This window comes from Atractosteus spatula (assembly GCF_055471065.1).
Source record: "Atractosteus spatula isolate fAtrSpa1 chromosome 5 unlocalized genomic scaffold, fAtrSpa1.hap1 SUPER_5_unloc_1, whole genome shotgun sequence".
NCBI lineage: Eukaryota > Metazoa > Chordata > Actinopteri > Semionotiformes > Lepisosteidae > Atractosteus > Atractosteus spatula.
This window is the reverse complement of record NW_028296651.1, coordinates 456,451-528,539: the sequence shown is the minus strand read 5'-3', so window position 1 is coordinate 528,539 and position 72,089 is coordinate 456,451.

The following is a 72,089-nucleotide window of genomic DNA, read 5'->3' as shown; positions in this document are numbered from 1 at the left end:
CGTGTGATCTGAGTGACTCAGTTTTGGAATACAACTGTCGCGTGGTGCACCGCGACCTCAAGGCACCCCGGAGTTTCTGAAAAAAAATTTTCTGCGATTTTCACGAAACCACTTTTCTTCAACTTGAATTGGGCTAAAAATCCATCCCTGAAAATAAATATTCTCTGAGTAGTGAGTAAATGCTGATCCTTACCCTGCCTGGGTTGTCCACTGAGCATTTCACCGAACTCTACCTGAAGTTCTCTGGGCATGGGATTTTGACATGTTCCCCAAACCAAAAGGAATGAGTGGGAAACAATCAAGACAACAGATAGAAGCACTTGCATTTGAATGAGTTTCAAGTATGCTTGGGTACTCGTGTGATCTGAGTGACTCAGTTTTGGAATACAACTGTTGCGTGGTGCACCGCAACCTCCAGGCACCCCGGAGATTCTGAAAAAAAATTTTCTGCGATTTTCACGAAACCACTTTTCTTCAACTTGAATTGGGCTAAAAATCCATCCCTGAAAATAAAAATTCTCTGAGTAGTGTGGAAATGCTGATCCTTACCCTCTCTGGGTTGTCCACTGAGCATTTCCCCGAACTCTACCTGAAGTTCTCTGGGCATGGGATTTTGACATGTTCCCCAAACCAAAAGGAATGAGTGGGAAACAATCAAGACAACAGATAGAAGCACTTGCATTTGAATGAGTTTCAAGCATGCTTGGGTACTCGTGTGATCTGAGTGACTCAGTTTTGGAATACAACTGTCGCGTGGTGCACCGCGACCTCCAGGCACCCCGGAGTTTCTGAAAAAAAATTTTCTGCGATTTTCACGAAACCACTTTTCTTCAACTTGAATTGGGCTAAAAATCCATCACTGAAAATAAAAATTCTCTGAGTAGTGTGGAAATACTGATCCTTACCCTGCCTGGGTTGTCCACTGAGCATTTCCGCGAGCTCTACCTGAAGTTCTCTGGGCATGGGATTTTGACATGTTCCCCAAACCAATAGGAATGAGTGGGAAACAATCAAGACAACAGATAGAGGCACTTGCATTTGAATGAGTTTCAAGCATGCTTGGGTACTCGTGTGATCTGAGTGACTCAGTTTTGGAATACAACTGTCGCGTGGTGCACCGCGACCTCAAGGCACCCCGGAGTTTCTGAAAAAAAATTTTCTGCGATTTTCACGAAACCACTTTTCTTCAACTTGAATTGGGCTAAAAATCCATCCCTGAAAATAAATATTCTCTGAGTAGTGAGTAAATGCTGATCCTTACCCTGCCTGGGTTGTCCACTGAGCATTTCACCGAACTCTACCTGAAGTTCTCTGGGCATGGGATTTTGACATGTTCCCCAAACCAAAAGGAATGAGTGGGAAACAATCAAGACAACAGATAGAAGCACTTGCATTTGAATGAGTTTCAAGTATGCTTGGGTACTCGTGTGATCTGAGTGACTCAGTTTTGGAATACAACTGTTGCGTGGTGCACCGCAACCTCCAGGCACCCCGGAGATTCTGAAAAAAAATTTTCTGCGATTTTCACGAAACCACTTTTCTTCAACTTGAATTGGGCTAAAAATCCATCCCTGAAAATAAAAATTCTCTGAGTAGTGTGGAAATGCTGATCCTTACCCTCTCTGGGTTGTCCACTGAGCATTTCCCCGAACTCTACCTGAAGTTCTCTGGGCATGGGATTTTGACATGTTCCCCAAACCAAAAGGAATGAGTGGGAAACAATCAAGACAACAGATAGAAGCACTTGCATTTGAATGAGTTTCAAGCATGCTTGGGTACTCGTGTGATCTGAGTGACTCAGTTTTGGAATACAACTGTCGCGTGGTGCACCGCGACCTCCAGGCACCCCGGAGTTTCTGAAAAAAAATTTTCTGCGATTTTCACGAAACCACTTTTCTTCAACTTGAATTGGGCTAAAAATCCATGCCTAAAAATAAAAATTCTCTGAGTAGTGTGGAAATGCTGATCCTTACCCTCCCTGGGTTGTCCACTGAGCATTTCCCCGAACTCTACCTGAAGTTCTCTGGGCATGGGATTTTGACATGTTCCCCAAACCAAAAGGAATGAGTGGGAAACAATCAAGAAAAGAGATAGAGGCACTTGCATTTGAATGAGTTTCAAGCATGCTTGGGTACTCGTGTGATCTGAGTGACTCAGTTTTGGAAAACAACTGTCGCGTGGTGGATCGCGACCTCAAGGCACCCCGGAGTTTCTGAAAAAAAATTTTCTGCGATTTTCACGAAACCACTTTTCATCAACTTGAATTGGGCTAAAAATCCATCCCTGAAAATAAATATTCTCTGAGTAGTGTGGAAATGCTGATCCTTACCCTACCTGGGGTGTCCACTGAGCATTTCCGCGAACTCTACTTGAAGTTCTCTGGGCATGAGATTTTGACATGTTCCCCAAACCAAAAGGAATGAGTGGGAAACAATCAAGACAACAGATAGAAGCACTTGCATTTGAATGAGTTTCAAGCATGCTTGGGTACTCGTGTGATCTGAGTGACTCAGTTTTGGAATACAACTGTCGCGTGGTGCATCGCGACCTCCAGGCACCCCGGAGTTTCTGAAAAAAAATTTTCTGCGATTTTCACGAAACCACTTTTCATCAACTTGAATTGGGCTAAAAATCCATCCCTGAAAATAAATATTCTCTGAGTAGTGTGGAAATGCTGATCCTTACTCTACCTGGGGTGTCCACTGAGCATTTCCGCGAACTCTACTTGAAGTTCTCTGGGCATGGGATTTTGACATATTACCCAAACTAAAAGGAATGAGTGGGAAACAATCAAGACAACAGATAGAAGCACTTGCATTTGAATGAGTTTCAAGCATGCTTGGGTACTCGTGTGATCTGAGTGACTCAGTTTTGGAATACAACTGTCGCGTGGTGCACCGCGACCTCCAGGCACCCCGGAGTTTCTGAAAAAAAATTTTCTGCGATTTTCACGAAACCACTTTTCTTCAACTTGAATTGGGCTAAAAATCCATCCCTGAAAATAAAAATTCTCTGAGTAGTGTGGAAATACTGATCCTTACCCTGCCTGGGTTGTCCACTGAGCATTTCCGCGAGCTCTACCTGAAGTTCTCTGGGCATGGGATTTTGACATGTTCCCCAAACCAATAGGAATGAGTGGGAAACAATCAAGACAACAGATAGAGGCACTTGCATTTGAATGAGTTTCAAGCATGCTTGGGTACTCGTGTGATCTGAGTGACTCAGTTTTGGAATACAACTGTTGCGTGGTGCATCGCAACCTCCAGGCACCCCGGAGATTCTGAAAAAAAAATTTCTGCGATTTTCACGAAACCACTTTTCTTCAACTTGAATTGGGCTAAAAATCCATCCCTGAAAATAAAAATTCTCTGAGTAGTGTGGAAATGCTGATCCTTACCCTCCCTGGGTTGTCCACTGAGCATTTCCCCGAACTCTACCTCAAGTTCTCTGGGCATGGGATTTTGACATGTTCCCCAAACCAAAAGGAATGAGTGGGAAACAATCAAGACAACAGATAGAAGCATTTGCATTTGAATGAGTTTCTAGCATGCTTGGGTTCTCGTGTGATCTGAGTGACTCAGTTTTAGAATACAACTGTCGCGTGGTGCACCGCGACCTCAAGGCACCCCGGAGTTTCTGAAAAAAAAATTTCTGCGATTTTCATGAAACCACTTTTCCTCAACTTGCATTGGGCTAAAAATCCATCCCTGAAAATAAATATTCTCTGAGTAGTGTGGAAATGCTGATCCTTACCCTACCTGGGGTGTCCACTGAGCATTTCCGCGAACTCTACTTGAAGTTCTCTGGGCATGGGATTTTGACATGTTCCCCAAACCAAAAGGAATGAGTGGGAAACAATCAAGACAATAGATAGAAGCACTTGCATTTGAATGAGTTTCAAGCATGCTTGGGTACTCGTGTGATCTGAGTGACTCAGTTTTCGAATACAACTGTCGCGTGGTGCACCGCGACCTCCAGGCACCCCGGAGTTTCTGAAAAAAAAATTTCTGCGATTTTCACGAAACCACTTTTCTTCAACTTGAATTGGGCTAAAAATCCATCCCTGAAAATAAAAATTCTCTGAGTAGTGTGTAAATGCTGATCCTTACCCTGCCTGGGTTGTCCACTGAGCATTTCCCCGAACTCTACCTGAAGTTCTCTGGGCATGGGATTTTTACATGTTCCCCAAACCAAAAGGAATGAGTGGGAAACAATCAAGACAACAGATAGAAGCACTTGCATTTGAATGAGTTTCAAGCATGCTTGGGTACTCGTGTGATCTGAGTGACTCAGTTTTGGAATACAACTGTCGCGTGGTGCACCGCGACCTCCAGGCACCCCGGAGTTTCTGAAAAAAAATTTTCTGCGTTTTTCACGAAACCACTTTTCTTCAACTTGAATTGGGCTAAAAATCCATTCCTGAAAATAAAAATTCTCTGAGTAGTGTGGAAATGCTGATCCTTACCCTGCCTGGGTTGTCCACTGAGCATTTCCGCGAGCTCTACCTGAAGTTCTCTGGGCATGGGATTTTGACATGTTCCCCAAACCAAAAGGAATAAGTGGGAAACAATTAAGAAAAGAGATAGAGGCACTTGCATTTGAATGAGTTTCAAGCATGCTTGGGTACTCGTGTGATCTGAGTGACTCAGTTTTGGAAAACAACTGTCGCGTGGTGCATCGCGACCTCAAGGCACCCCGGAGTTTCTGAAAAAAAATTTTCTGCGATTTTCACGAAACCACTTTTCATCAACTTGAATTGGGCTAAAAATCCATCCCTGAAAATAAATATTCTCTGAGTAGTGTGGAAATGCTGATCCTTACCCTACCTGGGTTGTCCACTGAGCATTTCCGAGAGCTCTATCTGAAGTTCTCTGGGCATGTGATTTTGACATGTTCCCCAAACCAAAAGGAATGAGTGGGAAACAATCAAGACAACAGATAGAAGCACTTGCATTTGAATGAGTTTCAAGCATGCTTGGGTACTCGTGTGATCTGAGTGACTCAGTTTTCGAATACAACTGTCGCGTGGTGCACCGCGACCTCCAGGCACCCCGGAGTTTCTGAAAAAAAATTTTCTGCGATTTTCACGAAACCACTTTTCTTCAACTTGAAATGGGCTAAAAATCCATCACTGAAAATAAAAATTCTCTGAGTAGTGTGGAAATACTGATCCTTACCCTGCCTGGGTTGTCCACTGAGCATTTCCGTGAGCTCTACCTGAAGTTATCTGGGCATGGGATTTTGTCATGTTCCCCAAACCAAAAGTAATGAGTGGGAAAAAATCAAGACAACAGATAGAAGCACTTGCATTTGAATGATTTTCTAGCATGCTTGGGTACTCGTGTGATCTGAGTGACTCAGTTTTCGAATACAACTGTCGCGTGGTGCACCGCGACCTCCAGGCACCCCGGAGTTTCTGAAAAAAAAATTTCTGCGATTTTCACGAAACCACTTTTCATCAACTTGAATTGGGCTAAAAATCCATCCCTGAAAAGAAATATTCTCTGAGTAGTGTGGAAATACTGATCCTAACCCTGCCTGCGTTGTCCACTGAGCATTTCCGCGAGCTCTACCTGAAGTTCTCTGGGCATGGGATTTTGACATGTTCCCCAAACAAAAAGGAATGAGTGGGAAACAATCAAGACAACAGATAGAAGCACTTGCATTTGAATAAGTTTCAAGCATGCTTGGGTACTCGTGTGATCTGAGTGACTCAGTTTTGGAATACAACTGTCGCGTGGTGCACCCCGACCTCCAGGCACCCCGGAGTTTCTGAAAAAAAATTTTCTGCGATTTTCACGAAACCACTTTTCATCAACTTGAATTGGGCTAAAAATCCATCCCTGAAAAGAAATATTCTCTGAGTAGTGTGGAAATACTGATTCTTACCCTGCCTGGGTTGTCCACTGAGCATTTCCGCGAACTCTACTTGAAGTTCTCTGGGCATGGGATTTTGACATGTTACCCAAACCAAAAGGAATGAGTGGGAAACAATCAAGACAACAGATAGAAGCACTTGCATTTGAATGAGTTTCAAGCATGCTTGGGTACTCGTGTGATCTGAGTGACTCAGTTTTGGAATACAACTGTTGCGTGGTGCACCGCGACCTCCAGGCACCCCGGAGTTTCTGAAAAAAAATTTTCTGCGATTTTCATGAAACCACTTTTTTTCAACTTGAATTGGGCTAAAAATCCATCCCTGAAAATAAAAATTCTCTGAGTAGTGTGTAAATGCTGATCCTTACCCTGCCTGGGTTGTCCACTGAGCATTTCCCCGAACTCTACCTGAAGTTCTCTGGGCATGGGATTTTGACATGTTCCCCAAACCAAAAGGAATGAGTGGGATACAATCAAGACAACAGATAGAAGCACTTGCATTTGAATGAGTTTCAAGCATGCTTGGGTACTCGTGTGATCTGAGTGACTCAGTTTTGGAATACAACTGTCGCGTGGTGCACCGCGACCTCCAGGCACCCCGGAGTTTCTGAAAAAAAAATTTCTGCGATTTTCACGAAACCACTTTTCATCAACTTGAATTGGGCTAAAAATCCATCCCTTAAAAGAAATATTCTCTGAGTAGTGTGGAAATACTGATCCTTACCCTGCCTGGGTTGTCCACTGAGCATTTCCGCGAACTCTACCTGAAGTTCTTTGGGCATGGGATTTTGACATGTTCCCCAAACCAAAAGGAATGAGTGGGAAACAATCAAGACAACAGTTAGAAGCACTTGCATTTGAATGAGTTTCAAGCATGCTTGGGTACTCGTGTGATCTGAGTGACTCAGTTTTGGAATACAACTGTCGCATGGAGCACCGCGACCTCCAGGCACCCCTGAGTTTCTGAAAAAAAATTTTCTGCGATTTTCACGAAACCACTTTTCTTCAACTTGAATTGGGTTAAAAATCCATCCCTGAAAATAAAAATTCTCTGAGTAGTGTGTAAATGCTGATCCTTACCCTGCCTGGGTTGTCCACTGAGCATTTCCGCGAGCTCTACCTGAAGTTCTCTGGGCATGGGATTTTGACATGTTCCCCAAACCAACAGGAATGAGTGGGAAACAATCAAGACAACAGATAGAGGCACTTGCATTTGAATGAGTTTCAAGCATGCTTGGGTACTCGTGTGATCTGAGTGACTCAGTTTTAGAATACAACTGTCGCGTGGTGCACCGCGACTTCAAGGCACCCCGGAGTTTCTGAAAAAAAATTTTCTGCGATTTTCACGAAACCACTTTTCATCAACTTGAATTGGGCTAAAAATCCATCACTGAAAATAAAAATTCTCTGAGTAGTGTCGAAATACTGATCCTTACCCTGCCTGGGTTGTCCACTGAGCATTTCCGCGAGCTCTACCTGAAGTTCTCTGGGCATGGGATTTTGACATGTTCCCCAAACCAAAAGGAATGAGTGGGAAACAATCAAGACAACAGATAGAATCACTTGCATTTGAATGAGTTTCAAGCATGCTTGGCTACTCATGTGATCTGAGTGACTCAGTTTTGGAATACAACTGTCGCGTGGTGCACCGCGACCTCCAGGCACCCCGGAGTTTTTGAAAAAAAAATTTCTGCGATTTTCACGAAACCACTTTTCTTCAACTTGAATTGGGCTAAAAATCCATCCCTGAAAATAAAAATTCTCTGAGTAGTGTGTAAATGCTGATCCTTACCTTGCCTGGGTTGTCCACTGAGCATTTCCCCGAACTCTACCTGAATTTCTTTGGGCATGGGATTTTGACATGTTCCCCAAACCAAAAGGAATGAGTTGGAAACAATCAAGACAACAGTTAGAAGCACTTGCATTTGAATGAGTTTCAAGCATGCTTGGGTACTCGTGTGATCTGAGTGACTCAGTTTTGGAATACAACTGTCGCATGGTGCACCGCGACCTCCAGGCACCCCGGAGTTTCTGAAATAAAATTTTCTGCGATTTTCACGAAACCACTTTTCTTCAACTTGAATTGGGCTAAAAATCCATCCCTGAAAATAAAAATTCTCTGAGTAGTGTGTAAATGCTGATCCTTACCCTGCCTGGGTTGTCCACTGAGCATTTCCCCGAAATCTTCCTGAAGTTCTCTGGCATGGGATTTTGACATGTTCCCCAAACCAAACGGAATGAGTGGGAAACAATCAAGATAACAGATAGAGGCACTTGCATTTGAATGAGTTTCAAGCATGCTTGGGTACTCGTGTGATCTGAGTGACACAGTTTTCAAATAGAACTGTCGCGTGGTGCACCGCGACCTCCAGGCACCCCGGAGTTTCTGAAAAAAAATTTTCTGCGATTTTCACGAAACCACTTTTCATCAACTTGAATTGGGCTAAAAATCCATCCCTGAAAATAAATATTCTCTGAGTAGTGTGTAAATGCTGATCCTTACCCTACCTGGGGTGTCCACTGAGCATTTCCGCGAACTCTACTTGAAGTTCTCTGGGCATGGGATTTTGACGTTACCCAAACTAAAAGGAATGAGTGGGAAACAATCAAGACAACAGATAGAAGCACTTGCATTTGAATGAGTTTCAAGCATGCTTGGCTACTCATGTGATCTGAGTGACTCAGTTTTCGAATACAACTGTCGCGTGGTGCACCGCGACCTCCAGGTACCCCGGAGTTTTTGAAAAAAAATTTCTGCGATTTTCACGAAACCACTTTTCTTCAACTTGAATTGGGCTAAAAATCCATCCCTGAAAATAAAAATTCTCTGAGTAGTGTGGAAATACTGATCCTTACCCTGCCTGGGTTGTCCACTGAGCATTTCCGCGAGCTCTACCTGAAGTTCTCTGGGCATGGGATTTTGACATGTTCCCCAAACCAAAAGGAATGAGTGGGAAAAAATCAAGACAACAGATAGAAGCACTTGCATTTGAATGAGTTTCAAGCATGCTTGGGTACTCGTGTGATCTGAGTGACTCAGTTTTGGAATACAACTGTCGCGTGGTGCACCGCGACCTCCAGGCACCCCGGAGTTTCTGAAAAAAAATTTTCTGCGATTTTCACGAAACCACTTTTCTTCAACTTGAATTGGGCTAAAAATCCATCCCTGAAAATAAAAATTCTCTGAGTAGTGTCGAAATACTGATCCTTACCCTGCCTGGGTTGTCCACTGAGCATTTCCCCGAACTCTACCTGAATTTCTTTGGGCATGGGATTTTGACATGTTCCCCAAACCAAACGGAATGAGTGGGAAACAATCAAGACAACAGATAGAGGCACTTGTATTTGAATGAGTTTCAAGCATGCTTGGGTACTCGTGTGATCTGAGTGACACAGTTTTCAAATACAACTGTCGCGTGGTGCACCGCGACCTCCAGGCACCCTGGAGTTTCTGAAAAAAAATTTTCTGCGATTTTCACGAAACCACTTTTCATCAACTTGAATTGGGCTAAAAATCCATCCCTGAAAATAAATATTCTCTGAGTAGTGTGTAAATGCTGATCCTTACCCTGCCTGGGTTGTCCACTGAGCATTTCCGCGAACTCTACCTGAAGTTCTCTGGGCATGGGATTTTGACATGTTCCCCAAACCAACAGGAATGAGTGGGAAACAATCAAGACAACAGATAGAAGCACTTGCATTTGAATGAGTTTCAAGCATGCTTGGCTACTCATGTGATCTGAGTGACTCAGTTTTGGAATAAAACTGTCGCGTGGTGCACCGCGACCTCCAGGCACCCCGGAGTTTTTGAAAAAAAAATTTCTGCGATTTTCACGAAACCACTTTTCTTCAACTTGAATTGGGCTAAAAATCCATCCCTGAAAATAAAAATTCTCTGAGTAGTGTGTAAATGCTGATCCTTACCCTGCCTGGGTTGTCCACTGAGCATTTCCGCGAGCTCAACCTGAAGTTCTCTGGGCATGGGATTTTGACATGTTCCCCAAACCAAGAGGAATGAGTTGGAAACAATCAAGACAACAGTTAGAAGCACTTGCATTTGAATGAGTTTCAAGCATGCTTGGGTACTCGTGTGATCTGAGTGACTCAGTTTTGGAATACAACTGTCGCATGGTGCACCGCGACCTCCAGGCACCCCGGAGTTTCTGAAATAAAATTTTCTGCGATTTTCACGAAACCACTTTTCTTCAACTTGAATTGGGCTAAAAATCCATCCCTGAAAATAAAAATTCTCTGAGTAGTGTGTAAATGCTGATCCTTACCCTGCCTGGGTTGTCCACTGAGCATTTCCCCGAAATCTTCCTGAAGTTCTCTGGCATGGGATTTTGACATGTTCCCCAAACCAAACGGAATGAGTGGGAAACAATCAAGACAACAGATAGAGGCACTTGCATTTGAATGAGTTTCAAGCATTTTGGGTACTCGTGTGATCTGAGTGACTCAGTTCTCGAATACAACTGTCGCGTGGTGCACCGAGACCTCCAGGCACCCCGGAGTTTCTGAAAAAAAAATTTTCTGCGATTTTCACGAAACCACTTTTCTTCAACTTGAATTGGGCTAAAAATCCATCCCTGAAAATAAAAATTCTCTGAGTAGTGTGGAAATACTGATCCTTACCCTGCCTGGGTTGTCCACTGAGCATTTCCGCGAGCTCTACCTGAAGTTCTCTGGGCATGGGATTTTGACATGTTCCCCAAACCAAAAGGAATGAGTGGGAAACAATCAAGACAACAGATAGAAGCACTTACATTTGAATGAGTTTCAAGCATGCTTGGCTACTCATGTGATCTGAGTGACTCAGTTTTGGAATACAACTGTCGCGTGGTGCACCGCGACCTCCAGGTACCCCGGAGTTTTTGAAAAAAAATTTCTGCAATTTTCACGAAACCACTTTTCTTCAACTTGAATTGGGCTAAAAATCCATCCCTGAAAATAAAAATTCTCTGAGTAGTGTCCAAATGCTGATCCTTACCCTACCTGGGTTGTCCACTGAGTATTTCCCCGAACTCTACCTGAAGTTCTTTGGGCATGGGATTTTGACATGTTCCCCAAACCAAAAGGAATGAGTGGGAAACAATCAAGACAACAGTTAGAAGCACTTGCATTTGAATGAGTTTCAAGCATGCTTGGGTACTCGTGTGATCTGAGTGACTCAGTTTTGGAATACAACTGTCGCATGGAGCACCGCGACCTCCAGGCACCCCTGAGTTTCTGAAAAAAAATTTTCTGCGATTTTCACGAAACCACTTTTCTTCAACTTGAATTGGGTTAAAAATCCATCCCTGAAAATAAAAATTCTCTGAGTAGTGTGTAAATGCTGATCCTTACCCTGCCTGGGTTGTCCACTGAGCATTTCCGCGAGCTCTACCTGAAGTTCTCTGGGCATGGGATTTTGACATGTTCCCCAAACCAACAGGAATGAGTGGGAAACAATCAAGACAACAGATAGAGGCACTTGCATTTGAATGAGTTTCAAGCATGCTTGGGTACTCGTGTGATCTGAGTGACTCAGTTTTAGAATACAACTGTCGCGTGGTGCACCGCGACTTCAAGGCACCCCGGAGTTTCTGAAAAAAAATTTTATGCGATTTTCACGAAACCACTTTTCATCAACTTGAATTGGGCTAAAAATCCATCACTGAAAATAAAAATTCTCTGAGTAGTGTCGAAATACTGATCCTTACCCTGCCTGGGTTGTCCACTGAGCATTTCCGCGAGCTCTACCTGAAGTTCTCTGGGCATGGGATTTTGACATGTTCCCCAAACCAAAAGGAATGAGTGGGAAACAATCAAGACAACAGATAGAATCACTTGCATTTGAATGAGTTTCAAGCATGCTTGGCTACTCATGTGATCTGAGTGACTCAGTTTTGGAATACAACTGTCGCGTGGTGCACCGCGACCTCCAGGCACCCCGGAGTTTTTGAAAAAAAAATTTCTGCGATTTTCACGAAACCACTTTTCTTCAACTTGAATTGGGCTAAAAATCCATCCCTGAAAATAAAAATTCTCTGAGTAGTGTGTAAATGCTGATCCTTACCTTGCCTGGGTTGTCCACTGAGCATTTCCCCGAACTCTACCTGAATTTCTTTGGGCATGGGATTTTGACATGTTCCCCAAACCAAAAGGAATGAGTTGGAAACAATCAAGACAACAGTTAGAAGCACTTGCATTTGAATGAGTTTCAAGCATGCTTGGGTACTCGTGTGATCTGAGTGACTCAGTTTTGGAATACAACTGTCGCATGGTGCACCGCGACCTCCAGGCACCCCGGAGTTTCTGAAATAAAATTTTCTGCGATTTTCACGAAACCACTTTTCTTCAACTTGAATTGGGCTAAAAATCCATCCCTGAAAATAAAAATTCTCTGAGTAGTGTGTAAATGCTGATCCTTACCCTGCCTGGGTTGTCCACTGAGCATTTCCCCGAAATCTTCCTGAAGTTCTCTGGCATGGGATTTTGACATGTTCCCCAAACCAAACGGAATGAGTGGGAAACAATCAAGATAACAGATAGAGGCACTTGCATTTGAATGAGTTTCAAGCATGCTTGGGTACTCGTGTGATCTGAGTGACACAGTTTTCAAATACAACTGTCGCGTGGTGCACCGCGACCTCCAGGCACCCCGGAGTTTCTGAAAAAAAATTTTCTGCGATTTTCACGAAACCACTTTTCATCAACTTGAATTGGGCTAAAAATCCATCCCTGAAAATAAATATTCTCTGAGTAGTGTGTAAATGCTGATCCTTACCCTACCTGGGGTGTCCACTGAGCATTTCCGCGAACTCTACTTGAAGTTCTCTGGGCATGGGATTTTGACGTTACCCAAACTAAAAGGAATGAGTGGGAAACAATCAAGACAACAGATAGAAGCACTTGCATTTGAATGAGTTTCAAGCATGCTTGGCTACTCATGTGATCTGAGTGACTCAGTTTTCGAATACAACTGTCGCGTGGTGCACCGCGACCTCCAGGTACCCCGGAGTTTTTGAAAAAAAATTTCTGCGATTTTCACGAAACCACTTTTCTTCAACTTGAATTGGGCTAAAAATCCATCCCTGAAAATAAAAATTCTCTGAGTAGTGTGGAAATACTGATCCTTACCCTGCCTGGGTTGTCCACTGAGCATTTCCGCGAGCTCTACCTGAAGTTCTCTGGGCATGGGATTTTGACATGTTCCCCAAACCAAAAGGAATGAGTGGGAAAAAATCAAGACAACAGATAGAAGCACTTGCATTTGAATGAGTTTCAAGCATGCTTGGGTACTCGTGTGATCTGAGTGACTCAGTTTTGGAATACAACTGTCGCGTGGTGCACCGCGACCTCCAGGCACCCCGGAGTTTCTGAAAAAAAATTTTCTGCGATTTTCACGAAACCACTTTTCTTCAACTTGAATTGGGCTAAAAATCCATCCCTGAAAATAAAAATTCTCTGAGTAGTGTCGAAATACTGATCCTTACCCTGCCTGGGTTGTCCACTGAGCATTTCCCCGAACTCTACCTGAATTTCTTTGGGCATGGGATTTTGACATGTTCCCCAAACCAAACGGAATGAGTGGGAAACAATCAAGACAACAGATAGAGGCACTTGTATTTGAATGAGTTTCAAGCATGCTTGGGTACTCGTGTGATCTGAGTGACACAGTTTTCAAATACAACTGTCGCGTGGTGCACCGCGACCTCCAGGCACCCTGGAGTTTCTGAAAAAAAATTTTCTGCGATTTTCACGAAACCACTTTTCATCAACTTGAATTGGGCTAAAAATCCATCCCTGAAAATAAATATTCTCTGAGTAGTGTGTAAATGCTGATCCTTACCCTGCCTGGGTTGTCCACTGAGCATTTCCGCGAACTCTACCTGAAGTTCTCTGGGCATGGGATTTTGACATGTTCCCCAAACCAACAGGAATGAGTGGGAAACAATCAAGACAACAGATAGAAGCACTTGCATTTGAATGAGTTTCAAGCATGCTTGGCTACTCATGTGATCTGAGTGACTCAGTTTTGGAATAAAACTGTCGCGTGGTGCACCGCGACCTCCAGGCACCCCGGAGTTTTTGAAAAAAAAATTTCTGCGATTTTCACGAAACCACTTTTCTTCAACTTGAATTGGGCTAAAAATCCATCCCTGAAAATAAAAATTCTCTGAGTAGTGTGTAAATGCTGATCCTTACCCTGCCTGGGTTGTCCACTGAGCATTTCCGCGAGCTCAACCTGAAGTTCTCTGGGCATGGGATTTTGACATGTTCCCCAAACCAAGAGGAATGAGTTGGAAACAATCAAGACAACAGTTAGAAGCACTTGCATTTGAATGAGTTTCAAGCATGCTTGGGTACTCGTGTGATCTGAGTGACTCAGTTTTGGAATACAACTGTCGCATGGTGCACCGCGACCTCCAGGCACCCCGGAGTTTCTGAAATAAAATTTTCTGCGATTTTCACGAAACCACTTTTCTTCAACTTGAATTGGGCTAAAAATCCATCCCTGAAAATAAAAATTCTCTGAGTAGTGTGTAAATGCTGATCCTTACCCTGCCTGGGTTGTCCACTGAGCATTTCCCCGAAATCTTCCTGAAGTTCTCTGGCATGGGATTTTGACATGTTCCCCAAACCAAACGGAATGAGTGGGAAACAATCAAGACAACAGATAGAGGCACTTGCATTTGAATGAGTTTCAAGCATTTTGGGTACTCGTGTGATCTGAGTGACTCAGTTCTCGAATACAACTGTCGCGTGGTGCACCGAGACCTCCAGGCACCCCGGAGTTTCTGAAAAAAAAATTTTCTGCGATTTTCACGAAACCACTTTTCTTCAACTTGAATTGGGCTAAAAATCCATCCCTGAAAATAAAAATTCTCTGAGTAGTGTGGAAATACTGATCCTTACCCTGCCTGGGTTGTCCACTGAGCATTTCCGCGAGCTCTACCTGAAGTTCTCTGGGCATGGGATTTTGACATGTTCCCCAAACCAAAAGGAATGAGTGGGAAACAATCAAGACAACAGATAGAAGCACTTACATTTGAATGAGTTTCAAGCATGCTTGGCTACTCATGTGATCTGAGTGACTCAGTTTTGGAATACAACTGTCGCGTGGTGCACCGCGACCTCCAGGTACCCCGGAGTTTTTGAAAAAAAATTTCTGCAATTTTCACGAAACCACTTTTCTTCAACTTGAATTGGGCTAAAAATCCATCCCTGAAAATAAAAATTCTCTGAGTAGTGTCCAAATGCTGATCCTTACCCTGCCTGGGTTGTCCACTGAGTATTTCCCCGAACTCTACCTGAAGTTCTTTGGGCATGGGATTTTGACATGTTCCCCAAACCAAAAGGAATGAGTGGGAAACAATCAAGACAACAGTTAGAAGCACTTGCATTTGAATGAGTTTCAAGCATGCTTGGGTACTCGTGTGATCTGAGTGACTCAGTTTTGGAATACAACTGTCGCATGGAGCACCGCGACCTCCAGGCACCCCTGAGTTTCTGAAAAAAAATTTTCTGCGATTTTCACGAAACCACTTTTCTTCAACTTGAATTGGGTTAAAAATCCATCCCTGAAAATAAAAATTCTCTGAGTAGTGTGTAAATGCTGATCCTTACCCTGCCTGGGTTGTCCACTGAGCATTTCCGCGAGCTCTACCTGAAGTTCTCTGGGCATGGGATTTTGACATGTTCCCCAAACCAACAGGAATGAGTGGGAAACAATCAAGACAACAGATAGAGGCACTTGCATTTGAATGAGTTTCAAGCATGCTTGGGTACTCGTGTGATCTGAGTGACTCAGTTTTAGAATACAACTGTCGCGTGGTGCACCGCGACTTCAAGGCACCCCGGAGTTTCTGAAAAAAAATTTTATGCGATTTTCACGAAACCACTTTTCATCAACTTGAATTGGGCTAAAAATCCATCACTGAAAATAAAAATTCTCTGAGTAGTGTCGAAATACTGATCCTTACCCTGCCTGGGTTGTCCACTGAGCATTTCCGCGAGCTCTACCTGAAGTTCTCTGGGCATGGGATTTTGACATGTTCCCCAAACCAAAAGGAATGAGTGGGAAACAATCAAGACAACAGATAGAATCACTTGCATTTGAATGAGTTTCAAGCATGCTTGGCTACTCATGTGATCTGAGTGACTCAGTTTTGGAATACAACTGTCGCGTGGTGCACCGCGACCTCCAGGCACCCCGGAGTTTTTGAAAAAAAAATTTCTGCGATTTTCACGAAACCACTTTTCTTCAACTTGAATTGGGCTAAAAATCCATCCCTGAAAATAAAAATTCTCTGAGTAGTGTGTAAATGCTGATCCTTACCTTGCCTGGGTTGTCCACTGAGCATTTCCCCGAACTCTACCTGAATTTCTTTGGGCATGGGATTTTGACATGTTCCCCAAACCAAAAGGAATGAGTTGGAAACAATCAAGACAACAGTTAGAAGCACTTGCATTTGAATGAGTTTCAAGCATGCTTGGGTACTCGTGTGATCTGAGTGACTCAGTTTTGGAATACAACTGTCGCATGGTGCACCGCGACCTCCAGGCACCCCGGAGTTTCTGAAATAAAATTTTCTGCGATTTTCACGAAACCACTTTTCTTCAACTTGAATTGGGCTAAAAATCCATCCCTGAAAATAAAAATTCTCTGAGTAGTGTGTAAATGCTGATCCTTACCCTGCCTGGGTTGTCCACTGAGCATTTCCCCGAAATCTTCCTGAAGTTCTCTGGCATGGGATTTTGACATGTTCCCCAAACCAAACGGAATGAGTGGGAAACAATCAAGATAACAGATAGAGGCACTTGCATTTGAATGAGTTTCAAGCATGCTTGGGTACTCGTGTGATCTGAGTGACACAGTTTTCAAATACAACTGTCGCGTGGTGCACCGCGACCTCCAGGCACCCCGGAGTTTCTGAAAAAAAATTTTCTGCGATTTTCACGAAACCACTTTTCATCAACTTGAATTGGGCTAAAAATCCATCCCTGAAAATAAATATTCTCTGAGTAGTGTGTAAATGCTGATCCTTACCCTACCTGGGGTGTCCACTGAGCATTTCCGCGAACTCTACTTGAAGTTCTCTGGGCATGGGATTTTGACGTTACCCAAACTAAAAGGAATGAGTGGGAAACAATCAAGACAACAGATAGAAGCACTTGCATTTGAATGAGTTTCAAGCATGCTTGGCTACTCATGTGATCTGAGTGACTCAGTTTTCGAATACAACTGTCGCGTGGTGCACCGCGACCTCCAGGTACCCCGGAGTTTTTGAAAAAAAATTTCTGCGATTTTCACGAAACCACTTTTCTTCAACTTGAATTGGGCTAAAAATCCATCCCTGAAAATAAAAATTCTCTGAGTAGTGTGGAAATACTGATCCTTACCCTGCCTGGGTTGTCCACTGAGCATTTCCGCGAGCTCTACCTGAAGTTCTCTGGGCATGGGATTTTGACATGTTCCCCAAACCAAAAGGAATGAGTGGGAAAAAATCAAGACAACAGATAGAAGCACTTGCATTTGAATGAGTTTCAAGCATGCTTGGGTACTCGTGTGATCTGAGTGACTCAGTTTTGGAATACAACTGTCGCGTGGTGCACCGCGACCTCCAGGCACCCCGGAGTTTCTGAAAAAAAATTTTCTGCGATTTTCACGAAACCACTTTTCTTCAACTTGAATTGGGCTAAAAATCCATCCCTGAAAATAAAAATTCTCTGAGTAGTGTCGAAATACTGATCCTTACCCTGCCTGGGTTGTCCACTGAGCATTTCCCCGAACTCTACCTGAATTTCTTTGGGCATGGGATTTTGACATGTTCCCCAAACCAAACGGAATGAGTGGGAAACAATCAAGACAACAGATAGAGGCACTTGTATTTGAATGAGTTTCAAGCATGCTTGGGTACTCGTGTGATCTGAGTGACACAGTTTTCAAATACAACTGTCGCGTGGTGCACCGCGACCTCCAGGCACCCTGGAGTTTCTGAAAAAAAATTTTCTGCGATTTTCACGAAACCACTTTTCATCAACTTGAATTGGGCTAAAAATCCATCCCTGAAAATAAATATTCTCTGAGTAGTGTGTAAATGCTGATCCTTACCCTGCCTGGGTTGTCCACTGAGCATTTCCGCGAACTCTACCTGAAGTTCTCTGGGCATGGGATTTTGACATGTTCCCCAAACCAACAGGAATGAGTGGGAAACAATCAAGACAACAGATAGAAGCACTTGCATTTGAATGAGTTTCAAGCATGCTTGGCTACTCATGTGATCTGAGTGACTCAGTTTTGGAATAAAACTGTCGCGTGGTGCACCGCGACCTCCAGGCACCCCGGAGTTTTTGAAAAAAAAATTTCTGCGATTTTCACGAAACCACTTTTCTTCAACTTGAATTGGGCTAAAAATCCATCCCTGAAAATAAAAATTCTCTGAGTAGTGTGTAAATGCTGATCCTTACCCTGCCTGGGTTGTCCACTGAGCATTTCCCCGAAATCTTCCTGAAGTTCTCTGGCATGGGATTTTGACATGTTCTCCAAACCAAACGGAATGAGTGGGAAACAATCAAGACAACAGATAGAGGCACTTGCATTTGAATGAGTTTCAAGCATGCTTGGGTACTCGTGTGATCTGAGTGACACAGTTTTCAAATACAACTGTCGCGTGGTGCACCGCGACCTCCAGGCACCCTGGAGTTTCTGAAAAAAAATTTCTGCGATTTTCACGAAACCACTTTTCTTCAACTTGAATTGGGCTAAAAATCCATCCCTGAAAATAAAAATTCTCTGAGTAGTGTGGAAATACTGATCCTTACCCTGCCTGGGTTGTCCACTGAGCATTTCCGCGAGCTCTACCTGAAGTTCTCTGGGCATGGGATTTTGACATGTTCCCCAAACCAAAAGGAATGAGTGGGAAAAAATCAAGACAACAGATAGAAGCACTTGCATTTGAATGAGTTTCAAGCATGCTTGGGTACTCGTGTGATCTGAGTGACTCAGTTTTGGAATACAACTGTCGCGTGGTGCACCGCGACCTCCAGGCACCCCGGAGTTTCTGAAAAAAAATTTTCTGCGATTTTCACGAAACCACTTTTCTTCAACTTGAATTGGGCTAAAAATCCATCCCTGAAAATAAAAATTCTCTGAGTAGTGTCGAAATACTGATCCTTACCCTGCCTGGGTTGTCCACTGAGCATTTCCCCGAACTCTACCTGAATTTCTTTGGGCATGGGATTTTGACATGTTCCCCAAACCAAACGGAATGAGTGGGAAACAATCAAGACAACAGATAGAAGCACTTGCATTTGAATGAGTTTCAAGCATGCTTGGCTACTCATGTGATCTGAGTGACACAGTTTTCAAATACAACTGTCGCGTGGTGCACCGCGACCTCCAGGCACCCTGGAGTTTCTGAAAAAAAATTTTCTGCGATTTTCACGAAACCACTTTTCATCAACTTGAATTGGGATAAAAATCCATCCCTGAAAATAAATATTCTCTGAGTAGTGTGTAAATGCTGATCCTTACCCTGCCTGGGTTGTCCACTGAGCATTTCCGCGAACTCTACCTGAAGTTCTCTGGGCATGGGATTTTGACATGTTCCCCAAACCAACAGGAATGAGTTGGAAACAATCAAGACAACAGTTAGAAGCACTTGCATTTGAATGAGTTTCAAGCATGCTTGGGTACTCGTGTGATCTGAGTGACTCAGTTTTGGAATACAACTGTCGTATGGTGCACCGCGACCTCCAGGCACCCCGGAGTTTCTGAAATAAAATTTTCTGCGATTTTCACGAAACCACTTTTCTTCAACTTGAATTGGGCTAAAAATCCATCCCTGAAAATAAAAATTCTCTGAGTAGTGTGTAAATGCTGATCCTTACCCTGCCTGGGTTGTCCACTGAGCATTTCCCCGAAATCTTCCTGAAGTTCTCTGGCATGGGATTTTGACATGTTCCCCAAACCAAACGGAATGAGTGGGAAACAATCAAGACAACAGATAGAGGCACTTGCATTTGAATGAGTTTCAAGCATGCTTGGGTACTCGTGTGATCTGAGTGACACAGTTTTCAAATACAACTGTCGCGTGGTGCACCGCGACCTCCAGGCACCCTGGAGTTTCTGAAAAAAAATTTTCTGCGATTTTCACGAAACCACTTTTCATCAACTTGAATTGGGCTAAAAATCCATCCCTGAAAATAAATATTCTCTGAGTAGTGTGGAAATGCTGATCCTTACCCTACCTGGGGTGTCCACTGAGCATTTCCGCGAACTCTACTTGAAGTTCTCTGGGCATGGGATTTTGACATGTTAACCAAACTAAAAGGAATGAGTGGGAAACAATCAAGACAACAGATATAAGCACTTGCATTTGAATGAGTTTCAAGCATGCTTGGGTACTCGTGTGATCTGAGTGACTCAGTTTTGGAATACAACTGTCGCGTGGTGCACCGCGACCTCCAGGCACCCCGGAGTTTCTGAAAAAAAATTTTCTGCGATTTTCACGAAACCACTTTTCTTCAACTTGAATTGGGCTAAAAATCCATCCCTGAAAATAAAAATTCTCTGAGTAGTGTGTAAATGCTTATCCTTACCCTGCCTGGGTTGTCCACTGAGCATTTCCGCGAGCTCTACCTGAAGTTCTCTGGGCATGGGATTTTGACATGTTCCTCAAACCAAAAGGAATGAATGGGAAACAATCAAGACAACAGATAGAAGCACTTGCATTTGAAAGAGTTTCTAGCATGCTTGGGTACTCGTGTGATCTGAGTGACTCAGTTTTCGAATACAACTGTCGCGTGGTGCACCGCGACCTCCAGGCACCCCGGAGTTTCTGAAAAAAAATTTTCTGCGATTTTCACGAAACCACTTTTCTTCAACTTGAATTGGGCTAAAAATCCATCACTGAAAATAAAAATTCTCTGAGTAGTGTCGAAATACTGATCCTTACCCTGCCTGGGTTGTCCACTGAGCATTTCCGCGAGCTCTACCTGAAGTTCTCTGGGTATGGGATTTTGACATGTTCCCCAAACCAAAAGGAATGAGTGGGAAACAATCAAGACAACAGATAAAAGCACTTGCATTTGAATGAGTTTCAAGCATTTTGGGTACTCGTGTGATCTGAGTGACTCAGTTCTCGAATACAACTGTCGCGTGGTGCACCGCGACCTCCAGGCACCCCGGAGTTTCTGAAAAAAAATTTTCTGCGATTTTCACGAAACCACTTTTCTTCAACTTGAATTGGGCTAAAAATCCATCCCTGAAAATAAATATTCTCTGAGTAGTGTGGAAATGCTGATCCTTACCCTGCCTGGGTTGTCCACTGAGCATTTCCCCGAAATCTTCCTGAAGTTCTCTGGGCATGGGATTTTGACATGTTCCCCAAACCAACAGGAATGAGTGGGAAACAATCAAGACAACAGATAGAGACACTTGCATTTGAATGAGTTTCAAGCATGCTTGGGTTCTCGTGTGATCTGAGTGACTCAGTTTTTTAATACAACTGTCGCGTGGTGCATCGCGACCTCAAGGCACCCCGGAGTTTCTGAAAAAAAATTTTCTTCAATTTTCACGAAACCACTTTTCATCAACTTGAATTGGGCTAAAAATCCATCCCTGAAAATAAATATTCTCAGAGTAGTGTGGAAATGCTGATCCTTACCCTACCTGGGGTGTCCACTGAGCATTTCCGCGAACTCTACTTGAAGTTCTCTGGGCATGGGATTTTGACATGTTCCCCAAACCGAAAGGAATGAGTGGGAAACAATCAAGACAACAGATAGAAGCACTTGCATTTGAATGAGTTTCAAGCATGCTTGGGTACTCGTGTGATCTGAATGACACAGCTTTCAAATACAACTGTCGCGTGGTGCATCGCGACCTCCAGGCACCCCGGAGTTTCTGAAAAAAAATTTTCTGCGATTTTCACGAAACCACTTTTCTTCAACTTGAATTGGGCTAAAAATCCATCCCTGAAAATAAAAATTCTCTGAGTAGTGTGTAAATGCTGATCCTTACCCTGCCTGGGTTGTCCACTGAGCATTTCCCCGAACACTACCTGAAGTTCTCTGGGCATGGGATTTTGACATGTTCCCCAAACCAAAAGGAATGAGTGGGAAACAATCAAGACAACAGATAGAGGCACTTGCATTTGATTGAGTTTCAAGCATGCTTGGGTACTCGTGTGATCTGAGTGACTCAGTTTTCGAAAAGAACTGTCGCGTGGTGCACCGCGACCTCCAGGCACCCCGGAGTTTCTGAAAAAAAATTTTCTGCGATTTTCACGAAACCACTTTTCTTCAATTTGATTTGGGCTAAAAATCCATCCCTGAAAATAAAAATTCTCTGAGTAGTGTGTAAATGCTGATCCTTACCCTGCCTGGGTTGTCCACTGAGCATTTCCCCGAACTCTACCTGAAGTTCTCTGGGCATGGGATTTTGACATGTTCCCCAAACCAAAAGGAATGAGTGGGAAACAATCAAGACAACAGATAGAAGCACTTGCATTTGAATGAGTTTCTAGCATGCTTGGGTACTAGTGTGATCTGAGTGACTCAGTTTTAGAATACAACTGTCGCGTGGTGCACCGCGACTTCAAGGCACCCCGGAGTTTCTGAAAAAAAATTTTCTGCGATTTTCACGAAACCACTTTTCATCAACTTGAATTGGGCTAAAAATCCATCCCTAAAAAAAAAATATTCTCTGAGTAGTGTGGAAATGCTGATCCTTACCCTGCCTGGGTTGTCCACTGAGCATTTCACCGAACTCTACCTGAAGTTCTCTGGGCATGGGATTTTGACATGTTCCCCAAACCAACAGGAATGAGTGGGAAACAATCAAGACAACAGATAGAGGCACTTGCATTTGAATGAGTTTCAAGCATGCTTGGGTTCTCGTGTGATCTGAGTGACTCAGTTTTGGAATACAACTGTCGCGTGGTGCACCGCGACCTCCAGGCACCCTGGAGTTTCTGAAAAAAAATTTTCTGCGATTTTCACGAAACCACTTTTCTTCAACTTGAATTGGGCTAAAAATCCATCACTGAAAATAAAAATTCTCTGAGTAGTGTGGAAATACAGATCCTTACACTGCCTGGGTTGTCCACTGAGCATTTCCGCGAGCTCTACCTGAAGTTCTCTGGGCATGTGATTTTGACATGTTCCCCAAACCAAAAGGAATGAGTGGGAAACAATCAAGACAACAGATAGAAGCACTTGCATTTGAATGAGTTTCAAGCATGCTTGGGTACTCGTGTGATCTGAGTGACACAGCTTTCAAATACAACTGTCGCGTGGTGCACCGCGACCTCAAGGCACCCTGGAGTTTCTGAAAAAAAATTTTCTGCGATTTTCACGAAACCACTTTTCATCAACTTGAATTGGAATAAAAATCCATCCCTGAAAATAAATATTCTCTGAGTAGTATGGAAATACTGAACCTTACCCTGCCTGGGTTGTCCACTGAGCATTTCCGCGAGCTCTACCTGAAGTTCTCTGGGCATGGGATTTTGACATGTTCCCCAAACCAAAAGGAATGAGTGGGAAACAATCAAGACAACAGATAGAAGCACTTGCATTTGAATGAGTTCCAAGCATGCTTGGGTAGTCGTGTGATCTGAGTGACTCAGTTTTTTAATACAACTGTCGCGTGGTGCATCGCGACCTCCAGGCACCGTGGAGTTTCTGAAAAAAATTTTTCTGCAATTTTCACGAAACCACTTTTCTTCAACTTGAATTAGGCTTAAAATCCATCCCTGAAAATAAAAATTCTCTGAGTACTGTGTAAATGCTTATCCTTACCCTGCCTGGGTTGTCCACTGAGCATTTCCCCGAACTCTACCTGAAGTTCTCTGGGCATGGGATTTTGACATGTTCCCCAAACCAAAAGGAATGAGTGGGAAACAATCAAGACAACAGATAGAGGCACTTGCATTTGAATGAGTTTCAAGCATGCTTGGGTACTCGTGTGATCTGAGTGACTCAGTTTTCACATACAACTGTCGCGTGGTGCACCGCGACCTCCAGGCACCCCGGAGTTTCTGAAAAAAAATTTTCTGCGATTTTCACGAAACCACTTTTCTTCAACTTGAATTGGGCTAAAAATCCATCACTGAAAATAAAAATTCTCTGAGTAGTTTGGAAATACTGATCCTTACCCTGCCTGGGTTGTCCACTGAGCATTTCCGCGAGCTCTACCTGAAGTTCTCTGGGCATGGGATTTTGACATGTTCCCCAAACCAAAAGGAATGAGTGGGAAACAATCAAGACAACAGATAGAAGCACTTGCATTTGAATGAGTTTCAAGCATGCTTGGGTACTCGTGTGATCTGAGTGACTCAGTTTTGGAATACAACTGTCGCGTGGTGCACCGCGACCTCCAGGCACCCCGGAGTTTCTGAAAAAAAATTTTCTGCGATTTTCACGAAACCACTTTTCTTCAACTTGAATTGGGCTAAAAATCCATCACTGAAAATAAAAATTCTCTGAGTAGTGTGGAAATACTGATCCTTACCCTGCCTGGGTTGTCCACTGAGCATTTCCGCGAGCTCTACCTGAAGTTCTCTGGGCATGGGATTTTGACATGTTCCCCAAACCAATAGGAATGAGTGGGAAACAATCAAGACAACAGATAGAGGCACTTGCATTTGAATGAGTTTCAAGCATGCTTGGGTACTCGTGTGATCTGAGTGACTCAGTTTTGGAATACAACTGTCGCGTGGTGCACCGCGACCTCAAGGCACCCCGGAGTTTCTGAAAAAAAATTTTCTGCGATTTTCACGAAACCACTTTTCTTCAACTTGAATTGGGCTAAAAATCCATCCCTGAAAATAAATATTCTCTGAGTAGTGAGTAAATGCTGATCCTTACCCTGCCTGGGTTGTCCACTGAGCATTTCACCGAACTCTACCTGAAGTTCTCTGGGCATGGGATTTTGACATGTTCCCCAAACCAAAAGGAATGAGTGGGAAACAATCAAGACAACAGATAGAAGCACTTGCATTTGAATGAGTTTCAAGTATGCTTGGGTACTCGTGTGATCTGAGTGACTCAGTTTTGGAATACAACTGTTGCGTGGTGCACCGCAACCTCCAGGCACCCCGGAGATTCTGAAAAAAAATTTTCTGCGATTTTCACGAAACCACTTTTCTTCAACTTGAATTGGGCTAAAAATCCATCCCTGAAAATAAAAATTCTCTGAGTAGTGTGGAAATGCTGATCCTTACCCTCTCTGGGTTGTCCACTGAGCATTTCCCCGAACTCTACCTGAAGTTCTCTGGGCATGGGATTTTGACATGTTCCCCAAACCAAAAGGAATGAGTGGGAAACAATCAAGACAACAGATAGAAGCACTTGCATTTGAATGAGTTTCAAGCATGCTTGGGTACTCGTGTGATCTGAGTGACTCAGTTTTGGAATACAACTGTCGCGTGGTGCACCGCGACCTCCAGGCACCCCGGAGTTTCTGAAAAAAAATTTTCTGCGATTTTCACGAAACCACTTTTCTTCAACTTGAATTGGGCTAAAAATCCATGCCTAAAAATAAAAATTCTCTGAGTAGTGTGGAAATGCTGATCCTTACCCTCCCTGGGTTGTCCACTGAGCATTTCCCCGAACTCTACCTGAAGTTCTCTGGGCATGGGATTTTGACATGTTCCCCAAACCAAAAGGAATGAGTGGGAAACAATCAAGAAAAGAGATAGAGGCACTTGCATTTGAATGAGTTTCAAGCATGCTTGGGTACTCGTGTGATCTGAGTGACTCAGTTTTGGAATACAACTGTCGCGTGGTGCACCGCGACCTCCAGGCACCCCGGAGTTTCTGAAAAAAAATTTTCTGCGATTTTCACGAAACCACTTTTCTTCAACTTGAATTGGGCTAAAAATCCATCACTGAAAATAAAAATTCTCTGAGTAGTGTGGAAATACTGATCCTTACCCTGCCTGGGTTGTCCACTGAGCATTTCCGCGAGCTCTACCTGAAGTTCTCTGGGCATGGGATTTTGACATGTTCCCCAAACCAATAGGAATGAGTGGGAAACAATCAAGACAACAGATAGAGGCACTTGCATTTGAATGAGTTTCAAGCATGCTTGGGTACTCGTGTGATCTGAGTGACTCAGTTTTGGAATACAACTGTCGCGTGGTGCACCGCGACCTCAAGGCACCCCGGAATTTCTGAAAAAAAATTTTCTGCGATTTTCACGAAACCACTTTTCTTCAACTTGAATTGGGCTAAAAATCCATCCCTGAAAATAAATATTCTCTGAGTAGTGAGTAAATGCTGATCCTTACCCTGCCTGGGTTGTCCACTGAGCATTTCACCGAACTCTACCTGAAGTTCTCTAGGCATGGGATTTTGACATGTTCCCCAAACCAAAAGGAATGAGTGGGAAACAATCAAGACAACAGATAGAAGCACTTGCATTTGAATGAGTTTCAAGTATGCTTGGGTACTCGTGTGATCTGAGTGACTCAGTTTTGGAATACAACTGTTGCGTGGTGCACCGCAACCTCCAGGCACCCCGGAGATTCTGAAAAAAAATTTTCTGCGATTTTCACGAAACCACTTTTCTTCAACTTGAATTGGGCTAAAAATCCATCCCTGAAAATAAAAATTCTCTGAGTAGTGTGGAAATGCTGATCCTTACCCTCTCTGGGTTGTCCACTGAGCATTTCCCCGAACTCTACCTGAAGTTCTCTGGGCATGGGATTTTGACATGTTCCCCAAACCAAAAGGAATGAGTGGGAAACAATCAAGACAACAGATAGAAGCACTTGCATTTGAATGAGTTTCAAGCATGCTTGGGTACTCGTGTGATCTGAGTGACTCAGTTTTGGAATACAACTGTCGCGTGGTGCACCGCGACCTCCAGGCACCCCGGAGTTTCTGAAAAAAAATTTTCTGCGATTTTCACGAAACCACTTTTCTTCAACTTGAATTGGGCTAAAAATCCATGCCTAAAAATAAAAATTCTCTGAGTAGTGTGGAAATGCTGATCCTTACCCTCCCTGGGTTGTCCACTGAGCATTTCCCCGAACTCTACCTGAAGTTCTCTGGGCATGGGATTTTGACATGTTCCCCAAACCAAAAGGAATGAGTGGGAAACAATCAAGAAAAGAGATAGAGGCACTTGCATTTGAATGAGTTTCAAGCATGCTTGGGTACTCGTGTGATCTGAGTGACTCAGTTTTGGAAAACAACTGTCGCGTGGTGGATCGCGACCTCAAGGCACCCCGGAGTTTCTGAAAAAAAATTTTCTGCGATTTTCACGAAACCACTTTTCATCAACTTGAATTGGGCTAAAAATCCATCCCTGAAAATAAATATTCTCTGAGTAGTGTGGAAATGCTGATCCTTACCCTACCTGGGGTGTCCACTGAGCATTTCCGCGAACTCTACTTGAAGTTCTCTGGGCATGAGATTTTGACATGTTCCCCAAACCAAAAGGAATGAGTGGGAAACAATCAAGACAACAGATAGAAGCACTTGCATTTGAATGAGTTTCAAGCATTCTTGGGTACTCGTGTGATCTAAGTGACTCAGTTTTGGAATACAACTGTCGCGTGGTGCATCGCGACCTCCAGGCACCCCGGAGTTTCTGAAAAAAAATTTTCTGCGATTTTCACGAAACCACTTTTCATCAACTTGAATTGGGCTAAAAATCCATCCCTGAAAATAAATATTCTCTGAGTAGTGTGGAAATGCTGATCCTTACTCTACCTGGGGTGTCCACTGAGCATTTCCGCGAACTCTACTTGAAGTTCTCTGGGCATGGGATTTTGACATATTACCCAAACTAAAAGGAATGAGTGGGAAACAATCAAGACAACAGATAGAAGCACTTGCATTTGAATGAGTTTCAAGCATGCTTGGGTACTCGTGTGATCTGAGTGACTCAGTTTTGGAATACAACTGTCGCGTGGTGCACCGCGACCTCCAGGCACCCCGGAGTTTCTGAAAAAAAATTTTCTGCGATTTTCACGAAACCACTTTTCTTCAACTTGAATTGGGCTAAAAATCCATCCCTGAAAATAAAAATTCTCTGAGTAGTGTGGAAATACTGATCCTTACCCTGCCTGGGTTGTCCACTGAGCATTTCCGCGAGCTCTACCTGAAGTTCTCTGGGCATGGGATTTTGACATGTTCCCCAAACCAATAGGAATGAGTGGGAAACAATCAAGACAACAGATAGAGGCACTTGCATTTGAATGAGTTTCCAGCATGCTTGGGTACTCGTGTGATCTGAGTGACTCAGTTTTGGAATACAACTGTTGCGTGGTGCATCGCAACCTCCAGGCACCCCGGAGATTCTGAAAAAAAATTTTCTGCGATTTTCACGAAACCACTTTTCTTCAACTTGAATTGGGCTAAAAATCCATCCCTGAAAATAAAAATTCTCTGAGTAGTGTGGAAATGCTGATCCTTACCCTCCCTGGGTTGTCCACTGAGCATTTCCCCGAACTCTACCTGAAGTTCTCTGGGCATGGGATTTTGACATGTTCCCCAAACCAAAAGGAATGAGTGGGAAACAATCAAGACAACAGATAGAAGCACTTGCATTTGAATGAGTTTCAAGCATGCTTGGGTACTCGTGTGATCTGAGTGACTCAGTTTTGGAATACAACTGTCGCGTGGTGCATCGCGACCTCCAGGCACCCCGGAGTTTCTGAAAAAAAATTTTCTGCGATTTTCACGAAACCACTTTTCATCAACTTGAATTGGGCTAAAAATCCATCCCTGAAAATAAATATTCTCTGAGTAGTGTGGAAATGCTGATCCTTACCCTACCTGGGGTGTCCACTGAGCATTTCCGCGAACTCTACTTGAAGTTCTCCGGGCATGGGATTTTGACATATTACCCAAACTAAAAGGAATGAGTGGGAAACATTCAAGACAACAGATAAAAGCACTTGCATTTGAATGAGTTTCAAGCATGCTTGGGTACTCGTGTGATCTGAGTGACTCAGTTTTGGAATACAACTGTCGCGTGGTGCACCGCGACCTCCAGGCACCCCGGAGTTTCTGAAAAAAAATTTTCTGCGATTTTCACGAAACCACTTTTCTTCAACTTGAATTGGGCTAAAAATCCATCCCTGAAAATAAATATTCTCTGAGTAGTGTGGAAATACTGATCCTTACCCTGCCTGGGTTGTCCACTGAGCATTTCATCGAACTCTACCTGAAGTTCTCTGGGCATGGGATTTTGACATGTTCCCCAAACCAAAAGGAATGAGTGGGAAACAATCAAGACAACAGATAGAGGCACTTGCATTTCAATGAGTTTCAAGCATGCTTGGGTACTCGTGTGATCTGAGTGACTCAGTTTTTTAATACAACTGTCGCGTGGTGCATCGCGACCTCAAGGCACCCCCGAGTTTCTGAAAAAAAATTTTCTGCAATTTTCACGAAACCACTTTTCATCAACTTGAATTGGGCTAAAAATCCATCCCTGAAAATAAATATTCTCTGAGTAGTGAGTAAATGCTGATCCTTACCCTGCCTGGGTTGTCCACTGAGCATTTCCCCGAACTCTACCTGAAGTTCTCTGGGCATGGGATTTTGACATGTTCCCCAAACCAAAAGGAATGAGTGGGAAACAATCAAGACAACAGATAGAAGCACTTGCATTTGAATGAGTTTCAAGCATGCTTGGGTACTCGTGTGATCTGAGTGACTCAGTTTTGGAATACAACTGTCGCGTGGTGCACCGCGACCTCCAGGCACCCCGGAGTTTTGAAAAAAAATTTTCTGCGATTTTCACGAAACCACTTTTCTTCAACTTGAATTGGGCTAAAAATCCATCCCTGAAAATAAATATTCTCTGAGTAGTGTGTAAATGCTGATCCTTACCCTGCCTGGGTTGTCCACTGAGCATTTCACCGAACTCTACCTGAAGTTCTCTGGGCATGGGATTTTGACATGTTCCCCAAACCAAAAGGAATGAGTGGGAAACAATCAAGACAACAGATAGAAGCACTTGCATTTGAATGAGTTTCAAGCATGCTTGGGTACTCGTGTGATCTGAGTGACTCAGTTTTGGAATACAACTGTCGCGTGGTGCACCGCGACCTCCAGGCACCCCGGAGTTTCTGAAAAAAAATTTTCTGCGATTTTCACGAAACCACTTTTCTTCAACTTGAATTGGGCTAAAAATCCATGCCTAAAAATAAAAATTCTCTGAGTAGTGTGGAAATGCTGATCCTTACCCTCCCTGGGTTGTCCACTGAGCATTTCCCCGAACTCTACCTGAAGTTCTCTGGCCATGGGATTTTGACATGTTCCCCAAACCAAAAGGAATGAGTGGGAAACAATCAAGAAAAGAGATAGAGGCACTTGCATTTGAATGAGTTTCAAGCATGCTTGGGTACTCGTGTGATCTGAGTGACTCAGTTTTGGAAAACAACTGTCGCGTGGTGCATCGCGACCTCAAGGCACCCCGGAGTTTCTGAAAAAAAATTTTCTGCGATTTTCACGAAACCACTTTTCATCAACTTGAATTGGGCTAAAAATCCATCCCTGAAAATAAATATTCTCTGAGTAGTGTGGAAATGCTGATCCTTACCCTACCTGGGGTGTCCACTGAGCATTTCCGCGAACTCTACTTGAAGTTCTCTGGGCATGAGATTTTGACATGTTCCCCAAACCAAAAGGAATGAGTGGGAAACAATCAAGACAACAGATAGAAGCACTGGCATTTGAATGAGTTTCAAGCATGCTTGGGTACTCGTGTGATCTGAGTGACTCAGTTTTGGAATACAACTGTCGCGTGGTGCATCGCGACCTCCAGGCACCCCGGAGTTTCTGAAAAAAAATTTTCTGCGATTTTCACGAAACCACTTTTCATCAACTTGAATTGGGCTAAAAATCCATCCCTGAAAATAAATATTCTCTGAGTAGTGTGGAAATGCTGATCCTTACCCTACCTGGGGTGTCCACTGAGCATTTCCGCGAACTCTACTTGAAGTTCTCCGGGCATGGGATTTTGACATATTACCCAAACTAAAAGGAATGAGTGGGAAACATTCAAGACAACAGATAAAAGCACTTGCATTTGAATGAGTTTCAAGCATGCTTGGGTACTCGTGTGATCTGAGTGACTCAGTTTTGGAATACAACTGTCGCGTGGTGCACCGCGACCTCCAGGCACCCCGGAGTTTCTGAAAAAAAATTTTCTGCGATTTTCACGAAACCACTTTTCTTCAACTTGAATTGGGCTAAAAATCCATCACTGAAAATAAAAATTCTCTGAGTAGTGTGGAAATACTGATCCTTACCCTGCCTGGGTTGTCCACTGAGCATTTCCGCGAGCTCTACCTGAAGTTCTCTGGGCATGGGATTTTGACATGTTCCCCAAACCAATAGGAATGAGTGGGAAACAATCAAGACAACAGATAGAGGCACTTGCATTTGAATGAGTTTCAAGCATGCTTGGGTATTCGTGTGATCTGAGTGACTCAGTTTTGGAATACAACTGTTGCGTGGTGCATCGCAACCTCCAGGCACCCCGGAGATTCTGAAAAAAAATTTTCTGCGATTTTCACGAAACCACTTTTCTTCAACTTGAATTGGGCTAAAAATCCATCCCTGAAAATAAAAATTCTCTGAGTAGTGTGGAAATGCTGATCCTTACCCTCCCTGGGTTGTCCACTGAGCATTTCCCCGAACTCTACCTGAAGTTCTCTGGGCATGGGATTTTGACATGTTCCCCAAACCAAAAGGAATGAGTGGGAAACAATCAAGACAACAGATAGAAGCACTTGCATTTGAATGAGTTTCAAGCATGCTTGGGTACTCGTGTGATCTGAGTGACTCAGTTTTGGAATACAACTGTCGCGTGGTGCATCGCGACCTCCAGGCACCCCGGAGTTTCTGAAAAAAAATTTTCTGCGATTTTCACGAAACCACTTTTCATCAACTTGAATTGGGCTAAAAATCCATCCCTGAAAATAAATATTCTCTGAGTAGTGTGGAAATGCTGATCCTTACTCTACCTGGGGTGTCCACTGAGCATTTCCGCGAACTCTACTTGAAGTTCTCTGGGCATGGGATTTTGACATATTACCCAAACTAAAAGGAATGAGTGGGAAACAATCAAGACAACAGATAGAGGCACTTGCATTTGAATGAGTTTCAAGCATGCTTGGGTACTCGTGTGATCTGAGTGACTCAGTTTTCACATACAACTGTCGCGTGGTGCACCGCGACCTCCAGGCACCCCGGAGCTTCTGAAAAAAAATTTTCTGCGATTTTCACGAAACCACTTCTCATCAACTTGAATTGGGCTAAAAATCCATCCCTGAAAATAAATATTCTCTGAGTAGTGTGGAAATGCTGATCCTTACCCTACCTGGGGTGTCCACTGAGCATTTCCGCGAACTCTACTTGAAGTTCTCCGGGCATGGGATTTTGACATATTACCCAAATTAAAAGGAATGAGTGGGAAACATTCAAGACAACAGATAAAAGCACTTGCATTTGAATGAGTTTCAAGCATGCTTGGGTACTCGTGTGATCTGAGTGACTCAGTTTTGGAATACAACTGTCGCGTGGTTCACCGCGACCTCCAGGCACCCCGGAGTTTCTGAAAAAAAATTTTCTGCGATTTTCACGAAACCACTTTTCTTCAACTTGAATTGGGCTAAAAATCCATCCCTGAAAATAAATATTCTCTGAGTAGTGTGGAAATACTGATCCTTACCCTGCCTGGGTTGTCCACTGAGCATTTCCCCGAACTCTACCTGAAGTTCTCTGGGCATGGGATTTTGACATGTTCCCCAAACCAAAAGGAATGAGTGGGAAACAATCAAGACAACAGATAGAAGCACTTGCATTTGAATGAGTTTCAAGCATGCTTGGGTACTCGTGTGATCTGAGTGACTCAGTTTTGGAATACAACTGTCGCGTGGTGCACCACGACCTCCAGGCACCCCGGAGTTTCTGAAAAAAAATTTTCTGCGATTTTCACGAAACCACTTTTTTTCAACTTGAATTGGGCTAAAAATCCATCACTGAAAATAAAAATTCTCTGAATAGTGTGGAAATACTGATCCTTACCCTGCCTGGGTTGTCCACTGAGCATTTCCGCGAGCTCTACCTGAAGTTCTCTGGGCATGGGATTTTGACATGTTCCCCAAACCAAAAGGAATGAGTGGGAAACAATCAAGACAGCAGATAGAAGCACTTGCATTTGAATGAGTTTCAAGCATGCTTGGCTACTCGTGTGATCTGAGTGACTCAGTTTTGGAATACAACTGTCGCGTGATGCACCGTGACCTCCAGGCACCCCGGAGTTTCTGAAAAAACATTTTCTGCGATTTTCACGAAACCACTTTTCATCAACTTGAATTGGGCTAAAAATCCATCCCTGAAAATAAATATTCTCTGAGTTGTGTGGAAATGCTGATCCTTACCCTACCTGGGGTGTCCACTGAGCATTTCCGCGAACTCTACTTGAAGTTCTCTGGGCATGGGATTTTGACATGTTACCCAAACTAAAAGGAATGAGTGGGAAACAATCAAGACAACAGATAGAAACATTTGCATTTGAATGAGTTTCAAGCATGCTTGGGTACTCGTGTGATCTGAGTGATTCAGTTTTGGAATACAACTGTCGCGTGGTGCACCGCGACCTCCAGGCACCCCGGAGTTTCTGAAAAAAAATTTTCTGTGATTTTCACGAAACCACTTTTCATCAACTTGAATTGGGCTAAAAATCCATCCCTGAAAAGAAATATTCTCTGAGTAGTGTGGAAATACTGATCCTTACCCTGCCTGGGTTGTCCACTGAGCATTTCCGCGAATTCTACCTGAAGTTCTCTGGGCATGGGATTTTGACATGTTCCCCAAACCAAAAGGAATGAGTGGGAAACAATCAAGACAACAGATAGAAGCACTTGCATTTGAATGAGTTTCAAGCATGCTTGGGTACTCGTGTGATCTGAGTGACTCAGTTTTGGAATACAACTGTCGCGTGGTGCACCGCGACCTCCAGGCACCCCGGAGTTTCTGAAAAAAAATTTTCTGCGATTTTCACGAAACCACTTTTCTTCAACTTGAATTGGGCTAAAAATCCATCACTGAAAATAAAAATTCTCTGAGTAGTGTGGAAATACTGATCCTTACCCTGCCTGGGTTGTCCACTGAGCATTTCCGCGAGCTCTACCTGAAGTTCTCTGGGCATGGGATTTTGACATGTTCCCCAAACCAAAAGGAATGAGTATGAAACAATCAAGACAGCAGATAGAAGCACTTGCATTTGAATGAGTTTCAAGCATGCTTGGGTACTCGTGTGATCTGAGTGACTCAGTTTTGGAATACAACTGTCGCGTGGTGCACCGCGACCTCCAGGCACCCCGGAGTTTCTGAAAAAAAATTTTCTGCGATTTTCACGAAACCACTTTTCTTCAACTTGAATTGGGCTAAAAATCCATCCCTGAAAATAAAAATTCTCTGAGTAGTGTGTAAATGCTGATCCTTACCCTGCCTGGGTTGTCCACTGAGTATTTCCCCGAACTCTACCTGAAGTTCTCTGGGCATGGGATTTTGACATGTTCCCCAAACCAAAAGGAATGAGTGGGAAACAATCAAGACAACAGATAGAAGCACTTGCATTTGAATGAGTTTCAAGCATGCTTGGGTACTCGTGTGATCTGAGTGACTCAGTTTTGGAATACAACTGTCGCGTGGTGCACCGCGACCTCCAGGCACCCCGGAGTTTCTGAAAAAAAATTTTCTGCGATTTTCACGAAACCACTTTTCATCAACTTGAATTGGGCTAAAAATCCATCCCTGAAAATAAATATTCTCTGAGTTGTGTGGAAATGCTGATCCTTACCCTACCTGGGGTGTCCACTGAGCATTTCCGCGAACTCTACTTGAAGTTCTCTGGGCATGGGATTTTGACATGTTACCCAAACTAAAAGGAATGAGTGGGAAACAATCAAGACAACAGATAGAAGCACTTGCATTTGAATGAGTTTCAAGCATGCTTGGGTGCTCGTGTGATCTGAGTGATTCAGTTTTGGAATACAACTGTCGCGTGGTGCACCGCGACCTCCAGGCACCCCGGAGTTTCTGAAAAAAAATTTTCTGCGATTTTCACGAAACCACTTTTCTTCAACTTGAATTGGGCTAAAAATCCATCACTGAAAATAAAAATTCTCTGAGTAGTGTTTAAATACTGATCCTTACCCTGCCTGGGTTGTCCACTGAGCATTTCCGCGAGCTCTACCTGAAGTTCTCTGGGCATGGGATTTTGACATGTTCCCCAAACCAAAAGAAATGAGTGGGAAACAATCAAGACAGCAGATAGAAGCATTTGCATTTGAATGAGTTTCAAGCATGCTTGGGTACTCGTGTGATCTGAGTGATTCAGTTTTGGAATACAATTGTCGCGTGGTGCACCGCGACCTCCAGGCACCCCGGAGTTTCTGAAAAAAAATTTTCTGCGATTTTCACGAAACCACTTTTCTTCAACTTGAATTGGGCTAAAAATCCATCCCTGAAAATAAATATTCTCTGAGTAGTGTGGAAATGCTGATCCTTACCCTACCTGGGGTGTCCACTGAGCATCTCCGCGAACTCTACTTGAAGTTCTCTGAGCATGGGATTTTGACATGTTCCCCAAACCAAAAGGAATGAGTGGGAAACAATCAAGACAACAGATAGAAGCACTTGCATTTGAATGAGTTTCAAGCATGCTTGGGTACTCGTGTGATCTGAGTGACTCAGTTTTGGAATACAACTGTCGCGTGGTGCACCGCGACCTCCAGGCACCCCGGAGTTTCTGAAAAAAAATTTTCTGCGATTTTCACGAAACCACTTTTCATCAACTTGAATTGGGCTAAAAATCCATCCCTGAAAATAAAAATTCTCTGAGTAGTGTGGAAATACTGATCCTTACCCTGCCTGGGTTGTCCACTGAGCATTTCCGCGAGCTCTACCTGAAGTTCTCTGGGCATGGGATTTTGACATGTTCCCCAAACAAAAAGGAATGAGTGGGAAAGTATCAAGACAGCAGATAGAAGCACTTGCATTTGAATGAGTTTCAAGCATGCTTGGGTACTCGTGTGATCTGAGTGACTCAGTTTTGGAATACAACTGTCGCGTGGTGTACCGCGACCTCCAGGCACCGCGGAGTTTCTGAAAAAAAATTTTCTGCGATTTTCACGAAACCACTTTTCTTCAACTTGAATTGGGCTAAAAATCCATCCCTGAAAATAAAAATTCTCTGAGTAGTGTGTAAATGCTGATCCTTAACCTGCCTGGGATGTCCACTGAGCATTTCCCCGAACTCTACCTGAAGTTCTCTGGGCATGGGATTTTGACATGTTCCCCAAACCAAAAGGAATGAGTGGGAAACAAACAAGACAACAGATAGAAGCACTTGCATTTGAATGAGTTTCAAGCATGCTTGGGTACTCGTGTGATCTGAGTGACTCAGTTTTGGAATACAACTGTCGCGTGGTGCACCGCGACCTCCAGGCACCCCGGAGTTTCTGAAAAAAATTTTTCTGCGATTTTCACGAAACCACTTTTCTTCAACTTGAATTGGGCTAAAAATCCATCCCTGAAAATAAAAATTCTCTGAGTAGTGTGTAAATGCTGATCCTTACCCTGCCTGGGTTGTCCACTGAGCATTTCCCCGAACTCTACCTGAAGTTCTCTGGGCATGGGATTTTGACATGTTCCCCAAACCAAAAGGAATGAGTGGGAAACAATCAAGACAACAGATAGAAGCAGTTGCATTTGAATGAGTTTCAAGCATGCTTGGGTACTCGTGTGATCTGAGTGACTCAGTTTTGGAATACAACTGTCGCGTGGTGCACCGCGACCTCCAGGCACCCCGGAGTTTCTGAAAAAAAATTTTCTGCGATTTTCACGAAACCACTTTTCATCAACTTGAATTGGGCTAAAAATCCATCCCTGAAAATAAATATTCTCTGAGTTGTGTGGAAATGCTGATCCTTACCCTACCTGGGGTGTCCACTGAGCATTTCCGCGAACTCTACTTGAAGTTCTCTGGGCATGGGATTTTGACATGTTACCCAAACTAAAAGGAATGAGTGGGAAACAATCAAGACAACAGATAGAAGCACTTGCATTTGAATGAGTTTCAAGCATGCTTGGGTGCTCGTGTGATCTGAGTGATTCAGTTTTGGAATACAACTGTCGCGTGGTGCACCGCGACCTCCAGGCACCCCGGAGTTTCTGAAAAAAAATTTTCTGCGATTTTCACGAAACCACTTTTCTTCAACTTGAATTGGGCTAAAAATCCATCACTGAAAATAAAAATTCTCTGAGTAGTGTTTAAATACTGATCCTTACCCTGCCTGGGTTGTCCACTGAGCATTTCCGCGAGCTCTACCTGAAGTTCTCTGGGCATGGGATTTTGACATGTTCCCCAAACCAAAAGGAATGAGTGGGAAACAATCAAGACAGCAGATAGAAGCATTTGCATTTGAATGAGTTTCAAGCATGTTTGGGTACTCGTGTGATCTGAGTGATTCAGTTTTGGAATACAATTGTCGCGTGGTGCACCGCGACCTCCAGGCACCCCGGAGTTTCTGAAAAAAAATTTTCTGCGATTTTCACGAAACCACTTTTCTTCAACTTGAATTGGGCTAAAAATCCATCCCTGAAAATAAATATTCTCTGAGTAGTGTGGAAATGCTGATCCTTACCCTACCTGGGGTGTCCACTGAGCATCTCCGCGAACTCTACTTGAAGTTCTCTGAGCATGGGATTTTGACATGTTCCCCAAACCAAAAGGAATGAGTGGGAAACAATCAAGACAACAGATAGAAGCACTTGCATTTGAATGAGTTTCAAGCATGCTTGGGTACTCGTGTGATCTGAGTGACTCAGTTTTGGAATACAACTGTCGCGTGGTGCACCGCGACCTCCAGGCACCCCGGAGTTTCTGAAAAAAAATTTTCTGCGATTTTCACGAAACCACTTTTCATCAACTTGAATTGGGCTAAAAATCCATCCCTGAAAATAAAAATTCTCTGAGTAGTGTGGAAATACTGATCCTTACCCTGCCTGGGTTGTGCACTGAGCATTTCCGCGAGCTCTACCTGAAGTTCTCTGGGCATGGGATTTTGACATGTTCCCCAAACAAAAAGGAATGAGTGGGAAAGTATCAAGACAGCAGATAGAAGCACTTGCATTTGAATGAGTTTCAAGCATGCTTGGGTACTCGTGTGATCTGAGTGACTCAGTTTTGGAATACAACTGTCGCGTGGTGTACCGCGACCTCCAGGCACCGCGGAGTTTCTGAAAAAAAATTTTCTGCGATTTTCACGAAACCACTTTTCTTCAACTTGAATTGGGCTAAAAATCCATCCCTGAAAATAAAAATTCTCTGAGTAGTGTGTAAATGCTGATCCTTAACCTGCCTGGGATGTCCACTGAGCATTTCCCCGAACTCTACCTGAAGTTCTCTGGGCATGGGATTTTGACATGTTCCCCAAACCAAAAGGAATGAGTGGGAAACAAACAAGACAACAGATAGAAGCACTTGCATTTGAATGAGTTTCAAGCATGCTTGGGTACTCGTGTGATCTGAGTGACTCAGTTTTCCAATACAACTGTCGCGTGGTGCACCGCGACCTCCAGGCACCCCGGAGTTTCTGAAAAAAAATTTTCTGCGATTTTCACGAAACCACTTTTCTTCAACTTGAATTGGGCTAAAAATCCATCCCTGAAAATAAAAATTCTCTGAGTAGTGTGTAAATGCTGATCCTTACCCTGCCTGGGTTGTCCACTGAGCATTTCCCCGAACTCTACCTGAAGTTCCCTGGGCATGGGATTTTGACATGTTCCCCAAACCAAAAGGAATGATTGGGAAACAATCAAGACAGCAGATAGAAGCACTTGCATTTGAATGAGTTTCAAGCATGCTTGGCTACTCGTGTGATCTGAGTGACTCAGTTTTGGAATACAACTGTCGCGTGATGCACCGTGACCTCCAGGCACCCCGGAGTTTCTGAAAAAACATTTTCTGCGATTTTCACGAAACCACTTTTCATCAACTTGAATTGGGCTAAAAATCCATCCCTGAAAATAAATATTCTCTGAGTTGTGTGGAAATGCTGATCCTTACCCTACCTGGGGTGTCCACTGAGCATTTCCGCGAACTCTACTTGAAGTTCTCTGGGCATGGGATTTTGACATGTTACCCAAACTAAAAGGAATGAGTGGGAAACAATCAAGACAACAGATAGAAACATTTGCATTTGAATGAGTTTCAAGCATGCTTGGGTACTCGTGTGATCTGAGTGATTCAGTTTTGGAATACAGCTGTCGCGTGGTGCACCGCGACCTCCAGGCACCCCGGAGTTTCTGAAAAAAAATTTTCTGCGATTTTCACGAAACCACTTTTCTTCAACTTGAATTGGGCTAAAAATCCATCACTGAAAATAAAAATTCTCTGAGTAGTGTGGAAATACTGATCCTTACCCTGCCTGGGTTGTCCACTAAGCATTTCCGCGAGCTCTACCTGAAGTTCTCTGGGCATGGGATTTTGACATGTTCCCCAAACCAAAAGGAATGAGTGGGAAACAATCAAGACAGCAGATAGAAGCACTTGCATTTGAATGAGTTTCAAGCATGCTTGGGTACTCATGTGATCTGAGTGACTCAGTTTTGGAATACAACTGTCGTGTGGTGCACCGCGACCTCCAGGTACCCCGGAGTTTCTGAAAAAAAAGTTTCTGCGATTTTCACGAAACCACTTTTCTTCAACTTGAATTGGGCTAAAAATCCATCCCTGAAAATAAAAATTCTCTGAGTAGTGTGTAAATGCTGATCCTTACCCTGCCTGGGTTGTCCACTGAGCATTTCCCCGAACTCTACCTGAAGTTCTCTGGGCATGGGATTTTGACATGTTTCCCAAACCAAAAGGAATGAGTGGGAAACAATCAAGACAACAGATAGAAGCACTTGCATTTGAATGAGTTTCAAGCACACTTGGGTACTCGTGTGATCTGAGTGACTCAGTTTTCCAATACAACTGTCGCGTGGTGCCCCGCGACCTCCAGGCACCCCGGAGTTTCTGAAAAAAAATTTTCTGCGATTTTCACGAAACCACTTTTCTTCAACTTGAATTGGGCTAAAAATCCATCCCTGAAAATAAAAATTCTCTCAGTAGTGTGTAAATGCTGATCCTTACCCTGCCTGGGTTGTCCACTGAGCATTTCCCCGAACTCTACCTGAAGTTCTCTGGGCATGGGATTTTGACATGTTCCCCAAACCAAAAGGAATGAGTGGGAAACAATCAAGACAACAGATAGAAGCACTTGCATTTGAATGAGTTTCAAGCACGCTTGGGTACTCGTGTGATCTGAGTGACTCAGTTTTCGAATACAACTGTCGCGTGGTGCACTGCGACCTCCAGGCACCCCGGAGTTTCTGAAAAAAAATTTTCTGCGATTTTCACGAAACCACTTTTCTTCAACTTGAATTGGGCTAAAAATCCATCCCTGAAAATAAAAATTCTCTGAGTAGTGTGTAAATGCTGATCCTTACCCTGCCTGGGTTGTCCACTGAGCATTTCCCCGAACTCTACCTGAAGTTCTCTGGGCATGGGATTTTGACATGTTCCCCAAACCAAAAGGAATGAGTGGGAAACAATCAAGACAACAGATAGAAGCACTTGCATTTGAATGAGTTTCAAGCATGCTTGGATACTCGTGTGATCTGAGTGACTCAGTTTTGGAATACAACTGTCGCGTGGTGCACCGCGGCCTCCAGGCACCCCGGAGTTTCTGAAAAAAAATTTTCTGCGATTTTCACGAAACCACTTTTCATCAACTTGAATTGGGCTAAAAATCCATCCCTGAAAATAAAAATTCTCTGAGTAGTGTGTAAATACTGATCCTTACCCTGCCTGGGTTGTCCACTGAGCATTTCCGCGAACTCTACTTGAAGTTCTCTGGGCATGGGATTTTGACATGTTTCCCAAACTAAAAGGAATGAGTGGGAAACAATCAAGACAACAGATAGAAGCACTTGCATTTGATGAGTTTCAAGCATGCTTGGGTACTCGTGTGATCTGAGTGATTCAGTTTTGGAATACAACTGTCGCGTGGTGCACCGCGACCTCCAGGCACCCCGGAGTTTCTGAAAAAAAATTTTCTGCGATTTTCACGAAACCACTTTTCTTCAAATTGAATTGGGCTAAAAATCCATCACTGAAAATAATAATTCTCTAAGTTGTGTGGAAATGCTGATCCTTACCCTACCTGGGGTGTCCACTGAGCATTTCCGCGAACTCTACTTGAAGTTCTCTGGACATGGGATTTTGACATGTTACCCAGACTAAAAGGAATGAGTGGGAAACAATCAAGACAACAGATAGAAGCACTTGCATTTGAATGAGTTTCAAGCATGCTTGGGTACTCATGTGATCTGAGTGACTCAGTTTTGGAATACAACTGTCGCGTGGTGCACCGCGACCTCCAGGCACCCCGGAGTTTCTGAAAAAAAATTTTCTGCGATTTTCACGAAACCACTTTTCATCAAATTGAATTGGGCTAAAAATCCATCACTGAAAATAAAAATTCTCTAAGTTGTGTGGAAATGCTGATCCTTACCCTACCTGGGGTGTCCACTGAGCATTTCCGCGAACTCTACTTGAAGTTCTCTGGACATGGGATTTTGACATGTTACCCAGACTAAAAGGAATGAGTGGGAAACAATCAAGACAACAGATAGAAGCACTTGCATTTGAATGAGTTTCAAGCATGCTTGGGTACTCATGTGATCTGAGTGACTCAGTTTTGGAATACAACTGTCGCGTGGTGCACCGCGACCTCCAGGCACCCCGGAGTTTCTGAAAAAAAATTTTCTGCGATTTTCACGAAACCACTTTTCATCAACTTGAATTGGGCTAAAAATCCATCCCTGAAAATAAAAATTCTCTGAGTAGTGTGTAAATACTGATCCTTACCCTGCCTGGGTTGTCCACTGAGCATTTCCGCGAACTCTACTTGAAGTTCTCTGGGCATGGGATTTTGACATGTTTCCCAAACTAAAAGGAATGAGTGGGAAACAATCAAGACAACAGATAGAAGCACTTGCATTTGAATGAGTTTCAAGCATGCTTAGGTACTCGTGTGATCTGAGTGATTCAGTTTTGGAATACATCTGTCGCGTGGTGCACCGCGACCTCCAGGCACCCCGGAGTTTCTGAAAAAAAAATTTCTGCGATTTTCACGAAACCACTTTTCTTCAACTTGAATTGGGCTAAAAATCCATCACTGAAAATAAAAATTCTCTGAGTAGTGTGGAAATACTGATCCTTACCCTGCCTGGGTTGTCCACTGAGAATTTCCGCGAGCTCTACCTGAAGTTCTCTGGGCATGGGATTTTGACATGTTCCCCAAACCAAAAGGAATGAGTGGGAAAGTATCAAGACAGCAGATAGAAGCACTTGCATTTGAATGAGTTTCAAGCATGCTTGGGTACTCGTGTGATCTGAGTGACTCAGTTTTCGAATACATCTGTCGCGTGGTGCACCGCGACCTCCAGGCACCCCGGAGTTTCTGAAAAAAAATTTTCTGCGATTTTCACGAAACCACTTTTCTTCAACTTGAATTGGGCTAAAAAAACATCACTGAAAATAAAAGTTCTCTGAGTTGTGTGGAAATGCTGATCCTTACCCTACCTGGGGTGTCCACTGAGCATTTCCGCGAACTCTACTTGAAGTTCTCTGGACATGGGATTTTGACATGTTACCCAAACTAAAAGGAATGAGTGGGAAACAATCAAGACAACAGATAGAAGCACTTGCATTTGAATGAGTTTCAAGCATGCTTGGGTACTCATGTGATCTGAGTGACTCAGTTTTGGAATACAACTGTCGCGTGGTGCACCGCGACCTCCAGGCACCCCGGAGTTTCTGAAAAAAAATTTTCTGCGATTTTCACGAAACCACTTTTCATCAACTTGAATTGGGCTAAAAATCCATCCCTGAAAATAAAAATTCTCTGAGTAGTGTGTAACTACTGATCCTTACCCTGCCTGGGTTGTCCACTGAGCATTTCCGCGAACTCTACTTGAAGTTCTCTGGGCATGGGATTTTGACATGTTTCCCAAACTAAAAGGAATGAGTGGGAAACAATCAAGACAACAGATAGAAGCACTTGCATTTGAATGAGTTTCAAGCATGCTTGGGTACTCGTGTGATCTGAGTGATTCAGTTTTGGAATACAACTGTCGCGTGGTGCACCGCGACCTTCAGGCACCCCGGAGTTTCTGAAAAAAAATTTTCTGCGATTTTCACGAAACCACTTTTCTTCAACTTGAATTGGGCTAAAAATCCATCACTGAAAATAAAAATTCTCTGAGTAGTGTGGAAATACTGATCCTTACCCTGCCTGGGTTGTCCACTGAGCATTTCCGCGAGCTCTACCTGAAGTTCTCTGGGCATGGGATTTTGACATGTTCCCCAAACCAAAAGGAATGAGTGGGAAAGTATCAAGACAGCAGATAGAAGCACTTGCATTTGAATGAGTTTCAAGCATGCTTGGGTACTCGTGTGATCTGAGTGACTCAGTTTTGGAATACAACTGTCGCGTGGTGCACCGCGACCTCCAGGCACCCCGGAGTTTCTGAAAAAAAATTTTCTGCGATTTTCACGAAACCACTTTTCTTCAACTTGAATTGGGCTAAAAATCCATCCCTGAAAATAAAAATTCTCTGAGTAGTGTGTAAATGCTGATCCTTACCCTGCCTGGGATGTCCACTGAGCATTTCCCCGAACTCTACCTGAAGTTCTCTGGGCATGGGATTTTGACATGTTCCCCAAACTAAAAGGAATGAGTGGGAAACAATCAAGACAACAGATAGAAGCACTTGCATTTGAATGAGTTTCAAGCATGCTTGGGTACTCATGTGATCTGAGTGACTCAGTTTTGGAATACAACTGTCGCGTGGTGCACCGCGACCTCCAGGCACCCCGGAGTTTCTGAAAAAAAATTTTCTGCGATTTTCACGAAACCACTTTTCATCAACTTGAATTGGGCTAAAAATCCATCCCTGAAAATAAAAATTCTCTGAGTAGTGTGTAACTACTGATCCTTACCCTGCCTGGGTTGTCCACTGAGCATTTCCGCGAACTCTACTTGAAGTTCTCTGGGCATGGGATTTTGACATGTTTCCCAAACTAAAAGGAATGAGTGGGAAACAATCAAGACAACAGATAGAAGCACTTGCATTTGAATGAGTTTCAAGCATGCTTGGGTACTCGTGTGATCTGAGTGATTCAGTTTTGGAATACAACTGTCGCGTGGTGCACCGCAACCTCCAGGCACCCCGGAGTTTCTGAAAAAAAATTTTCTGCGATTTTCACGAAACCACTTTTCTTCAACTTGAATTGGGCTAAAAATCCATCACTGAAAATAAAAATTCTCTGAGTAGTGTGGAAATACTGATCCTTACCCTGCCTGGGTTGTCCACTGAGCATTTCCGCGAGCTCTACCTGAAGTTCTCTGGGCATGGGATTTTGACATGTTCCCCAAACCAAAAGGAATGAGTGGGAAAGTATCAAGACAGCAGATAGAAGCACTTGCATTTGAATGAGTTTCAAGCATGCTTGGGTACTCGTGTGATCTGAGTGACTCAGTTTTGGAATACAACTGTCGCGTGGTGCACCGCGACCTCCAGGCACCCCGGAGTTTCTGAAAAAAAATTTTCTGCGATTTTCACGAAACCACTTTTCTTCAACTTGAATTGGGCTAAAAATCCATCCCTAAAAATAAAAATTCTCTGAGTAGTGTGTAAATGCTGATCCTTACCCTGCCTGGGATGTCCACTGAGCATTTCCCCGAACTCTACCTGAAGTTCTCTGGGCATGGGATTTTGACATGTTCCCCAAACCAAAAGGAATGAGTGGGAAACAAACAAGACAACAGATAGAAGCACTTGCATTTGAATGAGTTTCAAGCATGCTTGGGTACTCGTGTGATCTGAGTGACTCAGTTTTGGAATACAACTGTCGCGTGGTGCACCGCGACCTCCAGGCACCCCGGAGTTTCTGAAAAAAAATTTTCTGCGATTTTCACGAAACCACTTTTTTTCAACTTGAATTGGGCTAAAAATCCATCCCTGAAAATAAAAATTCTCTGAGTAGTGTGGAAATACTGATCCTTACCCTGCCTGGGTTGTCCACTGAGCATTTCCGCGAGCTCTACCTGAAGTTCTCTGGGCATGGGATTTTGACATGTTCCCCAAACAAAAAGGAATGAGTGGGAAAGTATCAAGACAGCAGATAGAAGCACTTGCATTTGAATGAGTTTCAAGCATGCTTGGGTACTCGTGTGATCTGAGTGACTCAGTTTTGGAATACAACTGTCGCGTGGTGTACCGCGACCTCCAGGCACCGCGGAGTTTCTGAAAAAAAAATTTCTGCGATTTTCACGAAACCACTTTTCTTCAACTTGAATTGGGCTAAAAATCCATCCCTGAAAATAAAAATTCTCTGAGTAGTGTGTAAATGCTGATCCTTAACCTGCCTGGGATGTCCACTGAGCATTTCCCCGAACTCTACTTGAAGTTCTCTGGGCATGGGAATTTGACATGTTACCCAAACTAAAAGGAATGAGTGGGAAACAATCAAGACAACAGATAGAAGCACTTGCATTTGAATGAGTTTCAAGCATGCTTGGGTACTCCTGTGATCTGAGTGATTCAGTTTTGGAATACAACTGTCGCGTGGTGCACCGCGACCTCCAGGCACCCCGGAGTTTCTGAAAAAAAATTTTTTGCGATTTTCACGAAACCACTTTTCTTCAACTTGAATTGGGCTAAAAATCCATCACTGAAAATAAAAATTCTCTGAGTAGTGTGGAAATACTGATCCTTACCCTGCCTGGGTTGTCCACTGAGCATTTCCGCGAGCTCAACCTGAAGTTCTCTGGGCATGGGATTTTGACATGTTCCCCAAACCAAAAGGAATGAGTGGGAAACAATCAAGACAGCAGATAGAAGCACTTGCATTTGAATGAGTTTCAAGCATGCTTGGGTACTCGTGTGATCTGAGTGACTCAGTTTTGGAATACAACTGTCGCGTGGTGCACCGCGACCTCCAGGCACCCCGGAGTTTCTAAAAAAAATTTTCTGCGATTTTCACGAAACCACTTTTCATCAACTTGAATTGGGCTAAAAATCCATCACTGAAAAAAAAAATTCTCTGAGTAGTGTGGAAATACTGATCCTTACCCTGCCTGGGTTGTCCACTGAGCATTTCCGCGAGCTCTACCTGAAGTTCTCTGGGCATGGGATTTTGACATGTTCCCCAAACCAAAAGGAATGAGTGGGAAACAATCAAGACAGCAGATAGAAGCACTTGCATTTGAATGAGTTTCAAGCATGCTTGGGTACTCGTGTGTTCTGAGTGATTCAGTTTTGGAATACAACTGTCGCGTGGTGCACCGCGACCTCCAGGCACCCCGGAGTTTCTGAAAAAAAATTTTCTGCGATTTTCACGAAACCACTTTTCTTCAACTTGAATTGGGCTAAAAATCCATCCCTGAAAATAAAAATTCTCTGAGTAGTGTGTAAATACTGATCCTTACCCTGCCTGGGTTGTCCACTGAGCATTTCCCCGAACTCTACCTGAAGTTCTCTGGGCATGGGATTTTCACATGTTCCCCAAACCAAAAGGAATGATTTCGAAACAATCAAGACAACAGATAGAAGCACTTGCATTTGAATGAGTTTCAAGCATACTTGGGTACTCGTGTGATCTGAGTGACTCAGTTTTCCAATACAACTGTCGCGTGGTGCACCGCGACCTCCAGGCACCCCGGAGTTTCTGAAAAAAAAATTTCTGCGATTTTCACGAAACCAATTTTCTTCAACTTGAATTGGGCTAAAAATCCATCACTGAAAAAAAAAATTCTCTGAGTAGTGTGGAAATAGTGATCCTTACCCTGCCTGGGTTGTCCACTGAGCATTTCCGCGAGCTCTACCTGAAGTTCTCTGGGAATGGGATTTTGACATGTTCCCCAAACCAAAAGGAATGAGTGGGAAACAAGCAAGACAACAGATAGAAGCACTTGCATTTGAATGAGTTTCAAGCATACTTGGGTACTCGTGTGATCTGAGTGACTCAGTTTTCCAATACAACTGTCGCGTGGTGCACCGCGACCTCCAGGCACCCCGGAGTTTCTGAAAAAAAATTTTCTGCGATATTCACGAAACCACTTTTCTTCAACTTGAATTGGGCTAAAAATCCATCCCTGAAAATAAAAATTCTCTGAGTAGTGTGTAAATGCTGATCCTTACCCTGCCTGGGTTGTCCACTGAGCATTTAACCGAACTCTACCTGAAGTTCTCTGGGCATGGGATTTTGACATGTTCCCCAAACCAAAAGGAATGAGTGGGAAACAATCAAGACAACAGATAGAAGCACTTGCATTTGAATGAGTTTCAAGCACACTTGGGTACTCGTGTGATCTGAGTGACTCAGTTTTCCAATACAACTGTCGCGTGGTGCACCGCGACCTCCAGGCACCCCGGAGTTTCTGAAAAAAAATTTTCTGCGATTTTCACGAAACCACTTTTCTTCAACTTGAATTGGGCTAAAAATCCATCCCTGAAAATAAAAATTCTCTGAGTAGTGTGTAAATGCTGATCCTTACCCTGCCTGGGTTGTCCACTGAGCATTTCCCCGAACTCTACCTGAAGTTCTCTGGGCATGGGATTTTGACATGTTCCCCAAACCAAAAGGAATGAGTGGGAAACAATCAAGACAACAGATAGAAGCACTTGCATTTGAATGAGTTTCAAGCACACTTGGATACTCGTGTGATCTGAGTGACTCAGTTTTCGAATACAACTGTCGCGTGGTGCACCGCGACCTCCAGGCACCCCGGAGTTTCTGAAAAAAAATTTTCTGCGATTTTCACGAAACCACTTTTCTTCAACTTGAATTGGGCTAAAAATCCATCCCTGAAAATAAAAATTCTCTGAGTAGTGTGTAAATGCTGATCCTTACCCTGCCTGGGTTGTCCACTGAGCATTTCCGTGAACTCTACTTGAAGTTCTCTGGACATGGGATTTTGACATGTTACCCAAACTAAAAGGAATGAGTGGGAAACAATCAAGACAACAGATAGAAGCACTTGCATTTGAATGAGTTTCAAGCATGCTTGGGTACTCGTGTGATCTGAGTGATTCAGTTTTGGAATACAACTGTCGCGTGGTGCACCGCGACCTCCAGGCACCCCGGAGTTTCTGAAAAAAAAATTTCTGCGATTTTCACGAAACCACTTTTCTTCAACTTGAATTGGGCTAAAAATCCATCCCTGAAAATAAAAATTCTCTGAGTAGTGTGGAAATACTGATCCTTACCCTGCCTGGGTTGTCCACTGAGCATTTCCGCGAGCTCTACCTGAAGTTCTCTTGGCATGGGATTTTGACATGTTCCCCAAACCAAAAGGAATGAGTGGGAAAGTATCAAGACAGCAGATAGAAGCACTTGCATTTGAATGAGTTTCAAGCATGCTTGGCTACTCATGTGATCTGAGTGACTCAGTTTTGGAATACAACTGTCGCGTGGTGCACCGCGACCTCCAGGCACCCCGGAGTTTCTGAAAAAAAATTTTCTGCGATTTTCATGAAACCACTTTTCTTCGACTTGAATTGGTCTAAAAATCCATCACTGAAAATAAAAATTCTCTGAGTAGTGTGGAAATACTGATCCTTACCCTGCCTGGGTTGTCCACTGAGCATTTCCGCGAGCTCTATCTGAAGTTCTCTGGGTATGGGATTTTGACATGTTCCCCAAACTAAAAGGAATGAGTGGGAAAAAATCAAGACAGCAGATAGAAGCACTTGCATTTGAATGAGTTTCAAGCATGCTTGGGTACTCGTGTGATCTGAGTGACTCAGTTTTGGAATACAACTGTCGCGTGGTGCACCGCGACCTCCAGGCACCCCGGAGTTTCTGAAAAAAAATTTTCTGCGATTTTCACGAAACCACTTTTCTTCAACTTGAATTGGGCTAAAAATCCATCCCTGAAAATAAAAATTCTCTGAGTAGTGTGTAAATGCTGATCCTTACCCTGCCTGGGATGTCCACTGAGCATTTCCCCGAACTCTACCTGAAGTTCTCTGGGCATGGGATTTTGACATGTTCCCCAAACCAAAAGGAATGAGTGGGAAACAAACAAGACAACAGATAGAAGCACTTGCATTTGAATGAGTTTCAAGCATGCTTGGGTACTCGTGTAATCTGAGTGAATCAGTTTTGGAATACAACTGTCGCGTGGTGCACCGCGACCTCCAGGCACCCCGGAGTTTCTGAAAAAAAATTTTCTGCGATTTTCACGAAACCACTTTTTTTCAACTTGAATTGGGCTAAAAATCCATCACTGAAAATAAAAATTCTCTGAGTAGTGTGGAAATATTGATCCTTACCCTGCCCGGGTTGTCCACTGAGCATTTCCGCGAGCTCTACCTGAAGTTCTCTGGGCATGGGATTTTGACATGTTCCCCAAACCAAAAGGAATGAGTGGGAAACAATCAAGACAACAGATAGAAGCACTTGCATTTGAATGAGTTTCAAGCATGCTTGGGTACTCGTGTGATCTGAGTGACTCAGTTTTGGAATACAACTGTCGCGTGGTGCACCGCGACCTCCAGGCACCCCGGAGTTTCTGAAAAAAAATTTTCTGCGATTTTCATGAAACCACTTTTCTTCAACTTGAATTGGGCTAAAAATCCATCCCTGAAAATAAAAATTCTCTGAGTAGTGTGTAAATGCTGATCCTTACCCTGCCTGGGTTGTCCACTGAGCATTTCCCCGAACTCTACCTGAAGTTCTCTGGGCATGGGATTTTGACATGTTCCCCAAACCAAAAGGAATGAGTGGGAAACAATCAAGACAACAGATAGAAGCACTTGCATTTGAATGAGTTTCAAGCACACTTGGGTACTCGTGTGATCTGAGTGACTCAGTTTTCCAATACAACTGTCGCGTGGTGCACCGCGACCTCCAGGCACCCCGGAGTTTCTGAAAAAAAATTTTCTGCGATTTTCACGAAACCACTTTTCTTCAACTTGAATTGGGCTAAAAATCCATCCCTGAAAATAAAAATTCTCTGAGTAGTGTGTAAATACTGATCCTTACCCTGCCTGGGTTGTCCACTGAGCATTTCCCCGAACTCTACCTGAAGTTCTCTGGGCATGGGATTTTCACATGTTCCCCAAACCAAAAGGAATGATTTCGAAACAATCAAGACAACAGATAGAAGCACTTGCATTTGAATGAGTTTCAAGCATACTTGGGTACTCGTGTGATCTGAGTGACTCAGTTTTCCAATACAACTGTCGCGTGGTGCACCGCGACCTCCAGGCACCCCGGAGTTTCTGAAAAAAAAATTTCTGCGATTTTCACGAAACCAATTTTCTTCAACTTGAATTGGGCTAAAAATCCATCACTGAAAAAAAAAATTCTCTGAGTAGTGTGGAAATAGTGATCCTTACCCTGCCTGGGTTGTCCACTGAGCATTTCCGCGAGCTCTACCTGAAGTTCTCTGGGAATGGGATTTTGACATGTTCCCCAAACCAAAAGGAATGAGTGGGAAACAAGCAAGACAACAGATAGAAGCACTTGCATTTGAATGAGTTTCAAGCATACTTGGGTACTCGTGTGATCTGAGTGACTCAGTTTTCCAATACAACTGTCGCGTGGTGCACCGCGACCTCCAGGCACCCCGGAGTTTCTGAAAAAAAATTTTCTGCGATATTCACGAAACCACTTTTCTTCAACTTGAATTGGGCTAAAAATCCATCCCTGAAAATAAAAATTCTCTGAGTAGTGTGTAAATGCTGATCCTTACCCTGCCTGGGTTGTCCACTGAGCATTTCCCCGAACTCTACCTGAAGTTCTCTGGGCATGGGATTTTGACATGTTCCCCAAACCAAAAGGAATGAGTGGGAAACAATCAAGACAACAGATAGAAGCACTTGCATTTGAATGAGTTTCAAGCACAGTTGGGTACTCGTGTGATCTGAGTGACTCAGTTTTCCAATACAACTGTCGCGTGGTGCACCGCGACCTCCAGGCACCCCGGAGTTTCTGAAAAAAAATTTTCTGCGATTTTCACGAAACCACTTTTCTTCAACTTGAATTGGGCTAAAAAACCATCCCTGAAAATAAAAATTCTCTGAGTAGTGTGTAAATGCTGATCCTTACCCTGCCTGGGTTGTCCACTGAGCATTTCCCCGAACTCTACCTGAAGTTCTCTGGGCATGGGATTTTGACATGTTCCCCAAACCAAAAGGAATGAGTGGGAAACAATCAAGACAACAGATAGAAGCACTTGCATTTGAATGAGTTTCAAGCACACTTGGATACTCGTGTGATCTGAGTGACTCAGTTTTGGAATACAACTGTCGCGTGGTGCACCGCGACCTCCGGGCACCCCGGAGTTTCTGAAAAAAAATTTTCTGCGATATTCACGAAACCACTTTTCTTCAACTTGAATTGGGCTAAAAATCCATCCCTGAAAATAAAAATTCTCTGAGTAGTGTGGAAATACTGATCCTTACCCTGCCTGGGTTGTCCACTGAGCATTTCCGCGAGCTCTATCTGAAGTTCTCTGGGTATGGGATTTTGACATGTTCCCCAAACTAAAAGGAATGAGTGGGAAAAAATCAAGACAGCAGATAGAAGCACTTGCATTTGAATGAGTTTCAAGCATGCTTGGGTACTCGTGTGATCTGAGTGACTCAGTTTTGGAATACAACTGTCGCGTGGTGCACCGCGACCTCCAGGCACCCCGGAGTTTCTGAAAAAAAATTTTCTGCGATTTTCACGAAACCACTTTTCTTCAACTTGAATTGGGCTAAAAATCCATCCCTGAAAATAAAAATTCTCTGAGTAGTGTGTAAATGCTGATCCTTACCCTGCCTGGGATGTCCACTGAGCATTTCCCCGAACTCTACCTGAAGTTCTCTGGGCATGGGATTTTGACATGTTCCCCAAACCAAAAGGAATGAGTGGGAAACAAACAAGACAACAGATAGAAGCACTTGCATTTGAATGAGTTTCAAGCATGCTTGGGTACTCGTGTAATCTGAGTGAATCAGTTTTGGAATACAACTGTCGCGTGGTGCACCGCGACCTCCAGGCACCCCGGAGTTTCTGAAAAAAAATTTTCTGCGATTTTCACGAAACCACTTTTTTTCAACTTGAATTGGGCTAAAAATCCATCACTGAAAATAAAAATTCTCTGAGTAGTGTGGAAATATTGATCCTTACCCTGCCCGGGTTGTCCACTGAGCATTTCCGCGAGCTCTACCTGAAGTTCTCTGGGCATGGGATTTTGACATGTTCCCCAAACCAAAAGGAATGAGTGGGAAACAATCAAGACAACAGATAGAAGCACTTGCATTTGAATGAGTTTCAAGCATGCTTGGGTACTCGTGTGATCTGAGTGACTCAGTTTTGGAATACAACTGTCGCGTGGTGCACCGCGACCTCCAGGCACCCCGGAGTTTCTGAAAAAAAATTTTCTGCGATTTTCATGAAACCACTTTTCTTCAACTTGAATTGGGCTAAAAATCCATCCCTGAAAATAAAAATTCTCTGAGTAGTGTGTAAATGCTGATCCTTACCCTGCCTGGGTTGTCCACTGAGCATTTCCCCGAACTCTACCTGAAGTTCTCTGGGCATGGGATTTTGACATGTTCCCCAAACCAAAAGGAATGAGTGGGAAACAATCAAGACAACAGATAGAAGCACTTGCATTTGAATGAGTTTCAAGCACACTTGGGTACTCGTGTGATCTGAGTGACTCAGTTTTCCAATACAACTGTCGCGTGGTGCACCGCGACCTCCAGGCACCCCGGAGTTTCTGAAAAAAAATTTTCTGCGATTTTCACGAAACCACTTTTCTTCAACTTGAATTGGGCTAAAAATCCATCCCTGAAAATAAAAATTCTCTGAGTAGTGTGTAAATACTGATCCTTACCCTGCCTGGGTTGTCCACTGAGCATTTCCCCGAACTCTACCTGAAGTTCTCTGGGCATGGGATTTTCACATGTTCCCCAAACCAAAAGGAATGATTTCGAAACAATCAAGACAACAGATAGAAGCACTTGCATTTGAATGAGTTTCAAGCATACTTGGGTACTCGTGTGATCTGAGTGACTCAGTTTTCCAATACAACTGTCGCGTGGTGCACCGCGACCTCCAGGCACCCCGGAGTTTCTGAAAAAAAAATTTCTGCGATTTTCACGAAACCAATTTTCTTCAACTTGAATTGGGCTAAAAATCCATCACTGAAAAAAAAAATTCTCTGAGTAGTGTGGAAATAGTGATCCTTACCCTGCCTGGGTTGTCCACTGAGCATTTCCGCGAGCTCTACCTGAAGTTCTCTGGGAATGGGATTTTGACATGTTCCCCAAACCAAAAGGAATGAGTGGGAAACAAGCAAGACAACAGATAGAAGCACTTGCATTTGAATGAGTTTCAAGCATACTTGGGTACTCGTGTGATCTGAGTGACTCAGTTTTCCAATACAACTGTCGCGTGGTGCACCGCGACCTCCAGGCACCCCGGAGTTTCTGAAAAAAAATTTTCTGCGATATTCACGAAACCACTTTTCTTCAACTTGAATTGGGCTAAAAATCCATCCCTGAAAATAAAAATTCTCTGAGTAGTGTGTAAATGCTGATCCTTACCCTGCCTGGGTTGTCCACTGAGCATTTCCCCGAACTCTACCTGAAGTTCTCTGGGCATGGGATTTTGACATGTTCCCCAAACCAAAAGGAATGAGTGGGAAACAATCAAGACAACAGATAGAAGCACTTGCATTTGAATGAGTTTCAAGCACAGTTGGGTACTCGTGTGATCTGAGTGACTCAGTTTTCCAATACAACTGTCGCGTGGTGCACCGCGACCTCCAGGCACCCCGGAGTTTCTGAAAAAAAATTTTCTGCGATTTTCACGAAACCACTTTTCTTCAACTTGAATTGGGCTAAAAAACCATCCCTGAAAATAAAAATTCTCTGAGTAGTGTGTAAATGCTGATCCTTACCCTGCCTGGGTTGTCCACTGAGCATTTCCCCGAACTCTACCTGAAGTTCTCTGGGCATGGGATTTTGACATGTTCCCCAAACCAAAAGGAATGAGTGGGAAACAATCAAGACAACAGATAGAAGCACTTGCATTTGAATGAGTTTCAAGCACACTTGGATACTCGTGTGATCTGAGTGACTCAGTTTTCGAATACAACTGTCGCGTGGTGCACCGCGACCTCCAGGCACCCCGGAGTTTCTGAAAAAAAATTTTCTGCGATTTTCACGAAACCACTTTTCTTCAACTTGAATTGGGCTAAAAATCCATCCCTGAAAATAAAAATTCTCTGAGTAGTGTGTAAATGCTGATCCTTACCCTGCCTGGGTTGTCCACTGAGCATTTCCCCGAACTCTACCTGAAGTTCTCTGGGCATGGGATTTTGACATGTTCCCCAAACCAAAAGGAATGAGTGGGAAACAATCAAGACAACAGATAGAAACACTTGCATTTGAATGAGTTTCAAGCATGCTTGGGTACTCGTGTGATCTGAGTGACTCAGTTTTGGAATACAACTGTCGCGTGGTGCACCGCGACCTCCAGGCACCCCGGAGTTTCTGAAAAAAAATTTTCTGCGATATTCACGAAACCACTTTTCTTCAACTTGAATTGGGCTAAAAATCCATCCCTGAAAATAAATATTCTCTGAGTTGTGTGGAAATGCTGATCCTTACCCTACCTGGGGTATCCACTGAGCATTTCCGTGAACTCTACTTGAAGTTCTCTGGACATGGGATTTTGACATGTTACCCAAACTAAAAGGAATGAGTGGGAAACAATCAAGACAACAGATAGAAGCACTTGCATTTGAATGAGTTTCAAGCATGCTTGGGTACTCGTGTGATCTGAGTGATTCAGTTTTGGAATACAACTGTCGCGTGGTGCACCGCGACCTCCAGGCACCCCGGAGTTTCTGAAAAAAAAATTTCTGCGATTTTCACGAAACCACTTTTCTTCAACTTGAATTGGGCTAAAAATCCATCCCTGAAAATAAAAATTCTCTGAGTAGTGTGGAAATACTGATCCTTACCCTGCCTGGGTTGTCCACTGAGCATTTCCGCGAGCTCTACCTGAAGTTCTCTTGGCATGGGATTTTGACATGTTCCCCAAACCAAAAGGAATGAGTGGGAAAGTATCAAGACAGCAGATAGAAGCACTTGCATTTGAATGAGTTTCAAGCATGCTTGGCTACTCATGTGATCTGAGTGACTCAGTTTTGGAATACAACTGTCGCGTGGTGCACCGCGACCTCCAGGCACCCCGGAGTTTCTGAAAAAAAATTTTCTGCGATTTTCATGAAACCACTTTTCTTCGACTTGAATTGGTCTAAAAATCCATCACTGAAAATAAAAATTCTCTGAGTAGTGTGGAAATACTGATCCTTACCCTGCCTGGGTTGTCCACTGAGCATTTCCGCGAGCTCTATCTGAAGTTCTCTGGGTATGGGATTTTGACATGTTCCCCAAACTAAAAGGAATGAGTGGGAAAAAATCAAGACAGCAGATAGAAGCACTTGCATTTGAATGAGTTTCAAGCATGCTTGGGTACTCGTGTGATCTGAGTGACTCAGTTTTGGAATACAACTGTCGCGTGGTGCACCGCGACCTCCAGGCACCCCGGAGTTTCTGAAAAAAAATTTTCTGCGATTTTCACGAAACCACTTTTCTTCAACTTGAATTGGGCTAAAAATCCATCCCTGAAAATAAAAATTCTCTGAGTAGTGTGTAAATGCTGATCCTTACCCTGCCTGGGATGTCCACTGAGCATTTCCCCGAACTCTACCTGAAGTTCTCTGGGCATGGGATTTTGACATGTTCCCCAAACCAAAAGGAATGAGTGGGAAACAAACAAGACAACAGATAGAAGCACTTGCATTTGAATGAGTTTCAAGCATGCTTGGGTACTCGTGTAATCTGAGTGAATCAGTTTTGGAATACAACTGTCGCGTGGTGCACCGCGACCTCCAGGCACCCCGGAGTTTCTGAAAAAAAATTTTCTGCGATTTTCACGAAACCACTTTTTTTCAACTTGAATTGGGCTAAAAATCCATCACTGAAAATAAAAATTCTCTGAGTAGTGTGGAAATATTGATCCTTACCCTGCCCGGGTTGTCCACTGAGCATTTCCGCGAGCTCTACCTGAAGTTCTCTGGGCATGGGATTTTGACATGTTCCCCAAACCAAAAGGAATGAGTGGGAAACAATCAAGACAACAGATAGAAGCACTTGCATTTGAATGAGTTTCAAGCATGCTTGGGTACTCGTGTGATCTGAGTGACTCAGTTTTGGAATACAACTGTCGCGTGGTGCACCGCGACCTCCAGGCACCCCGGAGTTTCTGAAAAAAAATTTTCTGCGATTTTCATGAAACCACTTTTCTTCAACTTGAATTGGGCTAAAAATCCATCCCTGAAAATAAAAATTCTCTGAGTAGTGTGTAAATGCTGATCCTTACCCTGCCTGGGTTGTCCACTGAGCATTTCCCCGAACTCTACCTGAAGTTCTCTGGGCATGGGATTTTGACATGTTACCCAAACTAAAAGGAATGAGTGGGAAACAATCAAGACAACAGATAGAAGCACTTGCATTTGAATGAGTTTCAAGCATGCTTGGGTACTCGTGTGATCTGAGTGATTCAGTTTTGGAATACAACTGTCGCGTGGTGCACCGCGACCTCCAGGCACCCCGGAGTTTCTGAAAAAAAATTTTCTGCGATATTCACGAAACCACTTTTCTTCAACTTGAATTGGGCTAAAAATCCATCCCTGAAAATAAATATTCTCTGAGTTGTGTGGAAATGCTGATCCTTACCCTACCTGGGGTATCCACTGAGCATTTCCGTGAACTCTACTTGAAGTTCTCTGGACATGGGATTTTGACATGTTACCCAAACTAAAAGGAATGAGTGGGAAACAATCAAGACAACAGATAGAAGCACTTGCATTTGAATTAGTTTCAAGCATGCTTGGGTACTCGTGTGATCTGAGTGATTCAGTTTTGGAATACAACTGTCGCGTGGTGCACCGCGACCTCCAGGCACCCCGGAGTTTCTGAAAAAAAAATTTCTGCGATTTTCACGAAACCACTTTTCTTCAACTTGAATTGGGCTAAAAATCCATCCCTGAAAATAAAAATTCTCTGAGTAGTGTGGAAATACTGATCCTTACCCTGCCTGGGTTGTCCACTGAGCATTTCCGCGAGCTCTACCTGAAGTTCTCTTGGCATGGGATTTTGACATGTTCCCCAAACCAAAAGGAATGAGTGGGAAAGTATCAAGACAGCAGATAGAAGCACTTGCATTTGAATGAGTTTCAAGCATGCTTGGCTACTCATGTGATCTGAGTGACTCAGTTTTGGAATACAACTGTCGCGTGGTGCACCGCGACCTCCAGGCACCCCGGAGTTTCTGAAAAAAAATTTTCTGCGATTTTCATGAAACCACTTTTCTTCGACTTGAATTGGTCTAAAAATCCATCACTGAAAATAAAAATTCTCTGAGTAGTGTGGAAATACTGATCCTTACCCTGCCTGGGTTGTCCACTGAGCATTTCCGCGAGCTCTATCTGAAGTTCTCTGGGTATGGGATTTTGACATGTTCCCCAAACTAAAAGGAATGAGTGGGAAAAAATCAAGACAGCAGATAGAAGCACTTGCATTTGAATGAGTTTCAAGCATGCTTGGGTACTCGTGTGATCTGAGTGACTCAGTTTTGGAATACAACTGTCGCGTGGTGCACCGCGACCTCCAGGCACCCCGGAGTTTCTGAAAAAAAATTTTCTGCGATTTTCACGAAACCACTTTTCTTCAACTTGAATTGGGCTAAAAATCCATCCCTGAAAATAAAAATTCTCTGAGTAGTGTGTAAATGCTGATCCTTACCCTGCCTGGGATGTCCACTGAGCATTTCCCCGAACTCTACCTGAAGTTCTCTGGGCATGGGATTTTGACATGTTCCCCAAACCAAAAGGAATGAGTGGGAAACAAACAAGACAACAGATAGAAGCACTTGCATTTGAATGAGTTTCAAGCATGCTTGGGTACTCGTGTAATCTGAGTGAATCAGTTTTGGAATACAACTGTCGCGTGGTGCACCGCGACCTCCAGGCACCCCGGAGTTTCTGAAAAAAAATTTTCTGCGATTTTCACGAAACCACTTTTTTTCAACTTGAATTGGGCTAAAAATCCATCACTGAAAATAAAAATTCTCTGAGTAGTGTGGAAATATTGATCCTTACCCTGCCCGGGTTGTCCACTGAGCATTTCCGCGAGCTCTACCTGAAGTTCTCTGGGCATGGGATTTTGACATGTTCCCCAAACCAAAAGGAATGAGTGGGAAACAATCAAGACAACAGATAGAAGCACTTGCATTTGAATGAGTTTCAAGCATGCTTGGGTACTCGTGTGATCTGAGTGACTCAGTTTTGGAATACAACTGTCGCGTGGTGCACCGCGACCTCCAGGCACCCCGGAGTTTCTGAAAAAAAATTTTCTGCGATTTTCATGAAACCACTTTTCTTCAACTTGAATTGGGCTAAAAATCCATCCCTGAAAATAAAAATTCTCTGAGTAGTGTGTAAATGCTGATCCTTACCCTGCCTGGGTTGTCCACTGAGCATTTCCCCGAACTCTACCTGAAGTTCTCTGGGCATGGGATTTTGACATGTTCCCCAAACTAAAAGGAATGAGTGGGAAAAAATCAAGACAGCAGATAGAAGCACTTGCATTTGAATGAGTTTCAAGCATGCTTGGGTACTCGTGTGATCTGAGTGAATCAGTTTTGGAATACAACTGTCGCGTGGTGCACCGCGACCTCCAGGCACCCCGGAGTTTCTGAAAAAAAATTTTCTGCGATTTTCACGAAACCACTTTTTTTCAACTTGAATTGGGCTAAAAATCCATCACTGAAAATAAAAATTCTCTGAGTAGTGTGGAAATACTGATCCTTACCCTGCCCGGGTTGTCCACTGAGCATTTCCGCGAGCTCTACCTGAAGTTCTCTGGGAATGGGATTTTGACATGTTCCCCAAACCAAAAGGAATGAGTGGGAAACAATCAAGACAGCAGATAGAAGCACTTGCATTTGAATGAGTTTCAAGCATGCTTGGGTACTCGTGTGATCTGAGTGACTCAGTTTTGGAATACAACTGTCGCGTGGTGCACCGCGACCTCCAGGCACCCTGGAGTTTCTGAAAAAAAATTTTCTGCGATTTTCACGAAACCACTTTTCATCAACTTGAATTGGGCTAAAAATCCATCCCTGAAAATAAATATTCTCTGAGTTGTGTGGAAATGCTGATCCTTACCCTACCTGGGGTGTCCACTGAGCATTTCCGCGAACTCTACTTGAAGTTCTCTGGGCATGGGAATTTGACATGTTACCCAAACTAAAAGGAATGAGTGGGAAACAATCAAGACAACAGATAGAAGCACTTGCATTTGAATGAGTTTCAAGCATGCTTGGGTACTCGTGTGATCTGAGTGATTCAGTTTTGGAATACAACTGTCGCGTGGTGCACCGCGACCTCCAGGCACCCCGGAGTTTCTGAAAAAAAATTTTCTGCGATTTTCACGAAACCACTTTTCTTCAACTTGAATTGGGCTAAAAATCCATCCCTGAAAATAAAAATTCTCTGAGTAGTGTGTAAATACTGATCCTTACCCTGCCTGGGTTGTCCACTGAGCATTTCCCCGAACTCTACCTGAAGTTCTCTGGGCATGGGATTTTGACATGTTCCCCAAACCAAAAGGAATGAGTGGGAAACAATCAAGACAACAGATAGAAGCACTTGCATTTGAATGAGTTTCAAGCATACTTGGGTACTCGTGTGATCTGAGTGACTCAGTTTTCCAATACAACTGTCGCGTGGTGCACCGCGACCTCCAGGCACCCCAGAGTTTCTGAAAAAAAATTTTCTGCGATTTTCACGAAACCACTTTTCATCAACTTGAATTGGGCTAAAAATCCATCACTGAAAATAAAAATTCTCTGAGTAGTGTGTAAATACTGATCCTTACCCTGCCTGGGTTGTCCACTGAGCATTTCCGCGAGCTCTACCTGAAGTTCTCTGGGCATGGGATTTTGACATGTTGCCCAAACCAAAAGGAATGAGTGGGAAACAATCAAGACAGCTGATAGAAGCACTTGCATTTGAATGAGTTTCAAGCATACTTGGGTACTCGTGTGATCTGAGTGACTCAGTTTTCCAATACAACTGTCGCGTGGTGCACCGCGACCTCCAGGCACCCCGGAGTTTCTGAAAAAAAATTTTCTGCGATTTTCACGAAACCAATTTTCTTCAACTTGAATTGGGCTAAAAATCCATCACTGAAAAAAAATTTCTCTGAGTAGTGTGGAAATAGTGATCCTTACCCTGCCTGGGTTGTCCACTGAGCATTTCCGCGAGCTCTACCTGAAGTTCTCTGGGCATGGGATTTTGACATGTTCCCCAAACCAAAAGGAATGAGTGGGAAACAATCAAGACAACAGATAGAAGCACTTGCATTTGAATGAGTTTCAAGCATGCTTGGGTACTCGTGTGATCTGAGTGACTCAGTTTTAGAACACAACTGTCGCGTGGTGCACCGCAACCTCAAGGCACCCCGGAGTTTCTGAAAAAAAATTTTCTGCAATTTTCACAAAACCACTTTTCAGCAACTTGAATTGGGCTAAAAATCCATCCCTGAAAATCAATATTCTCTGAGTAGTGTGGAAATGCTAATCCTTACCCTACCTGGGGTGTCCACCGAGCATCTCCGCGAACTCTACTTGAAGTTCTCTGGGCATGGGATTTTGACATGTTCCCCAAACCAAAAGGAATGAGTGGGAAACAATCAAGACAACAGATAGAAGCACTTGCATTTGAATGAGTTTCAAGCATGCTTGGGTACTCGTGTGATCTGAGTGACTCAGTTTTCGAATACAACTGTCGCGTGGTGCACCGCGACCTCCAGGCACCCCGGAGATTCTGAAAAAAAAATTTCTGCGATTTTCACGAAACCACTTTTCTTCAACTTGAATTGGTCTAAAAATCCATCACTGAAAATAAAAATTCTCTGAGTAGTGTGGAAATACTGATCCTTACCTTGCCTGGGTTGTCCACTGACCATTTCCGCGAGCTCTACCTGAAGTTCTCTGGGCATGGGATTTTGACATGTTCCCCAAACCAAAATGAATGAGTGGGAAACAATCAAGACAACAGATAGAAGCACTTGCATTTGAATGAGTTTCAAGCATGCTTGGGTACTCGTGTGATCTGAGTGATTCAGTTTTGGAATACAACTGTCGCGTGGTGCACCGCGACCTCCAGGCACCCCGGAGTTTCTGAAAAAAATTTTTCTGCGATTTTCACGAAACCACTTTTCTTCAACTTGAATTGGGCTAAAAATCCATCACTGAAAATAAAAATTCTCTGAGTAGTTTGGAAATACTGATCCTTACCCTGCCTGGGTTGTCCACTGAGCATTTCCGCGAGCTCTACCTGAAGTTCTCTGGGCATGGGATTTTGATATGTTCCCCAAACCAAAAGGAATGAGTGGGAAACAATCAAGACAGCTGATAGAAGCACCTGCATTTGAATGAGTTTCAAGCATGCTTGGGTACTTGTGTGATCTGTGTGATTCAGTTTTGGAATACAACTGTCGCGTGGTGCACCGCGACCTCCAGGCACCCCGGAGTTTCTGAAAAAAAAATTTCTGCGATTTTCACGAAACCACTTTTCTTCAACTTGAATTGGGCTAAAAATCCATCCCTGAAAATAAAAATTCTCTGAGTAGTGTGTAAATACTGATCCTTACCCTGCCTGGGTTGTCCACTGAGCATTTCCCCAAACTCTACCTGAAGTTCTCTGGGCATGGGATTTTGACATGTTCCCCAAACCAAAAGGAATGAGTGGGAAACAATCAAGACAACAGATAGAAGCACTTGCATTTGAATGAGTTTCAAGCATACTTGGGTACTCGTGTGATCTGAGTGACTCAGTTTTCCAATACAACTGTCGCGTGGTGCACCGCGACCTCCAGGCACCCCGGAGTTTCTGAAAAAAAATTTTCTGCGATTTTCACGAAACCACTTTTCTTCAACTTGAATTGGGCTAAAAATCCATCACTGAAAATAAAAATTCTCTGAGTAGTGTGGAAATAGTGATCCTTACCCTGCCTGGGTTGTCCACTGAGCATTTCCGCGAGCTCTACCTGAAGTTCTCTGGGCATGGGATTTTGACATGTTCCCCAAACCAAAAGGAATGAGTGGGAAACAATCAAGACAACAGATAGAAGCACTTGCATTTGAATGTGTTTCAAGCATGCTTGGGTACTCGTGTGATCTGAGTGACTCAGTTTTAGAACACAACTGTCGCGTGGTGCACCGCAACCTCAAGGCACCCCGGAGTTTCATAAAAAAATTTTTTGCAATTTTCACGAAACCACTTTTCATCAACTTGAATTGGGCTAAAAATCCATCCCTGAAAATAAATATTCTCTGAGTAGTGTGGAAATGCTGATCCTTACCCTACCTGGGGTGTCCACTGAGCATTTCCGCGAACTCTACTTGAAGTTCTCTGAGCATGGGATTTTGACATGTTCCCCAAACCAAAAGGAATGAGTGGGAAAGATCAAGACAGCAGATAGAAGCACTTGCATTTGAATGAGTTTCAAGCATGCTTGGGTACTCGTGTGATCTGAGTGACTCAGTTTTGGAATACAACTGTCGCGTGGTGCACCGCGACCTCCAGGCACCCCGGAGTTTCTGAAAAAAAATTTTCTGCGATTTTCACGAAACCACTTTTCTTCGACTTGAATTGGTCTAAAAATCCATCACTGAAAATAAAAATTCTCTGAGTAGTGTGGAAATACTGATCCTTACCCTACCTGGGTTGTCCACTGAGCATTTCCGCAAGCTCTACCTGAAGTTCTCTGGGCATGGGATTTTGACATGTTCCCCAAACCAAAAGGAATGAGTGGGAAACAATCAAGACAACAGATAGAAGCACTTGCATTTGAATGAGTTTCAAGCATGCTTGGGTACTCGTGTGATCTGAGTGATTGAGTTTTGGAATACAACTGTCGCGTGGTGCACCGCGACCTCCGGGCACCCCGGAGTTTCTGAAAAAAAATTTTCTGCGATTTTCACGAAACCACTTTTCTTCAACTTGAATTGGGCTAAAAATCCATCACTGAAAATAAAAATTCTCTGAGTAGTGTGGAAATACTGATCCTTACCCTGCCTGGGTTGTCCACTGAGCATTTCCGCGAGCTCTACCTGAAGTTCTCTGGGTATGGGACTTTGACATGTTCTCCAAACCAAAAGGAATGAGTGGGAAAGATCAAGACAGCAGATAGAAGCACTTGCATTTGAATGAGTTTCAAGCATGCTTGGGTACTCGTGTGATCTGAGTGACTCAGTTTTGGAATACAACTGTCGCGTGGTGCACCGCGACCTCAAGGCACCCCGGAGTTTCTGAAAAAAAATTTTCTGCGATTTTTACGAAACCACTTTTCATCAACTTGAATTGGGCTAAAAATCCATCCCTGAAAATAAATATTCTCTGAGTTGTGTGGAAATGCTGATCCTTACCCTACCTGGGGTGTCGACTGAGCATTTCCGCGAACTCTACTTGAAGTTCTCTGGGCATGGGATTTTGACATGTTACCCAAACTAAAAGGAATGAGTGGGAAACAATCAAGTCAACAGATAGAAGCACTTGCATTTGAATGAGTTTCAAGCATGCTTGGGTACTCGTGTGATCTGAGTGATTCAGTTTTGGAATACAACTGTCGCGTGGTGCACCGCAACCTCAAGGCACCCCGGAGTTTCATAAAAAAAATTTTCTGCAATTGTCACGAAACCACTTTTCATCAACTTGAATTGGGCTAAAAATCCATCCCTGAAAATAAATATTCTCTGAGTAGTGTGGAAATGCTGATCCTTACCCTACCTGGGTTGTCCACTGAGCATTTCCGTGAGCTCTACCTGAAGTTCTCTGGGCATGGGATTTTGACATGTTCCCCAAACCAAAAGGAATGAGTGGGAAACAATCAAGACAACAGACAGAAGCACTTGTATTTGAATGAGTTTGAAGCATGCTTGGGTACTCGTGTGATCTGAGTGACTCAGTTTTCGAATACAACTGTCGTGTGGTGCACCGCGACCTCCAGGCACCCCGGAGTTTCTGAAAAAAAATTTTCTGCGATTTTCACGAAACCACTTTTCTTCGACTTGAATTGGTCTAAAAATCCATCACTGAAAATAAAAATTCTCTGAGTAGTGTGGAAATACTGATCCTTACCCTGCCTAGGTTGTCCACTGAGCATTTCCGCAAGCTCTACCTGAAGTTCTCTGGGCATGGGATTTTGACATGTTCTCCAAACCAAAAGGAATGAGTGGGAAACAATCAAGACAACAGATAGAAGCACTTGCATTTGAATGAGTTTCAAGCATGCTTGGATACTCGTGTGATCTGAGTGATTCAGTTTTGGAATACAACTGTCTCGTGGTGCACCGCGACCTCCAGGCACCCCGGAGTTTCTGAAAAAAAAATTTCTGCGATTTTCACGAAACCACTTTTCTTCAACTTGAATTGGGCTAAAAATCCATCCCTGAAAATAAAAATTCTCTGAGTAGTGTGGAAATACTGATCCTTACCCTGCCTGGGTTGTCCACTGAGCATTTCCGCGAGCTCTACCTGAAGTTCTCTTGGCATGGGATTTTGACATGTTCCCCAAACCAAAAGGAATGAGTGGGAAAGTATCAAGACAGCAGATAGAAGCACTTGCATTTGAATGAGTTTCAAGCATGCTTGGCTACTCATGTGATCTGAGTGACTCAGTTTTGGAATACAACTGTCGCGTGGTGCACCGCGACCTCCAGGCACCCCGGAGTTTCTGAAAAAAAATTTTCTGCGATTTTCATGAAACCACTTTTCTTCGACTTGAATTGGTCTAAAAATCCATCACTGAAAATAAAAATTCTCTGAGTAGTGTGGAAATACTGATCCTTACCCTGCCTGGGTTGTCCACTGAGCATTTCCGCGAGCTCTATCTGAAGTTCTCTGGGTATGGGATTTTGACATGTTCCCCAAACTAAAAGGAATGAGTGGGAAAAAATCAAGACAGCAGATAGAAGCACTTGCATTTGAATGAGTTTCAAGCATGCTTGGGTACTCGTGTGATCTGAGTGACTCAGTTTTGGAATACAACTGTCGCGTGGTGCACCGCGACCTCCAGGCACCCCGGAGTTTCTGAAAAAAAATTTTCTGCGATTTTCACGAAACCACTTTTCTTCAACTTGAATTGGGCTAAAAATCCATCCCTGAAAATAAAAATTCTCTGAGTAGTGTGTAAATGCTGATCCTTACCCTGCCTGGGATGTCCACTGAGCATTTCCCCGAACTCTACCTGAAGTTCTCTGGGCATGGGATTTTGACATGTTCCCCAAACCAAAAGGAATGAGTGGGAAACAAACAAGACAACAGATAGAAGCACTTGCATTTGAATGAGTTTCAAGCATGCTTGGGTACTCGTGTAATCTGAGTGAATCAGTTTTGGAATACAACTGTCGCGTGGTGCACCGCGACCTCCAGGCACCCCGGAGTTTCTGAAAAAAAATTTTCTGCGATTTTCACGAAACCACTTTTTTTCAACTTGAATTGGGCTAAAAATCCATCACTGAAAATAAAAATTCTCTGAGTAGTGTGGAAATATTGATCCTTACCCTGCCCGGGTTGTCCACTGAGCATTTCCGCGAGCTCTACCTGAAGTTCTCTGGGCATGGGATTTTGACATGTTCCCCAAACCAAAAGGAATGAGTGGGAAACAATCAAGACAACAGATAGAAGCACTTGCATTTGAATGAGTTTCAAGCATGCTTGGGTACTCGTGTGATCTGAGTGACTCAGTTTTGGAATACAACTGTCGCGTGGTGCACCGCGACCTCCAGGCACCCCGGAGTTTCTGAAAAAAAATTTTCTGCGATTTTCATGAAACCACTTTTCTTCAACTTGAATTGGGCTAAAAATCCATCCCTGAAAATAAAAATTCTCTGAGTAGTGTGTAAATGCTGATCCTTACCCTGTCTGGGTTGTCCACTGAGCATTTCCCCGAACTCTACCTGAAGTTCTCTGGGCATGGGATTTTGACATGTTCCCCAAACTAAAAGGAATGAGTGGGAAAAAATCAAGACAGCAGATAGAAGCACTTGCATTTGAATGAGTTTCAAGCATGCTTGGGTACTCGTGTGATCTGAGTGAATCAGTTTTGGAATACAACTGTCGCGTGGTGCACCGCGACCTCCAGGCACCCCGGAGTTTCTGAAAAAAAATTTTCTGCGATTTTCACGAAACCACTTTTCTTCAACTTGAATTGGGCTAAAAATCCATCCCTGAAAATAAAAATTCTCTGAGTAGTGTGTAAATACTGATCCTTACCCTGCCTGGGTTGTCCACTGAGCATTTCCCCGAACTCTACCTGAAGTTCTCTGGGCATGGGATTTTGACATGTTCCCCAAACCAAAAGGAATGAGTGGGAAACAATCAAGACAACAGATAGAAGCACTTGCATTTGAATGAGTTTCAAGCATGCTTGGGTACTCGTGTGATCTGAGTGATTCAGTTTTGGAATACAACTGTCGCGTGGTGCACCGCAACCTCAAGGCACCCCGGAGTTTCATAAAAAAAATTTTCTGCAATTGTCACGAAACCACTTTTCATCAACTTGAATTGGGCTAAAAATCCATCCCTGAAAATAAATATTCTCTGAGTAGTGTGGAAATGCTGATCCTTACCCTACCTGGGTTGTCCACTGAGCATTTCCGTGAGCTCTACCTGAAGTTCTCTGGGCATGGGATTTTGACATGTTCCCCAAACCAAAAGGAATGAGTGGGAAACAATCAAGACAACAGACAGAAGCACTTGTATTTGAATGAGTTTGAAGCATGCTTGGGTACTCGTGTGATCTGAGTGACTCAGTTTTCGAATACAACTGTCGTGTGGTGCACCGCGACCTCCAGGCACCCCGGAGTTTCTGAAAAAAAATTTTCTGCGATTTTCACGAAACCACTTTTCTTCGACTTGAATTGGTCTAAAAATCCATCACTGAAAATAAAAATTCTCTGAGTAGTGTGGAAATACTGATCCTTACCCTGCCTAGGTTGTCCACTGAGCATTTCCGCAAGCTCTACCTGAAGTTCTCTGGGCATGGGATTTTGACATGTTCTCCAAACCAAAAGGAATGAGTGGGAAACAATCAAGACAACAGATAGAAGCACTTGCATTTGAATGAGTTTCAAGCATGCTTGGATACTCGTGTGATCTGAGTGATTCAGTTTTGGAATACAACTGTCGCGTGGTGCACCGCGACCTCCAGGCACCCCGGAGTTTCTGAAAAAAAAATTTCTGCGATTTTCACGAAACCACTTTTCTTCAACTTGAATTGGGCTAAAAATCCATCCCTGAAAATAAAAATTCTCTGAGTAGTGTGGAAATACTGATCCTTACCCTGCCTGGGTTGTCCACTGAGCATTTCCGCGAGCTCTACCTGAAGTTCTCTTGGCATGGGATTTTGACATGTTCCCCAAACCAAAAGGAATGAGTGGGAAAGTATCAAGACAGCAGATAGAAGCACTTGCATTTGAATGAGTTTCAAGCATGCTTGGCTACTCATGTGATCTGAGTGACTCAGTTTTGGAATACAACTGTCGCGTGGTGCACCGCGACCTCCAGGCACCCCGGAGTTTCTGAAAAAAAATTTTCTGCGATTTTCATGAAACCACTTTTCTTCGACTTGAATTGGTCTAAAAATCCATCACTGAAAATAAAAATTCTCTGAGTAGTGTGGAAATACTGATCCTTACCCTGCCTGGGTTGTCCACTGAGCATTTCCGCGAGCTCTATCTGAAGTTCTCTGGGTATGGGATTTTGACATGTTCCCCAAACTAAAAGGAATGAGTGGGAAAAAATCAAGACAGCAGATAGAAGCACTTGCATTTGAATGAGTTTCAAGCATGCTTGGGTACTCGTGTGATCTGAGTGACTCAGTTTTGGAATACAACTGTCGCGTGGTGCACCGCGACCTCCAGGCACCCCGGAGTTTCTGAAAAAAAATTTTCTGCGATTTTCACGAAACCACTTTTCTTCAACTTGAATTGGGCTAAAAATCCATCCCTGAAAATAAAAATTCTCTGAGTAGTGTGTAAATGCTGATCCTTACCCTGCCTGGGATGTCCACTGAGCATTTCCCCGAACTCTACCTGAAGTTCTCTGGGCATGGGATTTTGACATGTTCCCCAAACCAAAAGGAATGAGTGGGAAACAAACAAGACAACAGATAGAAGCACTTGCATTTGAATGAGTTTCAAGCATGCTTGGGTACTCGTGTAATCTGAGTGAATCAGTTTTGGAATACAACTGTCGCGTGGTGCACCGCGACCTCCAGGCACCCCGGAGTTTCTGAAAAAAAATTTTCTGCGATTTTCACGAAACCACTTTTTTTCAACTTGAATTGGGCTAAAAATCCATCACTGAAAATAAAAATTCTCTGAGTAGTGTGGAAATATTGATCCTTACCCTGCCCGGGTTGTCCACTGAGCATTTCCGCGAGCTCTACCTGAAGTTCTCTGGGCATGGGATTTTGACATGTTCCCCAAACCAAAAGGAATGAGTGGGAAACAATCAAGACAACAGATAGAAGCACTTGCATTTGAATGAGTTTCAAGCATGCTTGGGTACTCGTGTGATCTGAGTGACTCAGTTTTGGAATACAACTGTCGCGTGGTGCACCGCGACCTCCAGGCACCCCGGAGTTTCTGAAAAAAAATTTTCTGCGATTTTCATGAAACCACTTTTCTTCAACTTGAATTGGGCTAAAAATCCATCCCTGAAAATAAAAATTCTCTGAGTAGTGTGTAAATGCTGATCCTTACCCTGTCTGGGTTGTCCACTGAGCATTTCCCCGAACTCTACCTGAAGTTCTCTGGGCATGGGATTTTGACATGTTCCCCAAACTAAAAGGAATGAGTGGGAAAAAATCAAGACAGCAGATAGAAGCACTTGCATTTGAATGAGTTTCAAGCATGCTTGGGTACTCGTGTGATCTGAGTGAATCAGTTTTGGAATACAACTGTCGCGTGGTGCACCGCGACCTCCAGGCACCCCGGAGTTTCTGAAAAAAAATTTTCTGCGATTTTCACGAAACCACTTTTCTTCAACTTGAATTGGGCTAAAAATCCATCCCTGAAAATAAAAATTCTCTGAGTAGTGTGTAAATACTGATCCTTACCCTGCCTGGGTTGTCCACTGAGCATTTCCCCGAACTCTACCTGAAGTTCTCTGGGCATGGGATTTTGACATGTTCCCCAAACCAAAAGGAATGAGTGGGAAACAATCAAGACAACAGATAGAAGCACTTGCATTTGAATGAGTTTCAAGCATACTTGGGTACTCGTGTGATCTGAGTGACTCAGTTTTCCAATACAACTGTCGCGTGGTGCACCGCGACCTCCAGGCACCCCAGAGTTTCTGAAAAAAAATTTTCTGCGATTTTCACGAAACCACTTTTCATCAACTTGAATTGGGCTAAAAATCCATCACTGAAAATAAAAATTCTCTGAGTAGTGTGTAAATACTGATCCTTACCCTGCCTGGGTTGTCCACTGAGCATTTCCGCGAGCTCTACCTGAAGTTCTCTGGGCATGGGATTTTGACATGTTGCCCAAACCAAAAGGAATGAGTGGGAAACAATCAAGACAGCTGATAGAAGCACTTGCATTTGAATGAGTTTCAAGCATACTTGGGTACTCGTGTGATCTGAGTGACTCAGTTTTCCAATACAACTGTCGCGTGGTGCACCGCGACCTCCAGGCACCCCGGAGTTTCTGAAAAAAAATTTTCTGCGATTTTCACGAAACCAATTTTCTTCAACTTGAATTGGGCTAAAAATCCATCACTGAAAAAAAATTTCTCTGAGTAGTGTGGAAATAGTGATCCTTACCCTGCCTGGGTTGTCCACTGAGCATTTCCGCGAGCTCTACCTGAAGTTCTCTGGGCATGGGATTTTGACATGTTCCCCAAACCAAAAGGAATGAGTGGGAAACAATCAAGACAACAGATAGAAGCACTTGCATTTGAATGAGTTTCAAGCATGCTTGGGTACTCGTGTGATCTGAGTGACTCAGTTTTAGAACACAACTGTCGCGTGGTGCACCGCAACCTCAAGGCACCCCGGAGTTTCTGAAAAAAAATTTTCTGCAATTTTCACAAAACCACTTTTCAGCAACTTGAATTGGGCTAAAAATCCATCCCTGAAAATCAATATTCTCTGAGTAGTGTGGAAATGCTAATCCTTACCCTACCTGGGGTGTCCACCGAGCATCTCCGCGAACTCTACTTGAAGTTCTCTGGGCATGGGATTTTGACATGTTCCCCAAACCAAAAGGAATGAGTGGGAAACAATCAAGACAACAGATAGAAGCACTTGCATTTGAATGAGTTTCAAGCATGCTTGGGTACTCGTGTGATCTGAGTGACTCAGTTTTCGAATACAACTGTCGCGTGGTGCACCGCGACCTCCAGGCACCCCGGAGATTCTGAAAAAAAAATTTCTGCGATTTTCACGAAACCACTTTTCTTCAACTTGAATTGGTCTAAAAATCCATCACTGAAAATAAAAATTCTCTGAGTACTGTGGAAATACTGATCCTTACCTTGCCTGGGTTGTCCACTGACCATTTCCGCGAGCTCTACCTGAAGTTCTCTGGGCATGGGATTTTGACATGTTCCCCAAACCAAAATGAATGAGTGGGAAACAATCAAGACAACAGATAGAAGCACTTGCATTTGAATGAGTTTCAAGCATGCTTGGGTACTCGTGTGATCTGAGTGATTCAGTTTTCACATACAACTGTCGCGTGGTGCACCGCGACCTCCAGGCACCCCGGAGTTTCTGAAAAAAATTTTTCTGCGATTTTCACGAAACCACTTTTCTTCAACTTGAATTGGGCTAAAAATCCATCACTGAAAATAAAAATTCTCTGAGTAGTTTGGAAATACTGATCCTTACCCTGCCTGGGTTGTCCACTGAGCATTTCCGCGAGCTCTACCTGAAGTTCTCTGGGCATGGGATTTTGATATGTTCCCCAAACCAAAAGGAATGAGTGGGAAACAATCAAGACAGCTGATAGAAGCACCTGCATTTGAATGAGTTTCAAGCATGCTTGGGTACTTGTGTGATCTGTGTGATTCAGTTTTGGAATACAACTGTCGCGTGGTGCACCGCGACCTCCAGGCACCCCGGAGTTTCTGAAAAAAAAATTTCTGCGATTTTCACGAAACCACTTTTCTTCAACTTGAATTGGGCTAAAAATCCATCCCTGAAAATAAAAATTCTCTGAGTAGTGTGTAAATACTGATCCTTACCCTGCCTGGGTTGTCCACTGAGCATTTCCCCAAACTCTACCTGAAGTTCTCTGGGCATGGGATTTTGACATGTTCCCCAAACCAAAAGGAATGAGTGGGAAACAATCAAGACAACAGATAGAAGCACTTGCATTTGAATGAGTTTCAAGCATACTTGGGTACTCGTGTGATCTGAGTGACTCAGTTTTCCAATACAACTGTCGCGTGGTGCACCGCGACCTCCAGGCACCCCGGAGTTTCTGAAAAAAAATTTTCTGCGATTTTCACGAAACCACTTTTCTTCAACTTGAATTGGGCTAAAAATCCATCACTGAAAATAAAAATTCTCTGAGTAGTGTGGAAATAGTGATCCTTACCCTGCCTGGGTTGTCCACTGAGCATTTCCGCGAGCTCTACCTGAAGTTCTCTGGGCATGGGATTTTGACATGTTCCCCAAACCAAAAGGAATGAGTGGGAAACAATCAAGACAACAGATAGAAGCACTTGCATTTGAATGTGTTTCAAGCATGCTTGGGTACTCGTGTGATCTGAGTGACTCAGTTTTAGAACACAACTGTCGCGTGGTGCACCGCAACCTCAAGGCACCCCGGAGTTTCATAAAAAAATTTTTTGCAATTTTCACGAAACCACTTTTCATCAACTTGAATTGGGCTAAAAATCCATCCCTGAAAATAAATATTCTCTGAGTAGTGTGGAAATGCTGATCCTTACCCTACCTGGGGT